At 36.7% G+C, this 60,948-nt stretch overlaps 3 protein-coding genes across 4 annotated transcripts; 1 reads left to right on the top strand and 2 right to left on the bottom strand.

Annotated features, from left to right (window-relative positions):
• The first annotated feature begins 8,498 nt into the window (after nt 1-8,498).
• LOC135685954 (cyclin-dependent kinase-like 4) lies at nt 8,499-21,987 on the top strand. The gene is made up of 11 exons (XM_065202073.2): nt 8,499-9,403; nt 9,846-10,040; nt 11,096-11,186; nt 12,054-12,144; nt 12,594-12,706; nt 14,960-15,099; nt 16,147-16,410; nt 17,286-17,602; nt 18,033-18,328; nt 19,633-19,748; nt 20,055-21,987. Exons 1-11 carry the CDS (start codon nt 9,236-9,238, stop codon nt 20,127-20,129), a joined length of 1,866 nt encoding a protein of 621 aa, XP_065058145.1. The 5' UTR covers nt 8,499-9,235; the 3' UTR covers nt 20,130-21,987.
• A 385-nt stretch (nt 21,988-22,372) lies between these two features.
• LOC135685955 (integrator complex subunit 13) lies at nt 22,373-56,038 on the bottom strand. 2 transcript variants are annotated; one of them, XM_089108811.1, is made up of 22 exons: nt 55,698-56,038; nt 54,017-54,091; nt 53,171-53,370; nt 52,501-52,566; nt 51,891-51,963; nt 51,461-51,586; nt 50,955-51,039; nt 50,170-50,286; nt 49,829-49,872; nt 48,824-48,869; nt 48,248-48,322; nt 47,187-47,290; nt 44,448-44,532; nt 29,183-29,259; nt 28,860-28,931; nt 26,996-27,081; nt 26,238-26,319; nt 25,627-25,705; nt 24,934-24,976; nt 24,435-24,595; nt 23,488-23,644; nt 22,373-22,927 (listed from the first exon to the last, which is right to left on the bottom strand). In XM_089108811.1, exons 1-22 carry the CDS (start codon nt 55,956-55,958, stop codon nt 22,894-22,896), a joined length of 2,148 nt encoding a protein of 715 aa, XP_088964937.1. In that variant the 5' UTR covers nt 55,959-56,038; the 3' UTR covers nt 22,373-22,893. The 2 variants fall into 2 exon arrangements, with proteins under 2 accessions (XP_088964937.1, XP_088964936.1); XM_089108810.1 differs by having other exon boundaries at nt 24,934-24,991; nt 55,698-56,037.
• LOC135685957 (heart- and neural crest derivatives-expressed protein 1) lies at nt 33,347-44,427 on the bottom strand. The gene is made up of 2 exons (XM_065202076.2): nt 40,016-44,427; nt 33,347-38,669 (listed from the first exon to the last, which is right to left on the bottom strand). Exons 1-2 carry the CDS (start codon nt 40,484-40,486, stop codon nt 38,592-38,594), a joined length of 549 nt encoding a protein of 182 aa, XP_065058148.1. The 5' UTR covers nt 40,487-44,427; the 3' UTR covers nt 33,347-38,591.
• Nucleotides 56,039-60,948: the final 4,910 nt, after the last annotated feature.

Genomic DNA, 60,948 nt, shown 5'->3' on the forward strand with positions numbered 1-60,948 from the left:
AAAACAGCATCTGGAGCTCGGAAATGATACCATATTTGCAAGAGATTTGTACAACAACCAGTAAATGATTGGCTACCTATTTTTTCTGTTTTGTTGTGGAACTGTAAAAAATGGAATTCAAAATGGCAGCTTCAGATGTCTTATTCTCACGACCCTCGCAGCATTCTAGCAGATTATTAAGCGTTTGAGATAAAACCAGGAAATATCGTAAATTTTCCAGGAGCATTAACTACCTTTGCTTTGAATTGCAGTCTTTGATGGCACGGAGGACCTATACTCAGACAGAACACCATATTTTGATGAATAGGCTGGTGTCTACGGAAGCAAAACAACAAATTTTGAGCAAAACAAAAGGGAAAAACTTTGCTATGACATCCAAGACAAACAAAAGGTTATTGAGAAAGGGAGAGGGTTGCAAACATTTTTACAGAGGCACTGTTTTTGTCGGAAAGAAATCGAGAATCTAGAGTTAGTGAGTGGATAGTACCTACCCCTCCCCCTCAATGGTACCAAAATGCATAAATATGAATAATAATGTTGTCTTGTGCACAATTATCAATGCATTGTCTGAAAGACCCTAGCCTTGGCCTGGAACACAGTTAGATTTTTTGCTGGATCCGCCCCTGGTAATATATCGTAATGCAAGGCTGTTAGATTTCACCTCTTTTTCAAACAAGAAAGGTTGTTGTATGGGTTGATAAACCTTTTATAGATATTTGTAATATATTCTAGGTAATATAAGCAGCAAACTTTTGGATTGGGCAATTTTTGTTTGGTTATAAAAACAGGGATTCTCTCGATATGAGACAATGTATTAAGAATTCATTATTATTTTTATCGTTAGTTTTATTTGAAATGAGAACAAGTATCCTAAAGGTATTGCTTCAATTCATCCATGACATTGCCCTGGTGAATGACTGCTTTGCTCATCTATTCATGTTGCTTCGCGGGCATCAGCATGCCAAGCTAACGTGAATCAAAAGTTATATTACTTTGTTAAGGCCGCTTTAAAACAAAGGAAGATCAGACTGGAGCTGCAGACTATGCAAAAATAAAGTAAAGGAGTTTTTGCTCGAATCGAATACACTTAGAAATGACCATTATGATAATGTCTTGACAATAATAAACATTATGATAATGTTGTGATAGACTTTCAGGATATTCTAAAATTGAAGATCTGAAAGTTTTACTTTGATTCTGACAGGTGGTCTTCTATATATTATTATATTAACTTTATCAAGTTCACGTTGGCCTGCCGCAGACACTTTTTGCAATACAATGATAAAAATCGATAAAAATCAAACAGCTAAAGCTGCATGTAGCTGAAATCTCGTTTATACGTCTATCTCAGACATCTGTAATATACGCAGATTAATTAATTGTGTTAAAAAGAATAGAAATTTAACAGGTAAGTCTCATATAGGTCCTACAGAATTTTTGAATTAAGCTTTTGGAACAATAACCTTAAAAAACATCACATCGTTATCTTTATTTTGTTATGGTAAAGTAACATGCTACAGAGTAAACCTAACATCGTGAAATAATGCAAAAACGGTAGAGTTTATACTGCTATAACTGTACCTTAAATATTCCCTTAATAGAATTCAAATAAAAATCTCATGATCATCTATATATAAGCTTATTTTTTAGATCAAGACATACACATTTATGTTATGCTTTACCCTGAATAGCAGAGCCACAACTCTGGGTATCAGAGTCACAATCCTAGGTACCAGAGCAACTACCCTGGGTACCAGAGCCACATAAATTCGAGCGCAAAAAAATGAGATAGAAGTCAAGAAGCCGATCTCTATTGGAGAAGCAGAGGAGCATCTTTTCGGGTTTTATTTTCGTGCTAACTAGAAACTAGAAACAAAGTATGCCAATCGAATTAGCTCAAAGAGTTCTTGCATTCGATGCAGCATGTTCTACATCTTTTAAAACAAATGGTCTATAAAAATTTTTTATAAGTTTGGCATTTTTGCTTCAGTTAAGTTAATTTTTCAATTAATTTGCATTTCATGACAAAGTTTCATTGCAGCTATTTTGCTGGCAGCAAAAAATACAGGCATGGATAATAATTTCAAAAGTATGTATACTAATGGAAATAGAGGACAGAAAATACGTAAAAATTAAATTTCTTTGGAATTCATTTTCGGGAAAAGAAAATAATCTAATTTTTCGCCATTCGATTACCTATGAAGTATTCTAGTCTGATACATTTGTTAGGCATCGTAGCTCTTTTGCTCAAAACTGTGCCGGTCGAAGTGCTTACTTGAAAACTACTTGTGTGTGCAATGTAAACTTATTCTATGTAATCTTCTTCTATGTTATCTTATTTTATAACGAATCTTTGTTCCATAATTGCACAAACCTGCGCATAAAGAACAAATGACATTTCTTTTAAGACATTATGGCTAAGAACATAGACAAAGTAGTCTAACAGTCATTCCACTAACAATGTTTGCCAAATACCAACCCATCCGCTTTCCCAACAGCAGCTGAACAATTGTATACACTTCTGTTGTGATCAGTTATCACTTTTTAACACAAGATAGATTATAGATGATAGGAAGTAATTAGTGGAAGGTTTATCCATTATTTGATATCATGTGTAGCGAAAGAACAAATTGATATTATAAAATAGTACAGAATTATACTTTTTTCAAATAAATTTCACCAAATTACGGCACAGGAAGAAGGCTGAGGTAAAAAAACCTTTTACAATCAAATATGAGCTGTTTGACAAATGGGATACTTGGTTCAGAAAAATCCTCAGCATTCTCTATTGAGCGTCTATATCCTTCCTGTCTTATGCTTGGTTATAAAGAAAATGGCAATTATTTTGCATAGTTTAAGTGGCAAACATTCTTTTTAATTTAACTATAAAGACAGGTAAGGAACTATAAAAAGGAAACTATAGAAACAGATTCTTGATAAAAAAATTTCATTTCACTTTTAAATTTTCTAGTTTTAGTGGTTGAAAATGTCAACAAACGTAACAAGGCAATCAAGATATATGTCTATACACCTGCAAAAACAAGGCTTCTTTTCAGTTAAGAATTGTAAACATACTGATTTTTAAAACTCAGTGTTGCTGAGTGACAGTTCCTGTTGCTAGATCAAAGATGTGAGGTTCCGTCCTAGATTGACTGGATATGTCATCGAAATATGTGTTGTTAAACACAGAAATTACTTGGTGAATATGCCTGTGTACAGACAAGCTTGAATCAAATCATCACAATGCTTGTGCTTGAATGTTTATTTATTAATCTTTTCTTTAGAATACCTGAATGACTCTTAAAAGATATTTTCTCAATTTTGTTGTTGTGCTCCTTGATCATCAAAGTCACTAGGTATTTGTGTTCAGTAGGTAGTCTCTATTTGTAATATATTTTGCATTGCGATTCTGTCATTTGCTTTATTTGTGCAACTGGCTGCTAGCTAGGCTTACTTGCTAGCAACTGATAAAGATATTGCTTTGATTCTGTTGGATATCACTCAGTCTAGCGGGCTAACGTTTTCACGTAAAAAAGTCAAGTTTGTCTGTTCTTGATATATATGATATATGACACTGAAGGTTTAATGCATTTGAACGTATATGTTGAATTGCAAATACCTGTTTGAGCCAATGAAGATATTTTTGATTTTATGTCGATGATAAAATTGAGTTTTTGTTGGTGACTTGTGTGACACCATAGCCATGGTTTCCCACTTTTTTGCAAAACAATAGAGCTTTTTTCAAAATCTTTTGTCATGGGTGTTAAACTTTTCTTTGCACCGCTCGACTTTTCAACATGTGTCGGAGCCCATGTGTAGCAATGAAAATAGAGTCATGGCAAAAAGTAAAGGTCAAGAACATTGAGTTACTTTTACCAACTTTTACCAAGGCTAGCATTTTGAAAGAATCTTTCAAGGAATGATGCTCCAGATTACTAACTAGCAACATCAACTAAAAAATCAATTTTGAAATCTTGGTTTTACCATCTCATTGAAATGTATAGAATATGAAAATTCAGTTAATCTGCCTGAAATTTGCTAAGATATGGCCATTTCAAAACCTGAAATATTCTAAAGGATTACGGTGAAGTATGGCAGCCTCTAATCCGATTAGCAGAGAACTTTCTAGAGCGTCTAATTTATTCAAGTTTTTGTTGCAAAACAAACAATGGGGAAATAGGAGATTGAAAAATCTTCTAGTCTTTTGCAATTTTTTGTTCCAATGGAAATAATTTTGCGTCATTTTTGAAGACACTATGTCCTGCCAGTCATTGGCTCAGAGTTAAGAATAGGCTCTGTAGCGGGCTTATAATTGAGAAAACATTGCACATTAGCCTTTATAGAGTACCGAGGTTATGATGTCACAAGAATATATTCTTAGAATTTTTCAATTTTGACCCTGTATCCCAAAAAAGCATTATGAAATAACTCTAAATATGCGAAATAAGTTAAATGTGTTACAAATTGGCTGAGATATGGCGAGGCGACATAAGCACAGGCTTTTCCCATTAAACCTCTGCAATGTAATTTTTTGAACCAGGCCAGAGCAGGGACCGCGCACCAGTCTAAATATGGGAGGGATGAAAAGGGCGTGACCGAAATTTTTTTGAGGCTACGCCCTCTATAACGCCTGAAAACGCCCCTTTTAGAAAATATTGGCTTATTTCTACTGGAGTTTTATAAACAATCGGGTTCAGGGAAGATGTCAATAGTTATAAAAATAGATAAAATTAGATTGGGGATAATAAAACATTAAGAAAAACACCTAGAAAATGATCAAAAAGGGTTCCCAGTCAAGAAAAACTGGTACTTCTTAGGAGTATACTATTCAATGTTGCGTTGGACCATGTTAGAGTAAACTTACCAAAAAGTTTTTTAACGTATTATTGCAAAAATGTGGAGAGGCTATAGCTCCTGCTGACCCAAAGGCTGCGCAGTGCCTGGGCCAGAGAACTCTTTCACTGGCCATATCGCACCAAATTTTGAACATATCTACCTGATTTTGCAGATTAAGAGGTTTCTTATGCCACTCTTTTAGATTATGTGGTCAAAATTTAGAAATTCTAAAAATAGATTTTTGGAGTCACACTTCGGTACTCTATTTGCCGATTGGCCATTTGTATAGGAAATGGGAAATTTGAATGACTAGCGAAATGCGTTGAGACATAGAGCCTTCAAGAGTTTTTAGGGAAATTCAGTAGATTTTGACCTCATTATATCAATAAGTATGAAAAACATATCCAAACTTATGGAGAATAGATGGTTAAAGTAATTAAAATAATGGTAAAACAACGTTGGTAAATAAAGAAATTTTTGACGACATAAGAAAACAATATAATTTATTTACAACAAGTAGGTAGAAAACTTGCTAGAAGTCTAGCTTTAACTCACAGAAAGAGTCACCCTTGTGCAAAACACTGAGCTTAGTTTAAAAATTAATAGTCAGTGTTTTCTGAGCGGATGATAATTACTTTTTGAATTTAAATATCTATATGAATTTTATGATTCTAATAATATATGACATGAAAACATTATGCGAAACATAAAAATCCCGGTATTATAGCAGCTCTACTTTGGCAACGAATTTGGCTCTTGAACTAATCACGGTTTCTCTAAATACAACAGCAGTAACGAGTGCAAGGCTCTATAATTTTGCGACGAATTTCATATGACTGTTTCGGCAAATGCTCTTTACTTATTTTTAAAGGCTTTTGTGCAAATAAAATCGATTGCAGATTCCGGAGATAATGAATATCAAGCAAAAAACATAGACATTCGGTTTTATTACAATCTCTACCACAGAGCAATTAATATTGAAAGAGAGTGACTCTAAATCTCTGTCTGACCTCTATAGAGTTTTAAAAATTCATGATAAGTTCGTTTCTCTGGAGCCTATTTATCAAGCAATTTAAACCTCCATCTTATTTCACCGTAAATCTTTATCGTTCAAGAAGCCTACATTTTACCAATGACGCCAGTATACGAAGTTTTCTTTGCGACTCTAAAGAGATACGAAGTTCTCTTTTCTTGTTCGAACTAACTTTTCACGTCCTTCAAAAATTCTTATAACAAACCCTTGCTGACTTTCAAGAACTTCTGTTATTCGCACTTTTCGTATTAATACCAATTTAGTCGACCCCATTCGGAAACAAGTCTTTCTATTTCGACCTTTTAAGGAAATAATCTGGAGATATATAAATACTTTATTTCATCAAATTTCCGAAAAACGACCTTATATTTTTCATTTCATTTAAGTATCTTCTTTCAAGATTCGTTGGAGACATGAGACGGCTAAGTTCAAGGAATCTTGCCCTACTCCCTTGCCAAACTCTGAAAGAATAGTGATGTTGCCTATCAAAGATGTGTCCGTTAAAAGATCTATGTGAGTTTTTTTAAAGATCTAATTAGTTTACAATTTTTTTCCTTACGTAATGTGCAAGTTGCGATTACATGGATAAATGGCCTTATTAAAGGCCATAAAACTGAAGCAATATCAAGGATTTTTGAAAATATTGTATAAATCAGGCATTTCTATATCCGAAAATTTTAACAATCTCTAGAGAGTTTGAGCTGCACAGAAATTATGTCACAAATAGCAGGTTTTAGACTATTTCTATGGTTTTAGACCTCACCATTATGTGATTCCGAGTTCTTAAACCTAATTTTAATGATAATCCTAATAAGAATCTTAAAATCTTCCAAACAGAATCTTATTCAAATTTCAACGAGTTTTGTCATACATTCTTCAGAGTTTTCTCTGTCTATACCATTTTTACAAATTCCACCATTTGCTTCTTTTCGTCCGTTCTCACATTCGCTAATAATAATCTCTGATAATAATCTGTATGTACAAGTAGTAAAAGATCAGGCAATGAGCCCTGAGAAGCAGTAAAAAGCAAAATGGCAGGGCCTATTTTAGTGTGCAGTATTACACACTTTGTGCAGTATTAATTTAAAAATGTGCAGTATTGATTTCGAAAATGTGCAGTATTGAATTTTGGGATTTGTGAAAATGTCTAATTGCTGCTATCCCAGATTCTCGCTTTGTTCACAAAATGTGAATTTTCCCCGTCAGTTCGATATAGAGGTTATGTAATGCAAATCTCGTATGACCATCGGAAAACCTCTCTTATCAAAACTTAAAACAAAACGAAATGACTAGAAATTTCCAAAAATTGCAACAACAAAATTTCCTATAAAAAATGTAGTTATAAATGTGCAGTATTAAAAATTTCTTAAAATAGGCCTCTGTGCAGAAACGTAGAAACCGGGGGCAGTGGGGGCAGTGGGGCACTGGGGGCATTGGGGGCACTGGGGGGCACTGGGGGGCACTGGGGACACGCGCTCATTCAAGGTATTGCAGTTAACAAAAAGGTGTCCATTTAGTTTTATCTTTCAATTAAAGTGTGTTAAGTACAAAGTAAAAAAATAAGCACTTAATGTGTAGACTGCAGGTTAACTGTCCTTCCAGGTAAAGCATTTCCCTTTGAATGATCGCAGTTTTGAAAATTATCTTTTCCAGCTGTGTATCGCATATTTATCAAGTACCCTACTAGTAAAAAAGGACCCTAAAAGTGTGTCATGCCCCCTCCCCCCCAAAAAAATTCAGCTGCTTCCTAAAGCCCTGCCCCTGTGACCTCGGCCTCTACGTCAATGATAAACTGTTTGCAATGAAATGTTAGACTGTTTCAAACAATGCATTTACTCTAACCTGAACTACTTTCGTGTCCCCGAACGGCCTGAAAACACGTTTCAATCATTTCGTTCTAAATTTATTCTGTTTTGTGGGCCATTGAAGGACTACCTCACAATAAGTCATTTCTCTTGTCGCTATGAAAATGATAAACTTACAAAAACAAAGATTCAAGCAATCTAGTGGATAGTTGTCATTGACAACACTAAACAGGAGATTGTCGCTATGACTATGTGAGGTATGGGCCGAGTCTTTCGAAAGGGAAGAACTAAAATGTCATACAAACCAAGGATATATCCTCAGAAATGAGTTGGTATAATAAATATAAATTGAAATTAAAATTTCGTGTGCCCCTTACCTTTTATCAATAAAGAATAGGTACTGCATCCTCAAAAACTAACATCAACATACGCTCAGAGAAGATAAAATTATTGTTAGCATCTTTTCACTAAAATTCTGTTCTGCATATCATTTATCATATCATTATGCTCATCATTATCTAAACATATTAATGAAACGAAGCAATAAAGGTTCAGTATATTGTAAAAGTTTCTTAAGTGTTTTATTTAATATGCGAAAAATGTACATCCTTGCTTCAAAATTTTCTTCTTCAAATTTTCTCTGATTCTTGGCAAAATCTGTTATATATATAAAGCCAACTTTCAAGGGCCCTTTCTCTTTCTTCCTATTATGTTTTGCAATCACATTAATTATTATGAAGCGAACGTTAATCCACATACAAAAAGAAGGAACCATTTCCATGGTAGGGGCATTTTTGGAATTCCAAAAGCTACTGCAGAAATATGACATGACTCGTCACGCTTAAGAGTGTTCACTGTATCCCATTTTAATAGTAACAAGATGAAGGATAAAGTACACTTTGATGCATATGCATAAATCCTACAGGATTACATATAGCGATTCCATACTGGCATTTCTGTTAGAGGATTTCACTTGATCTTTATCCATCCGGCATCGTTTGGTAGTCAATGGCGGTCTTCAATTGTGGACAACATAAAGGCGTTCAACCATAAAGCTCACTTTTTGGTTAATCAGGGTTTATTTTGAAACGAAATTATGTAAATGTGTATTTGGTTGGATTAACTGTGATTTCACTGGTGATAGATGGTCGAAGTATTACACTAATCTGGCAGATTCGTGGTAATAGAAAGCTCAATCAGTTACATTTGACAAGGATAAAGTTGATGTGCAAGCCTAATCTCAGCTGCACTGCGAATAAAAACTGTAACGAAATACACTTAACATCTTTCACCCAGTTTTCTTGGGGTACGTGTTTGCAAAAAAGACCGTGTTAAAGTAGGTATATCAGATTTGCTCGGATTTATTGGACAATTGCAGCAAATCAGCAACATGACAAGAGTTTACTTAGGAGCCCAAATATTTACAAGACTCCCATCTTAACAAGGACGCTATTGTTATTGTTGAAGAACGCGCTGTTGAAGTGTTTTAAAATTCCACTGGCTGGAGAAATGCGCTGCATCAATAATTTGTGAGGAGGTTTTAAAAATAGAATTCGTAGTTATGGAAAGATATGAAAATTTAGGACTTGTTGGTGAGGGTTCCTATGGTATGGTTATGAAATGCAGGCACAAAGAAACAAACCAGCTCGTTGCTATAAAGAAATTCATAGAATCTGAAGATGACAAGATGGTTAAGAAGATAGCAATGAGGGAGATACGTATGCTAAAGGTAATACTATAACTAAAATATTCCTCGCCTCTATGAGTTTCTGTTTGATCTGGTCACTAAAATACTAAAAATCCCTTTGCAATCAAATATTTAAGAAAATGTTCCTGTTGAATTATTTGGGAAGAAAAATTGGAAAAGACATCATCTAGTTCTCATGTATACCAACAGTTAGTTTGATTGATGCCTAAGCAATTTTATAAAAATGCAGTGACACCATGAAATATCACAAAAAACCTCTTCTTTGAAAACACTATGCTGCAAACAAGCCAAAATGAGTCTATAGAAACACTTCGCTGGAAATCTGTGGAGAACATTCAAGCCTAAACCACCTATTAATAGTAAGTACTGCGTAGTTAAGGGCACAGTATTTATAACTAAAATTCTTTGACTTTCACAGTAAAACTTGACTGCAGAAATGTAATCATATACTCTCTTTTTTTAGCAACTTCATCATTCAAATTTGGTCAACCTATTGGAAGTTTTTCGACGAAAGAAACGCTTGTTCCTAGTTTTTGAATATGTTGATAGGACAGTTTTAGATGATCTTGACAAAGCTCCAAATGGGCTAGATGAAACAGCAGTTAAGAAAATATCTTATCAAGTTCTCAGAGGATTAGATTTCTGTCATACACACAATGTAAGTGATTATGTGAAAGAGACGTTTTAGCCAAAATATCATATTTCAAGTGGTTTGATAGGTGTACCTTTATAAGATTTCATTTGATGAAGATAATGTTACTATTCCAAGTTACTCAGAATTATGGATGATATAGAAAACAAGGTTTGTGACGCTTAAAGTTCCTTTATTAGAAACAGAAGGAATATGAAAAGATACCGGTTTCGTAAAATTGATAAGAAAAAAATTATAACATCACCATATGCTAAGATATTCAATGCTCAATAATGTTTACTCTCTTTTCGTTCTTGATGCACTTCCTTGTGCTGCAGAGAGCTACATTGTATACACTTGCTAGACAAACTTAAAAAATAATAAACATAGGTCTTAATATGGATTAGTTTTTTTTAGATTTTTTTCAAAAAATTGTCAAGTTCAGGGGAGGGAAGGAAAGATAGGGAGTACTTGCATTAATTGTATTGTTAATCAGGAAATTTGACATGATAGACATGCATACAGGTAAATCATTTGCTAAATTCCCATGTATGTACAGTTATACTATTCCCTTATATACATAAACAAAACAAAAATTGATAGGTGCTTGATGATTCCTATCTAAACACAGCCGATGATGTAGGTAGAAGAAACAATTTGTTGGGACACACTAAGAATGTAGAATTGATTTCTAACCACCTATGAGATAATTTACTTAACTTTTGATACCAACTTTCCATTTGTCATGATTGTGGTCACAGGTGCAGACAATGGTTTTCAAAATGTTTATTAAGAAATTCAAAACTTTTACAGCATTACTCATATGGGTTTCTTCTTGACCATACCAATGGATCAACCTATCTTTTCAATTTTTGGTAGATTGTTCCCCCTGTAACATTTGATGATATATGATATCTTGTAATTTTGCAATTTATTGTATGATATTGTTTAGAAACCAATTGCCTTCAATCAATGGAAATCACTTTAAATTGCTTATCTTATGAATTTTTACATCCTTTGAAAACAAAAAAGAGTCCTCTTAAGAGTGTTGCTAAAAAAAGAATATGTATTTATTTTTCTAGATTATTCATAGAGATGTGAAACCAGAAAACATTCTAGTATCAAAATCCGGAATCGTAAAACTATGTGATTTTGGCTTTGCAAGACCTTTAGGTAACACACTGTTATATTTTGGAATTCTAGATATCATGTTTGCTTCTTTTTCTTTTACTGTCATGCATCTAAAGTAATTCTAACAAAATACTTTTCATTTGCTGCTTTCCTATAATCATAGCAAATTGTTTTCATTTGATAACCCTTATTTATAACCATTTACGATGATTTGTGATTTCCTTTTAAATATTCATTTTTGTAGAAACGTGATAACTTGCATTCATAAAAACATAATCCTCCTTTAAGTTGATCTCATTTAGCAAGGTTGAGACATTCAATTCTTATCAAATCCATTATCAATCATTGCAAATTTAATACAACCACATAGAAACCAAGGAAAGCCATGTAAAGCAGAACAGGTGATAGAATATTAGGTGTTTGAAAACAAAGCAGGAGGCTCATTCATTTATTCTCAAATTTGGTAACAATTAACTAGTAAAAGCTTCAGTGGCTACTCTCAAAAAAAAGCTAAAATATACTCATAGAAAATCAAACTGCTCTGCCCAAACTGCTCTGCCCAAACTGCTCTGCCCAAACTGCTCTGCCCAAACTGCTCTGCCCAAACTGCTCTGCCCAAACTGCTCTGCCCAAACTGCTCTGCCCAAACTGCTCTGCCCAAACTGCTCTGCCCAAACTGCTCTGCCGAAACTGTTCTGCTGAAACTGCTGTTGGCAGATCAAAAGTGTTTAATTTAAAAGCTATTTCCTTGCTATTTTGTTTAATGACATATCTAGCAATTATCTCTGATCTAACAATGATGCTACTGAGTATTAATTGAAATATAGGAACAGTTGCACCCTACCACAACTGTATAAGCTATGCACTTAATGGTATATAATTCATGATTTATCTTTCTTTGCCTTCAAGCCATTGGACCTGGTGAAGTCTATACCGACTATGTCGCAACCAGATGGTACAGAGCACCTGAACTACTTGTTGGAGACACTAATTATGGAAAGTATGCATCTGTTTAGTTATATTTTAATGCTTGTTGTTAATGCCTGTTGAAATTTTTGAATCAGTGGAAACCAAATCTAAGAAGTAGCTTCAGTCAGGAACTGCTTAATGGATTGACAAGCTAAATATTATCTTATTTTTGTTTTAAAAAAAGTTTTAAAAATTATTGGGGAAGGAGATTGAGCCACCCAGCTACCCAACCACCCAGCTACCCAGCTATCCAGCTATCCAGCCACCCAGCCGTCCCTCTGCTTCTCCAGTCCCAGAATGTAGTTTTTATTAAGATCTACTTAAGTCAAGTAATGTTTAGAGCAAGCTGTATGTTGAATTTCAATGAAGGAAGAATAAATTTAGATATTATGAAGCTTGTTGTAAGGTGAGGTCCTTTTTTCTTCTGTTGCTTAAGCCCTTTCTTATTGCCAGGTACGTGAATCGCTTCTTTTATTACAGAGCTGTTGATATTTGGGCAGTTGGGTGCCTGCTGTCAGAGATGCTGACTGGTGAACCACTTTTTCCCGGAGATTCAGACATTGATCAACTTTTTCACATAACAAAGTGCCTAGGTATGCATTCTTTGTTTCTTGCATAAATTTGTCCAAATGTTACACTCATATTGCGTCAGGTTTTTGGGATAATAAAGTTGGAGAGCATGGCTTTTTCTTTAACATCAAAAATAATTTGCAAAGGACTACCTTGCAGCAAAAAAGTAAGCCCAAATGACAGTGATTGATCTCCCATGAAGAGACTTTTCCTGTACCACCAGCATTGTTTCAGTGTAAAAATCTGATGTGACGTGGAATCGACCTGGCATCATCTAGATTAAGTCTTTACCCTGCTTATCAAGTATTGCCTGTAAAAATCCGATCTTTACAATTCCATGATATTCAGAAAATTTCGAATGTGTTTCTTTTCGACATTTTAGCCAGCAAGAAAATGTGTAAGTTTATTAAAAACTTTAAATGCGCTGTCTCAGATCAGGACATTAACAGGATGCAGTTCAAATACTAACTGTTCATCTGGCAGACACAGGCCCTTTCATGAACAACAAGAATGGGTTGTGCAATATAATTCAAATCAAATGACAAGACGAGATCAAATGAAATAGATTAAAATTAAGTAAAACCAAATCAAGTCAAATCAAAACCAATTAATAAAGCCAAATTAAAATTTTCAATTTGCAATCCAGTTCCTGTCTCCTGCCTAACTTTGGATGTTGTTTAACTAACCAGAAAGCGCAAAATGAGGCTGTTTATCATCATAATAGACACTGATTAGTTAAAAGTTCCTTTTGCATTCCGCCCTGTAAAGGCATTTTCGAAAATTTTAGCTGAATCAACTGTTGCGGTCAAATCATAAATTCAAACCATGTAAATATTTTGCTAGACAGATAACTAATGCGCAGAGCAGCATAATCTAGCTTTTTAAAATTGATTTGCTGTCAGGGTAAGGCAGGATGCAGATGGTTAAAGCTTTTCAAAAACTGAAGAATAGACAGTTATTTTGACCGAGCTACTTTGGCTGCTTTGACTGAAATTAAATATGGTGGTTCACAATACTTTGTCATTCTAATAAGCACATGCTCGACCGATGCAAATGTGATGGGAAGGCATTTTAATTTCTCAGTAACGTGTTTTGTCTTAAAAAATCGACCCCTTTCTTTCCATATACTCTCGCTTGTACTGACTATGACACCATGTGACACAAATCTTTGATTAGCTTTAGTTACAGACTGCTTGCAATCTTGGCTTCAGATCTCTCGCCAGCTCATTCATATCCCTAATTTTTCAATCGGAGTCGCTTCTTACTCACTTATTGACAACCATTGAGCACGTGTGGCCATCTTATTACTGTCGGCATCTTAGGAAGTAAACAACCCAATTTGCAGCCACCTGTGAGAGATTGCTGTACTTAAAGAGTTTAAAAAACTGGTCATTGAACAGTTTTAAAAAACCTTTCAGAAATAACTTTTTTAGTTCCGACAAGTAAGGCCACACCGCATTAGTCTTATTATATTGAGAAGCGGCCTTGGTTTATCCCAAATAAATAAAATTGATTTTGTTTTATCGTAACGGTGTTTTCGCGCATCGACGCAATCTAACCTGGGAACGGTAGTGTTGCTGAAAGAGTACCAGACGAACCTATCTTACTCCTTCTCTGAACGCATCACTTCCTTTCCGCATTGCATCACTCCTCCACACAGCACCGCACCTTTCTTCTTCCCATCGCACCCAAACTTACTATGGATTTACTTATCAAATATTGGCACATTATTTAATTAAGGATAATTCGTATAGAAAAGCAACTTTTTTTGTAGACTTATTATTTATTTAGTTGCCTATTGATTATGGTTATAAAGCTTAAGAGTAAAGTTTTATTGCTTCTTATCATGTTAAGAAGTATAGTTTTTTGTCAATTATAATTAGCTAATGTATTACTTTGGATTAATTGCTGGGTTGGTGCTTTGAAAAGTAAGGTCTGTCATATTTGAAAAACATATGTGATATTTTAACGAAAGTTACTGTTTACCGGTCTGTCATAAAGTGCTCAATGCCATATCGGCAGAGCTGTACACGATTTTTGGTGTATAGAATAGGAAACTTCTGAAGTACAACTCCGAGTTTCACACTTAGTGCGATCAACAGGTAACTGCTTTTGCTGTTGACAGTTGCGATTAATCATCGCATTTAGCGTGAAACACGGAGAAGCAATTGAGAACCGTCTGGTTATTTACACCAAAAAGCGTGATATTTAAATGAAATCAATATGCATCGACTACCATTGCAATCTGATTGCATTCCACTAATGTCTTTTTTCAGGTAATCTGACCCCAAGGCACCAGGAAATATTTAGTCGCAATCCTTTATTCATGGGCATGAGAGTACCAGAAGTGAAAGAAACGGAGCCATTAGAAAAGAAGTACCCAAGGATACTTCATGATGCAATGAACATTATCAAAGTAGGTTTCCAACTAGAAGATTATAATTAAAATCAAATCATAGAATGTTGCTATTTATCTAGTAGATAGACGAATGAAGAGGCTCCTTGTTCCCCCGGAGATCCATTTGTACAAATCTTTGAGTGAAATTCAACATGCAACCTCTTTAAAAGAACGAAAGTTTATAACAACTTTGATTTCCATTGCTTGGACTGCTTGCACGGTCACGAGGCGAAGCATTGCTCAAATGACGGTCAGATAGCCTGAGTTGCCAAAATGTAAACAGCATCTCTGATTGGGTGAACAAAAATTACCTTTGCTGACACGAAAAAGAGATAACAGAAAGATATAACTTTTCCAACTACCATATTTCAACAGAAAATTCATTTAAGTGATACATTCTGACGTGTAGAAAAGTCAGATAGATATCAGTCACTCAATTTCTTTTTTAAGTGTGTTTTCTAATTTTTTGGAATTTTCGTCGTGTCAGAACCAGGTCACTTAAATGTGTTCTGAATCAAAATATGCCTTCTTCTCATAGACTTTTTCAGACAATCGCATTGAAATTATATGAACCAATCTATAGCCCTCTTACTGAAACTGGCTACTGCCCTTTTGTGGACGTTAGGGATTATCTTAAAATTTCTTTAGCATTTTATTACTGGAAATATTTTCTTCTTCAGAAAAGCATGAAGGTTTTTAAGTAAAAATGTAAAAGGTGTGATTGAAGCTCATAGATTTTTTATAATTTAAATTTCTGGAAGAGTCCAGATAAACAGAATGATCTTCATCCTTTTGCCAATGAGCAAGCAGTTTGATAGCTTCACAACAAACCGTAAAACAACAGAAAGATAGGATGAGATCATTTCGCCATGTTTCAGTGTCTTCATCATCGTCATCACTGGCTCTTTAGACAACTGCAATCGCATTCCGTTTCATCATTATGTTTCCTCTATCATCTTTATACTGTTTTATCTTTTAAAAAGGTTTTGAAAAAAGCAAACATCTGATAACATACTTAAGCTTTTTTGTACATTTGCACGTTGATCTTTGTTTTATACTTTGTAGAAATCCTTGGAGCTGGACGGCAACCACAGACCCTCCTGCCAGCAAATGATGAAGCATGATTTTTATACTAGAGACCAGTTTGCTGAAAAGTTTCTAGTCGAATTGAAAAACAGAGTGGAAAAGGACAATGCGGAAAATCCGTTGCTAAGAGCGCTTGCAAATAGACGGGAGAGTGCGGAAGAAAAGGTGAAACGAGAACGAGAAAAGGAAAAGGAAAGAGAGAGAGAACGCGAGCGTGAAAGAAGAGAGAAGAAGAACAAAAAGGTGTTTATTTTAGAAATATTGTATGTGTATAATTTTGTGAATTTATATACTATAGTTACACCCTAAATTATCGATTTCTTGTTTTTAAATTACAGTGTTGTATTTAACGGGTACAAATAAAGCTCCACATTAATGCAATTCAGTATTTATTTATTTTAGTTTTAGTCTTGCAGTGATAGGACCTTCAAATGATACTTTTTTAAACTTTTCAAGTAGTAAGCTTGTATGCAGACAGTCTATATGTTTTGGGTTCTTATTTATATCAACCTTTCTGTCAAAGATATGCTGGTATTGTGCAAATTTTAAAATATTGTGCAAAATGAATGCCCCGCAAAATTTACTTCCTCTGCAAAATTTACTTCCACTGATTATGGTTTAGAGATATTTTTATGTTTAAAACTGATAGGAATGTTGTTGAATAAAAACCATTGAAACGATGGTACTTATCGGCTGGGCATTTTTAGTATTTTTAGGGAAAATCCTCTTTTTTCAAAAATATTGGGAATATGTAAGAACTAGTAACGTTAGTCGGAAGCATAAAATGTATATTGATGGTCAATTTGAAGGCAAGAGTTCAAAAAACCATTCAAAAGAAATACCTCTGCAGCAATATGTCACATTAACGTGCATATGACCGCTAACAGTAATCGTGTAAGCAAGAAATCATGTAACTTAAGAATACATCCCACGAGGTGATACCTAAGAAGGCTTCATTTTAAAGCTGCAACATCCTGGTGTCAGCCTTATGTATAACGTCTCTGTTTTAATTATACTGAATGATAAATGATTTACTTTGTTTCAAATCACACGATGAAGTGGCATGATATAAATGATGTTATCTATAATAACAGCCTTTATTTTCTCATCTTTTTTAGGAATTGGATTTAAAGAAGAAGCGGGACATATCCATGAAAGCGTCCAATCCATCATTATCAAAATCCTCTTCATCCCCCGATGCAAAGATAGCCCATGTTTCAACATCTAGTGAAAATTTTCACCACCAGAAGAATGCAATGCACTATGGCAATATTCAGTTGTCCCCAATTCATGATTCGGAACATCACAAGGAGAATACTGAGGATGGCATGGCATTAAATCGTTCGGATACTAAAATGAGCTCGAGAACAACACTTGGATTGAATATCTCAGCCCCTGGTGCAGATTTACCACAGGCGTCATCACAAGGACATAGGTATGAAACACAACAATCTTTTTTTTTAGTTCGATAAGTCGTCTTCGTATCGATTTTTTCCCTGACCAGCTATGTATTGGCTAACCTAAACCCTTTATCTCCAAAATGGTTTAGCTATATGATAATGGATTAAACTTTTTCCGGTCTGTGGTCACAGAATTTCGCGATTTAATTCGTCATTTGTTCAAAATAGTTACGGGTTTTATAAGTGTTATTCAGTTAGAAAGGGTTCCGCAGAAATTGGTATCTGCTTTGATTAATTATAACTTGGAAATTTCTTAACGAAAATCGGGCTCCATATAGGCATATTATATGCAGAGCATATTTGAAACTGTTCGAAGATTTCAATATGCTTTCTTCTTAACTAAGTATTCGAGCCCTATAATATACGCAAATAAAAAAATATTTAAATCACTTCCTCTATTTGCAGGGGATTGGATCCAAAGTTAAAAAAAGTAAGTAGTATAGGACACACTAAAAAACAAGCATCCGATTTCAACGGCCATCTGACATCGGAAAGAATGACCCATCAAGACCAACGGACCAATGCCATCGATCACGACAAATACAGTAGAAACACGGGAGACGAATCAACTTTTTCTGATAAATATAAAAAGAAAAATATGCGACAAGAGACTAAAGATTATTTGATACGCGATTCACGGACTGACGTGGAGTTACCACCCGTATCGGGTGTGACATTTCCTAGTGTCAAAGGTGCTGAAGGTGAGAACAATTCATTCATTCGCTACGTAGATGATCTTTATTAACGACTTCGCATATTCGCATGAACACCTCACGTATTCGCATGTAATATCTCACGCATGCGCCAATACTCGTATGTAAAACCTCACGCATTCGCCAATATTCGAATTTGAAGAAAATGCCTGGCAGAATTTTAATCGTTTTAAATCATTTCAGCTTATGTTCCCATTTCCATTACCCAGAAACTACCGTAGATTGAAAGTATAACCTGGTAGTAATTCCACGCTGCATGCCTCCACTGAAAAACACGAGTCTCCGAACGAAATGCTGAAGATCACATTTCTGTCTAGCACGGAGACACTTAGCTCGAGTTCTTATTGAAAGTGCTGCCACTTTCATTTGAATTACCAATATGAGTATTTATCAAAATCTCAAGTTCCGTTTATGAGATTTGAAGCTTTTCCCTGGACAGAAACATACACAATTTTAATTCAGTAGCACAGCGATTGTGGTAGGCTTTTCATCTCAGCCTGAAGCTTAGGCCTCATCCCACTGAAGTGAGTATTATATCTGAACTTTATTACCAAACGTAAATTGGTGGATAAAGAACTCACCTTAAGTTGCCAGTTCGAAGCGTGCCTATCGTTTCAGCTAGTTTAGACATCATTTCGACGTGCAACAACGCTCACCGTACTCCGTTCACTGGAACCTTGCATCGCACTGGACCCTTCACTCCAGTCTTATCATACTACAAATGGATACCATTGTTTTCACGTGGCCGCCATATTTCATACGCGGGCAATGCTTCTGGGAAAAGACGATGCGGGAACTCATGTTTGCTCATTCGCTGTTGTGTAATTTTCTGCTGTCTCTCCCCTTTGAGTATACAGATTGGTGCAAAGTCTGTCGATTTTGCAATTTTGATCAAAATAGCAACACTGCTGTTTAATAATGCAGTGATTGTGCAATGAAAAGACAATGTAAAACGTTTAGAAATCATTTTACAAAACAATCAATGAACAGTAGCAATGTTATGGAAGTTTCAAAGGGAGGGGGGGGGGGGGTAAAGAGCCTATATAGCATCGCTCAGAGAGGCAAAAAGTGTATTACTTTACCTTGTCAAATCAAATATTCACCATGAAAATTTTAGATAACGGAAAAGCAAAGAAAAATTATTTACCTTGCTTTTGCAATTGTGTTACAGTGCCAATCCCATAGATACTACAATAAAAATAGCTGGAGCTCGAAAGGAAATTTGCTAAAGTAATGATGTAATCCACTTATTAAATGCATATCTAACGCGCAGTAAAATAATTCCATTTCAGGCAAGCATCATACAAAGACGTACTCGAAGCAAAACAAGAAAACGTATTTTTCTACAATGCCACACATTTCAAACATAGATCCATTTCAGAGCGGATTTAATATAAATAGTAGAGAGGTTAGTTGTGTGCATTGTTAACAACTTTTGATTTCATTTTTATAGAATTAGTATTTAATTATTTCTACTAAAAGAATATATTTTCTACTATTCTTTTTGTTTTGGCGAACCTTTTTCTACTATTTTGAATTTGTGATGCGTCTAGTTAGAACTAGACGGAACGCCCCTATCGCAATTTTTCAATTTATATGAATTATTTTGTCGAGAAAGTGCATCGCTACTGACCAGCCTGATATCAAGCCATTGTTAGAAAGAAACCTTGGCTTGAAATTGGTCGGGAACTTGAATATTATTATTAATTTGCAGTCACCAACTGACGGACGAAGTACAAACCATCGTGACAGAGACTCAAAAGATGTTAGAAATTTTCCTGCAGTATAACCCCAGAATAGAAGACAACGTTGACTGTCTTTATAATGGTACAGATGCTGCCATTGCTGCTGTGACAAATATAAGTAGTGGTTTCAATAGCTACAGTTGAGCTTTAAATAACGGCAAATGCGTATGTAAAAAGATCTTCAAGAAATCTTTATTTTTTCATGCGTAGTTCGGATATAGTGTAAAAATGGACTTGTTCAGAACCTTGCCAAGCTATATTACGTCATAGCTGGCGTTAACGAACAAGTGTAATCATAGTCAGTAGAAAAACTCTGATACTAAAAAAGTTTATTCTATTGACTATGGTGTAATTGAACACCAAGATTCTGTAAAATAAAGGGTCTTGATAGAGTTTCAGAGAACATTTAGCTTGATGGTTTATAATAACTCAAAGAGGGAAATTATTTATGGAAGGAATTTTTGCGGAATCATCAGAAAATTAATCAAAATCCTGCAGAATCTCGAGGTAAGGTCTGATCCCGAAACGAAATTCCGAGATTCGTTATCGCAAAACCTTCATGCGTGAATAATTTCTTCCTTCGTTGTACATCTGATGAAATGAAATTAGTCAAGAAAACAAACCTAGCCTTAAACTCTTTAGGAGGAATAAAAGACCAAAGGGTGAACTAAGATTTTATACATACCCAAAACCGATGTAAATATTAATGAGAAACAATGAGATTCAGTAGTAATTTTTGGAAAACAGGCTTAAAGTTTTTTTGCCTATTAACAATCTTGGATAGTTACTGTTTACAGCCTATTGCAAAAATCAAGTGAGTTAAAACCCCTCGGGTTTGGCGAAATTTTCATTTGCTCGTTCAGACATTAAAGAAAAAAATTCATACATTTCTTTTCGAGAAATTGCCAAGGTACATCTCTTTGCAAAGGTAGGATTGTCGTATCTTTTGTAAGAAAAGCATTGTAATGGCAGCTTTGAAACGGTTAGAAAAAAATGGAACTCGACGAGAAAAACTTTAGCCCAAAGACGAAAGGAACGCTTACTTTATGCTAAGCAACCGTTATTAGCAAATGGTACCATCCAGCTTCAAAAGTCCTTCAATGCGGTATATGAGGAAGTGAAGAATCGTGTATAAATTTTCAAAAGTGCTTCAACTAAATTAAGTTTTGCAGGAAGAATTCATGTTGCCAACTTTATCTGCCAATGGACAATCGATAAAAGCATGAAGAGGCGCAATGTTTGTATACATAATTGTCACAAAGTGTACAAAGACGATTGAGTGTCGACTTTTCTACACATACTTGCCAAAATAGAACTAAAATGTTGCTTGAAGATTTAAAAGCAATTTTTTTGTTGGAATCTTAGTTGTTGAGCGTAAAGAGATGAGTCTCGTAGATTCTTTTTTAGGGCAATCCGAAGTTGACGTTTCGGTAACTTAAAGAGTTACATGTGCATATGACATCTCCGTGCTCCCTATTAGGCTTGTCTTGGTGTATATTTAAGAAAAATGTTCAAGGTAATTAATGGAAAGAAACTACGCTGTTTCTTTTCTTGATTAAAAATATAATTTGGTGTTCTAGGAAATTTGGTTTGAGTGAAGTGGAATTATTTTGAACTGAAGTTGACCTCAGCTCGAAAAATTTTGACAATATTTATCCTTCTTTTGCAGCATAAAGTTTTGTTACTAATAACTATTTTAATGTTATTTCAAATGGCTTACTTTGTTTTAAGCATCAAACATTGTCGTTCATGCTTCGGTTTCTGTTTTGTATATTCATTCGTACTTAGCATTATGTAAATTATAACTCGTGTAAATATTATATAACCACAAACCTTTAAATATTTGGTTTATAATGTATTTTAATAATTGCTGAAAATGAAATATTCACAAATAGGAAGAAAGTTTTTCTTTGGTGTACGGGTTTCATTGTCACTTTAATATCCGCTTCTTTTGTTGTTATTTGGTGCAACGACTGGTAATTTAATTTTAAAGTAAAACCTTGGACCTAGTTTCAGTAACTGCTCACTGTAATATAATGACCAATAATTAGTGAAAGCAATAATTAATCCTGAATATAATCTAATTCATCGTTGATGGTAAAGTTTCAGGCCTTGTTCAAGCTTTTAGATATGTACTCAACAACTGACGTAGGGATATTTCAACAGCTGAAATGTAAACCTTCTTTGGGTTGCCGACGTAGTTGAAACGTGTTCCTAATAACGAGTCAATACTTCATTCACTATCAAAGCAATACATTATGCAGTAGGTCTCAGACATAAGGGGCGATTTATTGCAATAGAATAATGCTTTTACCATTTAGAATAAAAAAGGTTCTAAAAAAGCCGAATATCTCTCGACTGAGTCGGTTCTTTTCGAACAAGAAGGACTAGTCCTATGTTTGAAGATCCCCGAAGTAGGGTTTAGCCACAAAAAGGTATTTCTGACCTAGCATTTTTTTACGTTAATGCGAGTAAAATAAATGTTTTATTTTGTCGTCTTTGCTGAATTTTCTGATATTGAAATTCAGAATGTAGCAGTGTTCGTTTGCTATGCATTGAACAAAACAGAGCAAGTAAGCTCGTGTCAAGAAACTCTGAAGCTAACAGGTATGTTTGTTCATAACCTGGTTAGCACTAATGAATCCAATAAGAAATACTGGACAACAGTTCCAGATCCGGTTCCTAGTCATAATCGATGGCGCAGCGACCCAAGTTGATACAGAAAGCGAACAATGTGGATGTGGCATGGTTTCTTGGCCAGACTGTCCTTCACCGATTACTGCACAATGTTCTATGTTGCTGTGGTATTCAAACCCACTCTTTCACCGACGCTGTATTTAAGCTGTAACAGAAAGTTTAATATTACATAAGCAAAAACACTGTGCTTCGAAAAATTTGGTGGACAGCGCTAGAAATACCGTGGGAGCATAACATCTAACAGCTTCGCTCTAAAATTTATCATCTTGGCCTAACAGCTTCGCTCTAAAATTTATCATCTTGGCTTTCAAGGCGATGTCTCGAGTTCTATTTCAATGGCTCATACTCTAATGCGTATTTCTTTTTACACTCCTAACGATGACAAAAAAAACACAGTCACAGCTTTCCAGAAATAACGACACAACTGAAAACACAAGCATGTACAAAATATAATGCCCCTGATTGTGTTGCTCGGACCATGACTTATTTTGTTGCAGTTTTTCAATGCTTCTGGGTCTAATTATCAAGAATCAAGGCTCCTTAAGTTTAGCTAGAGTTTCATTTTGCTTCCTTTTGTATGATTCATAGCTTTCCTATTTAACATAACGGATGCATTCTTGCTCCCTGCTCAAATTCAGATGATGTCTGAATCAGTTTTGGAGACTCCTTTTTGAAAATGTTCTCTAAATGATTAATTCCACAAACCTTGATATATTAATTTCTTTTGTTAATTCAGGATAAAGTTCTGCTTTATCATCCACTGAATTTTTTCGACCTTCAAACTCCTCGTGCCGCCGACTGGCCAAGAATTTCAACTGATTTGTCAATATGGTCATAAGATTTCCCTTCGAACCAAGAGATGCTGAAATCAACAAATACTGATATAAATAAACAAAAAAATTAATTGAGTTCATGACATTGGCAGTCAGAAGTCGAATAGTGATTTATACAGAGATCAGAAAGGCCTAAAAAACCTACTAAACAGCATACTGCATTTTAAACTTGTAGCCTCGTTGGTTAGCAAAATTTAGATCCAGCAGAAGTGACAGCTCCCTGCTTCTGTAATTTGCAACAGTGGCGAAAACGTGTCACCAGTCATCTTTACAAGAGCAGTAAAAGGAATCTCAAGAAAAGGATCAACAAGAAGATATTCAGGTTTGTTAATAGCATCATATTGTTAGCAGAGAAGCACAAACAACTTGAAAGCATGCTGGTAGTTCTAAAAAGAAGAAAACAAAGATTTCGCGCAAAGGGCTGACAAAGAAAAGGCATCAAAGGAGGGGTTTTGTGCCTGATGATGAACAACTGAAAAGTGAATATGAAAACTTTTAACAGCCAGAAGAGGCTAACAAATATAGAACAAAATAGCAGAAGGAAGGGAGCTACAAGCCCCCAAAACTCTGTATTATTTATAAAAAATGTTACTTTCACGAGGAAAAGAGGATTAAAAATGGACCATTTTTACGCTTTGGTCCATTTCTGCATCGTCCACACAAAAATTACACCATGCAAGCCCTAGCTGTTGTTATCATGTCACGTCCTTGCAATGCTGCCTTGTTGTTGCCACAAGAATTTCCTTACTTTAACGGTCCGCGAAATACAAAATTAAACGAGATTCAAACAGTCCGTTGCCATAATAAAGCTAAACCTACATGATATGGTCAGCCCTCCCGGCTTCAATCCAGTCTGATTATTAGGTTTTCTTTTTTTAGCAGCGACTTCTTCTGGTGGCTCAGAATTCTTTCGTCTTCTTCTTGGATCACTTGGAACCTGATTCATGGTTCTTTTCTCGTGTTCTGTCATTTGGGAGTACCTTGAAACGAAACAAGCAAAGATTGAAAGATTTCTATCGTGAGTAAACCATCACAAAATGCTTCCAAGAACGAAGGTTGGCAATAAAAGAATTCGAAGAGCAAAAACTATAAGAAATTTAAAAATTGGAAAATTTTGAAATAATACCTTTAACTCAAGACCTCGAAAGAGATTTCTCACAATTTCTCAATGTGCAGGTAAAAGGATATTCATGAATCCATTCACTTCCAAATCGCTTCTGTCCATCTCATGAAGAAATCTTTTGATCTTGATTCCAAAGCCAAGACAAAAAGCATTAAAGGAAAACGATTTATTCTACTAACAATTCATGATACTTACTTATCAAGTTCTCTCCATGACAAATCTTGTACGCCGGTTGAATCTGAAGATTTCAAATCTAAAACGGTGAACATGATATCTATATGCATATAAATTCAATCTTGCTAGTGCTACTCTAATGATTTTGGTATAATACTTTTTAGGTACTTAATAGAACGACACAGTCAACTACATCTTTCCTAATCAAAAGGAATCAACTGTAAATGGTGTCAATTTCTCTGGCCTAAATTAAATTGCCCACCTGAGCATACAACTATGGGTACGTCACTCTGTCACCAATCAATATCTCAGATCAAAGAAATCTGTCTATCTTTGCTATTCTCTCGCTTTTGGATTCTAAGGTATTTCGAATGTCGATAGCAAATGAATTGGAAAGCCACTCATATTCTCTCAATATCAGTGGCCAAGCCTTGCATGGAATACTGTTAATCTGCAACTTCATTGAACAGCAGAATTTTACACCAACAAACATACTAAGGTTGCGTGAAAAAAGACGATCAACGTACTGTTGAGGCGCGTATAACTCTAGGTCTATTTAAGGGAGGTTTTCAATAAACTTTTTTGCGAGTTATTATCTACATGGTGGAAAAGATATTGATATTATACACACCACTGTAGGGAATGTCTTGAGCAGAGAAGAAGTAAATTTACTTTGGATTACATAAAAATCAGAAAAAATGACGATTTGACTACCTTTGTTAGAAGATTGAGCTCCATTACTTGAGGTAAAGTTAGAATCACTATCTTGCAATCCACGAAGACAATCATGAACCTGTAGATAAGGGCCCAACAAGTATTTTAAAAATGTAACATTCGTATGTTTCTTTAGGTTGAACAAAACAAAAACCTGTAAAATTACTTGTTTGAACCGAAACAAGCAAAATGGCAGATTAACAAAGCAATCCCAGTTACAGAAAAAGTCAAGATGACAAGGGGATTCTAAGTCCTAAAAACACTATGTTTAGTTGTCGTACTTCCCCGAAGGCAATGCTACGAAAATACTTGAATATGTGGTTAACTTTCTTAGAAAGTACAGTGTCCATGAGGAAATTTTGCCAATTTCTGCACATATTTTTCCGTCAATTGTTCCTCTTTTTTCTTGCTAATTAAGCAGGCAGTTCCATGGACAAAGTTATCTTTTTCCTACAAACCCTAAATTTCTTTTTAACAGTCTGTTTAAATCGTGACAAAATACATCTATCATTTGCCAACAACTAACCTATTTCAAACACTAATGCAACAGCGTTTGCTTCTGCACACGCTATAATGAGAAATTTAGAAAAACTATATAACACAATATTTACCTTTGTATGGTTTGGGGAAGTTCTTGCTGCCTCTTGTATAAATAGGTCTAGCTCAGCCCACAGTTGACGATATTGTTCCTCCCTATAAGCCACACAACATAGTCTAGGTTGTACATATGAAGTCTGAAGCTTAAAAGCTTCTGACGGAATGTTGAACTTAAAAACATTAAGTCACAGCAGAAAAAACTGACTGGGTTTCACTGCCTATCTAGCTGATTTCTGCTGATAGTACACAGAAATTTGATTGGCTACAAGTCTTGCCAATCAAATTGCAAGCTTCTATCAAAAAGAGCTAAATTGAAAGGACTTGAGCTATCAAACCCTAATCAGTCCCACAAGCATTTGTATGTGACCGACGGCAGTGGCCTAGACAATTTCATCAAACCAAATAATAATGAACCGTGAAAGCCAATTCTCTACTTTAGCTACTGAACAATATACAGGAAATTCTGAAAAATTTGGCGTTAAACAAAGTTTTCTAGAAAATTTTGCGAGAGTAATAAGTTTACAATGTTTTGCCTATAGTAAAAAAGAAAAAAATGTCAAAAAAACTAACAGTACTGTTCACGTCATTTTGATATTTCAGTCAAACTAATTATAGCTAATTTGTAAACAATTTTTAACATTTTGAAACTAAATGCTGATAGAGGATCAAATGTTCTTCTACCCCTCCTTCTGCCGTTAAAAGTATAAATTACCCACAAGAAACAGTAAAAAAGCTTTGCAGCCTCGTTGTAAAATGGGCGGTAAAACCGTACCTTTTAGAGCCTTTTCCGCGCATGCTTATCATTGGTAGCGGAAGCGTATCGTTTCTGCTTTCCATGGCTTGCAACTTATAGATAACCTAGTAAAAAAACCAAGTTTGCAATTTTTCATACTTAATGAAGAGCTATGCTCGAAACGTCGGAATTATACTTAACATTCAAATGTACAAATTGCTATTTGATTATATTAGTTTTGGTCATTAAAATTTCACAGGCGGCAACAACTATCAATGGAGTGAAATGGAGTTAAAATCATAAGATCTTAAACAAAATCATCGGTTAAAGTTACAAACATTTTTTTCTGGATTAATTACAATTTTTATAGGAGGGGATAGATAACTATAAATAGAAAATCAAGAAAATGCAGCCCCAGAAACATTGTGGATAGAAGGATAGAACATTAACAAAAGAAGTTGTAGGAAAGTACAAATAGTAAAAGATTGTAAGAATACTCAACAAATTCTGGAGGAAACAGCAAAAGTTTATTCATTTTCAAATCCCTTCTCCTACTGAGTGGTAATATCTACTTTACTTAATTATGTGCAGAACAAAAGACACAAAAATCAGTTTTGACTGAACTACATAAAAATTATTTGCAATAACATTCAGTGGTGGCGCCAGAGGGGGGGCAGGGGGGGCTACAGCCCCCCCGTCGGAGGAGGCTAGCCCCTCCGTCGGAAGATAAATTATGCTTGAATTTTTTTTGTCGGAGCGAATTTTTTAAGTTTTGGCGGAAATAGAAATTTCTAAAAGGACTGTTATCAGAATTCAGGAAGCTCATCCCAAAACAACTCATCGACACATCAATTTCATGGTAAATAATAATCTGTTATAAGAAGTTTGAATTGGTTGTTTAGATGTTCAGTACCAGGTGTTTTCCGCATGCTGTTAAATTTGATCTTATGTTATGGATAGTGCAGTTCGTCCAAATCTTGCTTGCTATAACCAACCTACAACATCGGAATATTTTTGTGCGATAGCGATATGGCAACAAATGTTACCCGTTTCAGTGTTAGATGTAGTATATGTAATGACGTATTTAACAATGATTACGCTGCCCGCCACACGAAGTCCAAGCACAAAGATTTGGCTGCAATGGGAAGGACTGCTCCTACGACGGCAATAGTTGAAACGGACTCGCAGCAGAGAAAAATAAAAACATTTTTTCAATCAAAAGGCGGTACTTTTCCAAAGAAACGAAAGGTTAATGATTTTGAAACTGAAAGAACAACAGAAGACCCCGAAGAACAAGAAGTTGAAATTTCGAAAATTCAAGACGAAGAGCAAATCGAACGTGGTATGTTATACGTTTTAATATTTAAGTCCTTTTAATACGAGGAAAAACACTTAGCAAAGGGCTTCAGCCATAAAAACAATCAAACTCATTTACGTAGTAGCTAAGCCATTTTACCCCATCCCAACCATACATATTTGTAGTGTTTTGCTTCTACGTACACGTTTTTTTATTTATAAGAAACTTGACTCAAGCCCAGAGTACTAATAGTTTCCAAATTTCTTATTTTTTACTATTTTTAAGGGAAAACGTGCCCTTAGTAATATGTCAAAAAACGTAGTAAAAAACACGATTACACCATTTTGATAGCATTTTTAGCCAATCTAATGGGTGTAGCCACCAAAATTTTCCCGGGGGAGTACCCCCGGACCCCCCGAATTTTCGGCTCGCAACGCTCGCCTTCGGTCTCCAGTACCCTTACAATTCCTTGTCGCCCCCTAGCCCTATCGTTCTCTAAAAAAATTAGCCCCTCCGTCGGAAGTGCTAGCCCCTTTGTCGGAGGAAACCTAGCGCCACCACTGATAACATTAAAACAACGAATAAGGGTGACTACTCGAAACAAACCTTTTTACAATCTTGGACGTCTTCATCAGTTAGTTTTCCTTTGACAAGGTTTGATAATAAGGGCTCTAATTGCTAGAATGAAGAAAGACGTTAAATTAAGGACACTATTCAACTAAGGATTACATAAAATACTTTACAGCATTTGGTCAACACAAGCATGTGACCTGATCTACTCGTTAACTGGAGTGAACGAGGAAGCAAGAAAAGTAGCTAAAAATTGTTTTCGAAAAATTAGTCAAGCTCGACTATTGAGGATGAAAAAAACAGCATGTTTTCAAAGATGAAATTTGCCTTAGGGTAATACAAAGAGACATGCTACTCACTGACGACATATTAAAAACCAGGGTCTCGCTTATTGCCATTGGCCAGTGTCGAGTTCCTCTCTCTAAACGTGACAAAGCTGCAAAAGTAAAATACGATGTATCAAATTATCTGTTTCTTTCATTTTGAAAAGACTTCGAAAGTATCTTGCTTGCAAATTTTCAGATTGTGCATTAAATGTCATGGATTCAGATGCAGAATCATGCGTCAATTATGTGGTATTTAGCAGCATTACTTTTAAGGCATTCAATGACATCATTATGTCAATTGTCCTGCCTATAGCTTTAAAAGCAGCAAGCTACTTCAAGCACAGGGCTATACACAAATTGTTTGAGAGAAAGACAGATCAACATTGAGTACTTCTGTTTCACATGATCGACTTGAGTACGCTGCAGCAACTTAAGACATTCATTATATCCTAAGAGTTTCAAAATTTAAATGTCGTTAATTTCACTATTTGGGGTCCTATGTGCATATTTAATATCATATCTAATAAAGGAAGACAATAAAAGTTTGGAGTTGGCCGTGAGAAGTTTGCCATTAATTGATTGTTCATATTATTGTTTGGGTCTAAATTTCTATGCCAACAAGTCAATCACATTTATGGAATATCTAGAATCTTTTAAGCTCTGCTTTTTCAAAAATTCAATTCAAGTTTCTTAATTTGTTTGGAATATCCTCACGTCTATTAGGAAGTTTCTTATATATAAATGAATGTATTGCTGACAGTTGTTGCTGTAAAGGACACGATGTTATACTGCGTATCATACAAAGTTATTTTAAGACTTAGTAAAAGTCATAGCATATGTTTATGTAATATGCCCAAAGAGGTGAAAATCCTGAAATTTCGGCTTCAAATTTCCCACAAAAAAAATTTTCATACGTTTCAAAGAGCTAAAAATTAAGAATTGACAGGGTCGAAGAAAGCTTTCCAAAATTAGAGGTATGAAGTAGGGAAGGGCACTTATCATGGTCAACAGTCGCCAAGTAGTTTTGACAAAAAGGGAAAATGACAGTAAAAATTCAATCTTCAAGGCCCACTTATTTCTTCCTGAAAGGAAACTTGCAAAATCTTCAATGGATAGAAAATCTTCCAAGACAAATACATGAAGACGAAAATTACTGTTAACCGGTCTGTCATAAAGTCCTCGATGCCGTACAGGCAGAGCTGTGAGCGATTTTGGTGTAGAACAGGATCCTGCTCTATATTCAGCTCTATACACCAAAAGCATATTCTCATTTTTGAATTACTCTTGCAGGGGAGGAATTTGCACTGTCACTGTGCTCTTTTTGTCACCAAAATTTGGAGAGACCTCTTAGTCATCATTTTGGGTTAAGGATTTCTCAGGTATGTTACCAGTCCGAACCAAACCCAAAACCTTTATCAAATCTCTCAAAGGAAGACTAGATCTTCAAACTCAAAAAAGAATTTAATTACCAAAATTTCAAACGGGTAGATATTGAATAACAAAATATTAATGTTGTGTCCATTAACTGCGAGAATAGAAAAAACGTGGCGTGTTATTTTAAGTTAATCTTTGATCATATTAATTACGTGTTGCCAAATATAACAACAATACTTGATTTATAACTTTTGCAGTCTGGACGACAGATCCCCCTCACAACGTGGGAGGGTTTTCCGTTCTATTTACAACTGGGTTTAGTTTGCACAAGGTCGAAATTATTGGTAAATTCTCACCATCGATGTGTCCACTCGAAATATTTTGCGATTTGCTCCGGCCAGCTTTAAACCTAATTTAACAGAGCTAATTTTATGTAAAAAAACATGGACAATTGCCATGTTGCCAATTTGAGATTTTCTGTTCAGTTCTGATATGACAGCCTTGTGCTAGACGTAAAAAATATATGCGTCCCCTTTGGACTCAAGAAAAGCTATTTTAGAAAGCTCCTGCGTTTTACGTCACACTTTTAAATGAATAAGTAAATGAATAAGGTACAAAGAGTGATAAAAATTCTGACAGATTAGTGATGCCTTTTGACGTCCGAAGAATATCAGAATCGGGAAGGCACTGAAAAGGGGCCCTCCTGAAGAAAAATTGGCAGGCGACAGTACATGGCGACCTTGTACGAGGTTTGGCAGTGATTTGCTCACCCTGATAGAAACTCGGTTGTGAATGGGTTGTTTGGAGGAAGAATTAATAGAGCTGCTAAACTTCTTCGCAATTAAGGTAACCAGAAACTATTTGATCACTTGGTACAGTGGAGAGAAATCTTAGGCAGAATCAGGGGCAGAAGGAATGGAGGACAGGGGGGCTACAGCCTCCTGAAAAGCATCACATTTGTGGGTAATTTTGCTCTGATAAAAAATTATAGCTTCAAAAATAGGATATTGGAAAATGGGATCTTTAAAAATTACAAACATTTGATTAACCTCCAGATGTGAAAGCCTCATAAATGAAAGCAGAGCTGCTCAGTTTCCAATGCGATCCGATGATTTGATTTCATAAAACAAAACATCATTTCAAGTTTCGAAAATGTTACAAAACAATTCAGACATTTGTCATTTAAACAGTTGCTCCTGGAGCTGGACTTTTATAATCGTTTGTTATTTACAAATGCAAAATAAGAACGTTATTGTAAAACAAATAGACAAAACTAATTACAGTGAAATGCAGTAAAACCCCGCTTATAAGAAACTAACAATACGAGAAACTGCATGTTTTTTCAAAGTTATGTACAAAATATAAGAGCTGTTGAGCCTTGATTTTTTCCAGTTTCTTAAAGTACTCATTTGGAACAAAGATTTGTGAAATAAAATTTTAAAAATGAGATTTCAGCTTAATGAATTGAAAAAATGCTTTGTTAAAACTTATTTCCTTCCGTCATAATGTATAATGCACAAAACTTTTCGAGCTGGTCCTTTTATCATCTTATAGGAAGCTCATTTTTTTAAGAAACTTGTCAGCCTTTTTTCCAAAACGTATTCTTTACATAGAAAACTGTGCAGTCTGATCCGAAAAAAAATACTTTCTTATATGCAGACATTTACTTTAGTTGGCCTTAATGAGCATCTTTGTTTTGTTGCTGAAATTGTTTATTTTACTATTGCATTTCTGTATGTAACAACCACCTACAGTATCGAGTACAGTATGCTGCAAATGGTCCCAACAGCGAGGAAATTTGGAAAACCAGACGTGCAATATAGCACATGAATTACCACACAAATGCCAATCTTGTTGAGCAAACATCCCACAGGTCGGACAAGCCTGAGCAAATCCTAAAATTACATTTCACGACACTATCTTATAAATTACTATATTTGCCATAGAAAACTAGGCTGTATATTGTTTGTTATTGTAACGGTGAGAAATATCAGCTTCGACGTTTCACCGCTGTCACCAACTTGATAAAAAAATTTCAAGAGCTTATAAACCTATAGAAGAATGAAGCGATTATCGTGATCCTTTGCTTGGGAAAATGGCAAGCTTGTCAGGTTATATGTGAAATACGGAAATGCCAGATGCTCTGGTTTCTCGGTAATGAAAAGCCCTTCTGTGGCTAGGGTGCACCAAAATAAAACAGCTGACGCCACTTGTCAATGCTTAACGACGTCAAAGGCAAGAAGGCTTAGATGAAATTAAAAGCAAGTAGCGTGCTCACGTATTCATGATGATGATAAGAAGAGCAACTTCAAACACAACAAAGATCCAATGTTGTGAAAACACTATTCAGGACCTGCGCCATTGATCCTAAACTGGAGGGCCACAAATTTGAAACAGTGGTGGCGCTAGGTTTCCTCCGACAAAGGGGCTAGCACTTCCGACGGAGGGGCTAATTTTTTTAGAGAACGATAGGGCTAGGGGGCGACAAGGAATTGTAAGGGTACTGGAGACCGAAGGCGAGCGTTGCGAGCCGAAAATTCGGGGGGTCCGGGGGTACTCCCCCGGGAAAATTTTGGTGGCTACACCCATTAGATTGGCTAAAAATGCTATCAAAATGGTGTAATCGTGTTTTTTACTACGTTTTTTGACATATTACTAAGGGCACGTTTTCCCTTAAAAATAGTAAAAAATAAGAAATTTGGAAACTATTAGTACTCTGGGCTTGAGTCAAGTTTCTTATAAATAAAAAAACGTGTACGTAGAAGCAAAACACTACAAATATGTATGGTTGGGATGGGGTAAAATGGCTTAGCTACTACGTAAATGAGTTTGATTGTTTTTATGGCTGAAGCCCTTTGCTAAGTGTTTTTCCTCGTATTAAAAGGACTTAAATATTAAAACGTATAACATACCACGTTCGATTTGCTCTTCGTCTTGAATTTTCGAAATTTCAACTTCTTGTTCTTCGGGGTCTTCTGTTGTTCTTTCAGTTTCAAAATCATTAACCTTTCGTTTCTTTGGAAAAGTACCGCCTTTTGATTGAAAAAATGTTTTTATTTTTCTCTGCTGCGAGTCCGTTTCAACTATTGCCGTCGTAGGAGCAGTCCTTCCCATTGCAGCCAAATCTTTGTGCTTGGACTTCGTGTGGCGGGCAGCGTAATCATTGTTAAATACGTCATTACATATACTACATCTAACACTGAAACGGGTAACATTTGTTGCCATATCGCTATCGCACAAAAATATTCCGATGTTGTAGGTTGGTTATAGCAAGCAAGATTTGGACGAACTGCACTATCCATAACATAAGATCAAATTTAACAGCATGCGGAAAACACCTGGTACTGAACATCTAAACAACCAATTCAAACTTCTTATAACAGATTATTATTTACCATGAAATTGATGTGTCGATGAGTTGTTTTGGGATGAGCTTCCTGAATTCTGATAACAGTCCTTTTAGAAATTTCTATTTCCGCCAAAACTTAAAAAATTCGCTCCGACAAAAAAAATTCAAGCATAATTTATCTTCCGACGGAGGGGCTAGCCTCCTCCGACGGGGGGGCTGTAGCCCCCCCTGCCCCCCCTCTGGCGCCACCACTGATTTGAAAATAGTTTCCTCTTTCCCCCTTTAGTCCCAATTGCACCAAAAATTTCACTAAGGCGATTTTACTTGTGTACTTTGGTACAATAGTAAACTAGAGGTTTATCTATATAGATGATATAAGCTGATTCTTTTACTTTATTTAGCAAAAAAGTGGGGAGGCCATGAACCCTTGCCCCCCCCCCCCCCTTGTGCGGGCCCTGCTTACAGTCGATTACACGAATACAGTAACTTTTTCCATTTTTGCAATTCAAAGTCACTGATAGCACCTGAACAAGAAAAAAAAACATAATTTGTTATCTAGCAACAGAAGCAGCAACATAATTTGTTATCTCCCACTTGGTTGCTTGGCAAAAAAGACCCCACAAAATAGTTAAAAAAAGCAGTTAATTGACTGTTAGGAAAATGTAATCAGTCTAAAGCAAGTCAAATGAAGAATCAGATCAGGTGGGCCGGGCCAATCCACCTGACACCACTCCTTCTGTCAACGGTAGAGGCACAGTGATATCGATGTCACCACCACCCTCAGCACATCATTTTTCTAAGGCATCAATTTTCTTACGTCATATATGATATATCATCTCCATTTTCATAAAACGTGTCAATCTTAGCTCCCTGGGAAGGCGCCATTCATAGGCGCAAATTAAAATAGAGTTTTAAGCCTGAAATACAAGTTCAGTTTTTTCAGTATTTAACTGACAGTTTTCAGTTTTCAGTCAAAAACTGATCGTGTATTTAGCAAACACTGACAAAAACTGATGCATTAATGAATGTCAGTTTTTGACTGAACACGTACAACTTCGTCAGTTTTTAACTGATGGGATTTCTATTCATTGGTGGAGCCTTTATTGTTTTAATCTGGCGCCACTCTAATACCCTAGCGCAAGATGCAAGTTTTTCAAAGCAGCGTTGATTTCAAAATGTGGAAAAGTTACAAACACAGATTAATTAATACATGCGTGGAAGTACGGAAAATCATTATGCAATGTGACGTCAGACTCAAAAGTAGTTTCGAAAAGCGAATAGTTTGAAAACGATCTCTTTTTTTCATCTTTCGGTATTTTCGCCTTTTCTTGACGACCAAAGATGTAGCAATAAGAACTGCAGTTTGTCCACGATCAAGCTCCATATAAAAACAGAGTGAGCTGTCAGTCAAAAAATGAAGAAAACTGATCATGTATTGAGGACATCTGCCTTGAGAGACTGAAAACTGTCAGTCAAAAAACTGATAAAAGCTGATCGTGTATTTCAGACTTAAGAGAGTAAAGGTGTTTGCATCAACTTTAGGCTTGGTAGCAATTTAGACTGACTCTCTCTATTTGGAGATGAGTCAAAGAGTTATTTCGGTTTCTTTCAAGTTAACATGACCAGTTTCGTTCATTCTATATAGAGAAAAGTGGCCATTTCTACAGTGGCGGCTCGTGACTTTCACAGTTGGGAGGGCAGACCATCAATATTGCGATAATCGATAGAAAGGTCGAGTTTGCAAATTTTTCACTGTATTCATGGTTCGATGTTGACCGTCATGGAGCGCAGAAGAAAAAGCATATATAGATGTGGTTGTTGTTTAGCGATGATGTCATTTTATGGGCAAAATTTTTCTTGCCCCGATTCCTCCAAATAAGCCAATCACAGGCCGCGTTTCGCAATGCTCGAGGTCGAAAATTGGCATTGCCCCCAGATGCCCATTAGCAAGAGCCGCCCCTGCATTTCTATGGAGAGCTATTAAAAATCATCAGCGAGGCAACCATGGCTTAAAAATCTGAGACGCAAAACGGTGAAAGACAAATAGCAGGGGATCTGGGGACAAGTCTTCGGGAAAAATTAGGGACAATGCCCTCTAAAAAACCTCAAAAACCCTTTCTCATTGAGACTAGAAAACACTTTAAACAAATAATCAATGAATCTATTAACAGGTCATATGAAGTCACAATTTCGCTAAAAATTGGATGAATTACAAGTCTTCTTCTTTTTCAAGTGCAATAAAAATCTATTCTAGAAAATACCGGTTGTCTATAAATTCATTAAAGTAAGGAAAGGAGAAACGTTTCTTGGAACCACGCTCATTGAAAACCTGGAAAACGTTTCTTTCGTAGAGACAAATATACTGAAGCAACTAGAAAGGTATCATACATTTTCAAGTTTTCTTATTAGCAGATTAAGAAAACCTATTGGTACTTTGTTTTGTATATGCACTCCTAAAGGGTTACAGTATATGCGCTCTTAAGAATGTACACATCAAATGTAAATGGCTTTCAAAAAACAAACATTTAATAAACTAAAGCTTTTCGTCTGACACTCTTCAGAGTTTAAAACGTCAGAACATAGACCGAAAATTCTACGCTGGGAAATATATATACCCAGCTGTAGATCGAAATAGGCCAATCAGAAACACGAGCACATGACTGTTGAGGTTGACCAATCAGTGCCGCACATCAAATGTACTTGTAAGAATGGCTGTTCTAGGCCTCAGGACTAACAAAATTGGCTAAGACCTGGCATCATACCTTATTGTGTCCGATCCATGTTTGATTTAACAAAAAAAGCTACAATACCGCTGAACGGGTACAAGTCGATTGCAGTACAACCTCTTGCCAAAAGGTTGTCCTGCATTCGACTGAATAACCAGGATCAGATAACATTACGCCAACGAGGATTGATTAAGCTATGGTCATGTTGGGTTTTTTTAACTTTCAATAAACCACTTAATATCACGAGAATCGTTCACTGAAACAACAAACACGGAACCATCTAGTGACCACTGGCGAAGCAGTTGATACGAGTTAGATCCAACATTGATACGAGCTTCAACTAATTTTCTTGTTTCAAACTGTTTTACATCAACTGCTTTCCACATATTACAGTTATGATCAACGATATACCTCGTAAAGCCCGTACTTCAGACCAAGGTATCTTTAAACTGATCACCTGATTGAAAGTTTGAGTTCTGAAACCACCTTGTCCCCTCTTATAGGTGCGCCCCTAGCGGCATTTGAGACTGTCTGTGTCAAATTTTGTAGAACAGAGTACCAAAGATGCAAACTCCTTTTTTGAAACACAAAAACAAATCTAACATGAAATAGAACACCTGAACAGTCACAATCGACTCTCCCTTTTCCGAATTATGTCAATTGAACAGGAATAGGTACCCAACAATCGAAACACACAATGTCCATCCTATCTTTAAAGATGGATCTTTGCTTCATGAGTATGAAGTTGATCAGAATAATGGCATCTTAATTTTTTGGTGATCTTCGGGCTCAGTTTCTGATAGACGGTTTTTTATCAACCAAAATGGGTGTACAGCCATTCAACAAATATTAATCTAGCATAAATAAACACAGAAAAGATCTCCTTGTGATTCATATTCTTAAAACAGAAGATTTTGTTACTCTAATTTTACGTACCACAAAAATGGCTACTGGAAAAGTGATATAAATCCTGACGATTACGACTAACTACTAACAATATAATTCTAAAAGCTATACACAAATATAGAATTAAGAAGCTATATTTCCAAAAATAACTTATTGTATTTCTAGACTAACACATATATCTGTATTTGAATTTATATACAGTTGGTCAAGTTGGTTTATGTACAGTTACTTGTTTGGATCCAATTAAGGTTAAGGTTTTTTAACTTTTCAACGATTAAGCGCCTATTTTAACGTGCAACCAATGATAAAGGTTGTTTATAATTCTGCATAACGTCAAGGATTTGTTGTTCACCAAAATTTCTAAGCTAATGTGCCTTCCAAACGAGTGCAGCTTTCAAGATCAAAGGTAGTTATGGTTGATATATAAAACATGACGAAAGAGGGAAGGGAAAGGTCAAAAGCGCCTTTGTGGGTCACAATTCACAGATCACAATAGATCAAAGGATATAGGCCCAAGGCTACAATTATAGTAACACTCTTATAGAATTTATTATCATGGGTCAAAATGAACGTTAGCAGACTGAAACAATATTGGTAGTGGTACAAAGTCTTTTGAACACCATGCATGAGTCCTTTACGAAATTCTTCTCCAAGAAATGCGGCAATCCAAACATTTTTCGGGGTGTATGGAAAACAAGAATATTCGGATAATATTTTGGATACAGCGTCTTACATAATTACATAATTACAATCAAACACAACGATTACCTCACGTCTCCCATTCCTAAAACACACAAAACCTTATACCGTCATTGCCTTGGCTCGCGTAAAGAGTCTATGTGACGTTTATTTTCACATGGATCAATGCCTCCATCCATCTATAATTTATCAGTACATGGGTTTTATTCATAATCAGACTTATTCATCTTCAATTGTTCGGTGTGAGGCATTCTGCTACTTGCCAAGATTTGCTACACCCGTCCAAAACCTCTATCCTTTTTTCATTGAAGCCAATCTTTTGACTTTTGCTTCACATTGATTTAGTGATATCCAACAAAGCTGACTCTTGCATATCAGTCAAGAGATATTATCGATTAAGCTCTAAAGCCCAGACCATCTCAGGCCAGCCAGTTCGTCCTCGCTTTCGCACAGGCTGTTCCTTTGTCTATAGGAAAAAAGAATTCCATGTCATACAAGAATTTATGAACATTTTGCATACCTTTACGTTTAAAATTCTGTATTTCTTAACAGGATTTTATTGCTAAGATTCAGAACTTTAAGAAAAGACAACCTGGAAGTTATAACCGTTTTATGAAATATAGGCATGGGGAAACTTTCGTTCTTAGAAAAGGGGGGACAAACAAAGAAAGAAGTCACTGTAACAAGAACGGCCTTGAAACCTCCCATGTCAATACGACAAAAGCTGTCAGCGGGTTCAATAGCCCCAGGCAGAATACCAGATAAACATTTTCCTGAACCAAAATTTGTAACAAGGAACAGCTGCAAAAAGATTGTGATCTCAAAACATTTCACTAAGCAGGAAGCTTGGCGTTGACTGTTGGGTAGGCAAATCGGCCAGTCTAATCGAGCATTATAGTTACGGCTTACCGCTGTGGTTTCTAAAGGGCCAACTTAAGACACTTCTAATTAGCTGATAGTGGCTTTGTTTATTATCGTTATGCTACTTCAAGTCAAGTGGTTTGCAGGACTTGTTAAGTGGCTCTCTAGCAGCGTTCTCTGGGTTTTTAAAAAATTCCAGTTTAAAGCAGCTGTCTTCCATTCGCTGGTGATAAAGCCCTTTCATGCAATAGTCTTATTCCTTCACTATTTAGATACCTTGATCCACACGTGATGGTAACTGCAATTCAGAATCAGCTGATTGCAGGATTTAACTTCGAACGAATAACTTGGAAAACATTTTAAAAGCACGTCTTTGTTCAACAATACTCTAGACCGCTTAGACCTGGTTTTTCAAGAAGGGACCAATCCACTAGCTCATATCAAGGCAAAATGACTACTAAGCAGCTTCTGATGATTTGAACGCTGTTTAAGGTGTATATATTAATTAGACGCACTTTTGAGGAACGTCGCAGGAAAAATTATAATTATAGAAGTTTCTTGGAGCATTTCTTAACCCAGCACAGCAAAGTTTTTAATGTTGTAATATGCCTGATCGGCTTTTGATTAACACAGTTTTGGGGGACGCTTTATCATTACTTGGAAACCACCTTAACTTTGCATTTCGCAAATATTTTCTTAGATTCTTCTTGATCCTTCCTATCACGGATCCCAGATTATAACATAAGGCTACTATTGTTAACAAAATGCCAGTTTAAACCAAGAAAATTTAAAGATATATATGGTCCACCTTGTGCAGGCAGGTGGGTTGCAAGGATCTGCTATATTACCTTATTTGGCTACAGGTCTCCAGCGTTTTCTAGAATTTCAATATTTCTATCCACTTTACTTTTTTTAAATCAACTGGATAAAAAATTCAAAAAATCAACGTACCTCTGGATTTTCTCTTTTAATCCCTCTTTTTGGCAAGATTTGTTTCTCAAGCCTCCCTGTTCGTATATACTGACAATAATTGAAATTGGCAAAACGCCCGCCCTCTGTCATAACCATGCTATACCTTTCATCATCCAACTGTTGCATCAGATGCTGGATGTAACTGATTGCCAGTCTCAACGTTTTTATTTTTGATAATTTTGTGTCTTGTGGCACATTTGGGATACACCCTCTGAGATCAGCGAAAGCAGTGTTAATATTCTGAGTACGTCGTCTTTCTTTTCTGTTGGTAACAACACTTTTGACGGGCAAAATCCTTTGTAGGGCGGAAGCTTTCGTTAGTGGCAGCGTAGGACTAATTGGGTGCAGAAATAGGTCTTCCTCGTGCACGGGACTCCACGCATTACTGTCTGGGCTGCTAAGCGAGTTTGTGCTGCTAAGATCTTCTTGCGAAACGCTGCTTGTACTCATGATTTTGAGGTTTGCAATGTCTGGCAATTGTCCCGATTTTCTTCGACAGCAAAGGTTTGATTCTTTGCCCACTTGTCAGTGTTGCCCGCAACCTGTCTGCAATTTGGTGCGGTGCTGTGCGTGTTATGTTGAAACAAAATGCTTGGAAAACCTCAGTATCAAGGAAGCCTTGTTGATAGACTGCAATGTCCACAGGACAAATCTTGTAGGAAAGCTGATCAAATTTTACACTTTGTAGCGATTCCCTGACAAAATCAATTTTTTACGAAGGTAAGCAATGTCTCCTATTGTCCTTTACGCTACTCTTCTGGGCACTATTGTAAATGTAACCCGCAGATGCTTTAAAAATCTCCAATTCGGATGCAGGAACTTCCTTGAAAAACAGCTGACCGTTGTTTACTATTACAAAACACGTGAAAATGATTACGAAGCAGACCGCCGGCACGGTATTTATACGCGCGTCGTTTAAATCTGAGAGTCTCCAGCAGCTCCGTGTTGATCGGCGCGCACTGGTGGTCTATTGCGCAATACAAAGGCCAAAGTACCGGTTTGCCGGAGACGAAAATGACGCCAGCCGTAGAGATAACGACTCGTTTCTTGTAGGCATAAGTGTTTTAGCAATCAAAGTTTATGTAGACATTGATATTTGAAACTGTTATTCCAAATCAAACATTCCATAAACTTTCTCTAAAGGGTTTTGACGATAAATCTGTGAAAGTCTGATTTCTTATTTCCGTTTCCTTGTTTTGTAATTATAGTGACAAACTCTCACGACATATGATTGTCATTACAGTGAGAGCAAGGTGGCAATAATTATTTAATTGGACAAATGTTAACACTTACACAAACGAAACCACGAGAATCTCGTACCTTCCGTGTTTGGAAGAAATGAAAATGATATTGATGTTGATACATACAATTACTAAATGCCCTGCTTTGAAAGTTTAACAGTATATGCCAAATTTCTTTGCCTGAAATTCTTTCGATAATAACTTTGATTCTTTGATCAGCAAAGTATAGACGATAAACGTACAATAAATTGACATCATTGCAAGAGAAATACACTCTCTTTTATATGAACATTTTTATAAGAATATGAGCCTCGAAATTTGTCAAAAGTTAAGAACAAATAAAGAACAAGATGAGGCTGAGCTACTATAAAGTGTAATTTTGAACAATGTTTAAACTCTTATATAGGAGGAGTTTTTGTGATCTAGGGATCAGGGATACCGGTGAATTTTCACTTGCACTGCTTACACCCTAATCATTTAAGAACAAATTAAGAACAATGGAGCCTCAGGTTTTCGAAAAAATTAAGAACAGCCAGTCTGAGCTTAAAAAAGAGTGTATTTAGACTTTTCACAAATTCTACAGCCAGTTGAAATTCTATTCCTCTAAGCTTATTGATTTATGTTTCCAGCTTTAAACCTTTTGTTGCTAGAGTTGTTAATCTGCTGCAAATTTTTGCTTATCGTATTTGTATTAAGAGCCAGTCATGAGTTGATTTATACTGATGCTGAATGAATATCATCATCATAATGATAAAAATGACTTAATAGTAATAATAATAAAAATAATAATAATGATAATGATAATGTCAATAATAATAATGAAAACGGCAGATAAATTTATTACGAATCATAATAAAGAGTACAAGCATTCTTTACATTTTGCTAGATCGTAAATTATATATCAAATAAAGCACAAATATCAACTATCACAGATAAATGATTTAAGTTACTTTTGGAGCTCGTGGATTCGAAACCTCGCCAAGTCCCGGTTTAATCACCGAACAATGAAAGCACATGATTTTAATTACGAAACAGAGGTAACTCTCATTAGATGATTCACGGTTGCAACACATTGCATAAATCGTCATCACCACAGTGACTCATTTATCAATTTCCTTGTTTAGAAATTTACTTTTAACTTTTGCTAGACAAGGAAAAGCAACGTGACTTTAAAATCATGTGAGGTGGGGCCCTTTGGCGTCAGAGTGAATTTTTTCCAATCAACACATTTTACGTTCCCGTAAGAATGTGTCACGTTTCAACACCTTGCAAAAATGGATCAATTTAACAAAGAATTGAAACTTGCATACAGTGCATTTACACAAATTATTGCGACTCCCTTTCTGCCACTCGTTGTGATGTGGACTCGCATTAAATACCAATATGGTATAACATACCTCGACTTTGGGGGACCTACCCTGGAGGGGCTGCAGGGCCGCTGTCTCTCCTGCCCTCTTCCAGGAGGGCAGAGGGGGCAAGAAGTGCCTTTAAATATTTACTCCCAAGAAAAGTCTATAGAATCTTGTAGATAATTGATGACTAGTTTAGCCACTCTCAATATGTTACTATAAATTAGAAATTCAAAAAATAGAAAAGTTACCCGTTTTCGCTGATAACGGAAAATTCATTTTCAGAAGACAATAATAAACTTCAAAAACCAACGGCATGTTATAAGAAACATACTGATTATCATCAAAACAAGGATTTACGTTTATTTTGTGTCTTAATCTAAAAAACAGGCTGAATTAAAAAAATATTTGATTTGCATTTTATTCTTGTAATTATTATTTTCCTTACAACTCATCTCATCTCAATGATTCCATAGAGTATTGCAATGCAACTATGGAGTATTGAGACTGAGAGGACAATCAAAGTTTTACAATCATCCCATTTCTAATTGTCGTAATTCTAATAAAACCAAACATTTCGATTAATGAGAAGGCCAATTAATACCAATTCGCATGGATAATTTTGTCAACATTATGCCTATGCGTGTAGAGCCTTTGATTCCATAAATCCCAGCTGTATGGGTGGAACAGATCCATGCTAATATTTTATTTTGCTCCACCCTTCCCCCTCACATATAATCAATTATAGTAGTGGAAAAATTCTACCATTTGCCCTCAGCACAAACACTGCACCTCCTGCCCTAGTCTTTTGCAGGCGCCCTTGCCTCGACTGGGGGTATAATCGAGGGAAAAATTAAGAAACTTCACTATTCAAAATAAAAAAACTAGAAGCAACCTAATTTTGCAAGAAAAGGAACCGAGAATTTTTAAATTTTGTGCAAATCAATTAATATGATTGGCTGGTTGGCATAAAAAATTATACATAAAAGATAAAAATTCACTTCCCTCATCTAGAGGAAGCATTAGAACGTAAGTAGATATCTTGCCAGAAATGCTACGAGCATTTGAAAATTTGGACAAAAAATTTAGGAGTTTCTCTGGTTGCAGCCACAAAAAGAAAAACCCTCCACAACAAGCTTCTGTTTTAAAACTTTTTAGCATGAAAAATTAGATACAGAAGCCAGAATGTTCAAATTGATTGTATTGTTTGCTAACTAGCCGAAGGTAGTGTTAGGACACTGTAAATCTATGCTTATCGAGCAGAGTCCTGGCCCTTTCTCTCGATGTGACCACACCTCATGATTCCTATGCCTTGAATTACAGAGAGTTGGCGACTCTCCTCTCTCTAAGGGAAAGTTTGGTAATGTCAGGGACTCGAACCACGGACCCTTGGGTCTGTAGTCAGCGATGACGTCATTAGGGTTACTTGATGACGTCATAATAAAGAAACTCTAAGATACAATGATTATTGAAATTTCCCAAAACCTTAAGAAACTGGAGTACTCAACGTTGATCTTTGTCTGTTATAAAATAAAGAGTTAACTGTATCTACTAAATGTATTGGTGATGAAGATAAAGAACCGTAGCTCGGAGTAATACTTTCTCAACACCCATCGTGTTTTATTATGATATTATCCCTAACATTTAAGCACAGTAAAGATACTGATTTCTTGTTCCCAGCAGAAAAAGGCCTATTATTCTCCCAATCAATTGGGTAAAGCATAATCATCGGGCTTTCCCATTTAGTTCTGAGAGGCTTAAAGATGAAAGACTCTAGCCGTAGACTTCGTCTATATTACGTAGACACAGAAAAATGGGTACCTTTTTCAACTGGCAACTCTTCGCCAGTCCCTCCTGCATTTGGGTATGGAGCCAGACGATTCTCTTTCATAAATTTACCAAAATCCTAAAATACAAAATAAAAAGTAAATAAAAAGATGCATCATCGTAGGTTTGACTGCATATAATTAGCAAGTTTAGAGCTGGGATTATCTTTTTTATAATTATTTGCAAGAGACCAGATTGGCGTGTAAAGAGTTTGCTCTCCTGACAACTAATAAAACTCATGCATTAAATTCATGAGAATGATGCATAATATTTTGAAGCTTTCCATCCTTAAGAATAATACTCTAAGTGGGCCAGGAACTTGGTGGTTCAAGAACCGAACGCTTTCAGTCAAGCTTTCATCTAATGTTACAAGAATGGAACAACTTTGCTTCTGTGAGCAGGGAATTTGCCATTCTCATTCAATGACCCGTAAGTACAGTGGCGTAGGCCGTACAAAAATGGAGCTGTATGAATCTATTTCCGAATTTTTGTTCCTATTTATAAGCTCGAAAACGGAGTCATTTGATAGTAAAACTGATGTCTTTCGAAAAAGATGCTCAAATGGCGCCATTCGACGGAAACAACAGAAAAGAAGTCATTCGAAAACGTAGTCATTCATCTATGGTTTTCAAAACGAGTCCGAGCAAAGGATATGAAGATGGACGAAAAGTGAGTAAAGAGAACTCCTTTGTTGTCGTGCCAGACTCTCTTGACGAAAACTGAGTAGAGCGGAAGAACGGTTAAAGAAAAAAAGGAAATGGTCTGAAAATGAAGACGCATTAGAACGGGGAAATTGAAACAGGGCCTCAATGTCCCTTACTATGCAAGCATGTAGGCTTACACCACGCAAACAACTCATTTTTAAAAAGATTGGCACTAAAACATGCTGATATTTGAAATAATTTTGTCATCACCCACAATGAAAGTCTTTTTTTCCTTTCTGGCGGAAATCAAATCGCTGTAATACAGCATTTCAAGCCTGAATTTTTTTACCAAACTTCATTCTAACCGTGAGACTCATTTTATTGTTGCTGACAGTATAGTGTTAACAAATACTGAAGGAAATAATATTGGGGAAGAACGGTTCATTCAAACGCGTTTGTTTAAAAAACAAACAGATTGCAATGACGTTAACTTAAAACCTCTGTTGTCCCCTGAATTGATCCTTTTTTCAAGGTGTAAAGTGCCTGCCAAATATCTTGGTACACTGAACTAAATTTTTGAATATTTCATACTGCTTCCTCCTCCCTTTCTGAATAATGTTGTTTCATGCCAGGTTAAGAGGTTGGGTTTGGTCCAATGGATTCGTTAATATGATTACATTAGAACTAACATTGTTTTCGGAGAGACAGGGTGCGGTGCCCCTCCTCTTTACCAACAAACGGTTAATTTCTTTTAAAACAACGCTCAAGCAACTGCGTGTGCCAAGGACACGTGGCAGGGATTGTTAGCTTCCTTCAGTCTAACCCAATTATTCAACCACGAATGTTTGCCACATACATATTATAAAAAACGATTCATGTCTAGAGCATTTCAGGTAGCATAGGGACAGTCGGACGGCAAAAATGATATAGTACTATAGTCCACTAAACTATCATTAAAAAGTGCTTACATGTGTAATTTATCATTAAAAAGTGTAATGATTTCGGGGATTTTCCTGGACAAAAAGCTTTCAGAAATTTTGGCATTAAATCTTACAATTTTCCGAAAAAATATTTTTATGCCCAATCTTTTGATGACGTTTTTACATATGCTTGAAAAAATATTCTCTACAAACTACAATACTGAAAGGAAATGCTCGTTTTCTCTCAACTGAAAACACTATAAATGGTTACCCGTCGGCCCGAAATAATATAAAAGTTAAGAAACTCTATAAGAAAAGGTTTCTACAATTGCCATTATAACATTTGCTCGTATTCTACAGTAACTTGATAAAAATATTTATATAGAACTTGTATATGACAAGCTTTCAATACTTGGTTCTGGATTCACAAAAATGTGTAGTCAAAAGGAGAAGAGACATGCATTCATTGGATTTAACAGTTTTTCTTTCTGTGACCACTCTAGGGAGGCGATTTCGTTACGGTTCTTTACTGGAGGGATGCTGTGGGAAACTCAAATTGGAACCCCCCAGAAAATGCGAAATTCTGCTGCTAGAATCGTTAGAAATAGCAGCTAAGATATTTCAGCAGACGGTTTAATAAAAAAGACTGAAATGGCCAACATTTTCTGGCATTACGCAAAATGAAACTGCAATTATAATGTACAATTTAAACAACACCTGAATATCTGATAAGGTTATTTACAAAAAGCTAAGAGCAAAATACATTGAAACACAAAAACAGAGTTGAGTGATCCTCTATTCAAACGAACAAATGGGAGCAAGTTTTTATATTTCGCGGGCCTAAGCTATGTAAAAAATCTATCAAAATATGTTGAAGAAAACATTGTAGAAGTTTTTCTTTACTTTTCTTTTTTTCCTTATGAAAATGTCATGGACATTGCCTAGTTTGATTTATGGCTTATTAAATTTCCAATTTTGTAATTGAATTTTTTCTAACTTGTTTAAGTAAAGTTTTATTAAGTGGCGTTGTTTAAACTGCACCCTGTAAAGCAGTCTTAACTGACTGGCTGGACTCCCATGGTTAAATAAAATAAGATGCAATGAAATGAAAATTTAATCTTTTATGACAGACTAAGACACCCTGCATAAAGCAGCACAATGTGACGTACCTCTATACGATAATCAGTTACACGGCCACCACAGCCTTCACTTATAGATGGAGGATCCTCAACAGGGTTCCGACCAGTAGCTAAGACATGTATGTATACATCCCCTGTAAACACAAATAATGACATCTATTATAGTAACAAATACAGAAACGACCTAATAATTAACAAAGGCAACATATACACTCTTTTTTATAAGAACAATTTTAAAAGAACACAAGCCTTAAAACTGGTCAAAAGTTAAGAACAAATTAAGAACAAGCTGAGGCTGAGCTTCTGCAAAATGCAATTTTGAACAACGTTTTTTCTCAAAATCGAGGATTTTTAGTGATGTGTGGGTGCTTTTTCGGTGAATATTCAAATTTGTCAGCAAATTAAGGCTGTCTCACTCACTTTGTTGGCAAATGAGGCCTGAACACCTCCTTAGAGCGAAAAAGCTAGCAATAGCACTGCTCACACCCTCTTGATTTAAGAACAAATTAAGAACAATGCAGCCTCAGATTTTCGACAAAATTAAGAACAGTCAGCCTGAATTTAAATTTACTGGTTCTTATAAATAAAAAGAGTGTAGTGACGAAGCAATGATTCAGTGACAACTACTGACTACATTAGGCGCTGCGATTAAAATGGGGCAGTTAGAGGCTACAGCTTTAACAGGCTAGTGAAGCTTTCTTACCTCGTTCTTTACGAGCCTCTGTTTTATGTATGCAATAAAGATAGAGAACCTACGTAACATTAGATGATAACATAACCGAGGTTTTAGAGGCTTTGCAACAGAACAAAAAGAACTGCTTCGCTTGAGTCATTCCAATGCATGTCAACTTACATTTTGTTTAGCATGAACTAAATTGATTCTATTTTATACGGCATTGGAATAATCGCGATGGAACAAAGAAGTAATGGACTGAAGGAACAATGGGTCAAAGGTGCAATGGATTAAAGGGGCAAAGGACCAAAGGGGGAAAGTACCAAAGGGGCAAAGAACCAAAGGGGCAAAGGACCAAACAAATTATTGGAAAATGACATTCTACAAGTGATGGTGGATTAAGATTGCGTGATCTTACCTCCATGACTTACAAGCATATGGGAAATGACTTTGGCTCCGGATCTCTTTGGCTGTTCTAGTAAGACAGTTCGACCTGCAAAAATGATGGGAACAGTTTACGGCAGAGATCAGAAAATACAACAGTACAGAGCATTTACATAAAATATCAAGATCCTTGGCAAGCATTCATCCCAAAGAAATCAAGAAATAAAATTTTGACACATTATCATCCCCAGAATTTGGCAGCAAAACCATTGCTTTCAGTTGGAATGGACTTTTTTAATCGAAAACAGCTACTCAAAGTTTTCATCCTGTGAAAAGAGATGGTATCTAAATCAAAATTTCCCAACCTACTGATAATTGTAGCATTTTATTTAGAGTTGCCTTAGGCATTAACGACTTACTCGGTATCCCGTCGCTAAAGACACCATATTTCCTTTCAATTCATTTCATGTCCAGGGAATTTACCTGAAGCGTTCTTATCATATAAGAAATTGGCTGCATAGAATTTAGAACAGCTTAACAAAAGCAAATATTTGAGACAGACTGAATCTTTTCGCCTGGAGCTGCTAGAAAATATATAACAAGGACGTACCTTGTTGTAGAAAGGAAATAAGGCATGCTGCTGGTCGACTGTTTACCTAAAAAGGACAATTATTGACTTACGAGGAAGCTGTTCACAATTTGGTGCATAGAACAGGACGGTTTTAAGTTGCAAATCGTGGATTCATGCTTAATATGCCAATAGTTTTATCGCTTTATTATCGTTGATTTCACAGTTGCCGGGTCAATGACAACACAGAGTTGGAAGTTACTGCTGTCCTGTTCTATACACAAAAACGTACCTCAAAAAAATTATCAATCGATAGGCAAATATAGATGTTTTGATTCTTTTCTCCCAAAGACCATTGCCGAGTGCTTATGGTCATAAGGTATCATAGCTGATTAAAGCAAGTTAAGAAGACTTTTTTCATTACCAACAAAAAAATCAAAGGCTCTGCCTTACAGGTACAAAAGCAGCAGTTGAACAATTCATATCAAGTTGGAAAATAAAAGGTTGTTCATTTAATAAAAATAAAACGTTAGATTTCATACCTTTTTTAGAAACAGTATTTTTAGAAACAGTATTTTTAGAAACAGTATTCTAAGAAACAGTATTTTTATCCTTAGAAACAAATTTTATTATCTAGATATTAAACTGTATCATATTGTCTCCTTATTATCAAGACCAGCAGGAGAAAAAAGGCCATTGCATTATGATGCTTGCACTAACAAACAGAGGAAATGAAGTTTGCATCAAGAAAATTATGGGAGTAGTCAGAAATGTTGTCTTTACGTCTTCGTTTAGCACAAACACGATTCATTATAAGGGCATTTGGTATAGTATACAGAATTGTCGTGACTCATAAAAGCAGGAAAATAAAGTCAGAGTTCTAGCTTCAAACTAGGAAAACTAAATAAAATAAATACTTCTTTTTTCGCAAACACAAATACCATGTCACATCAAATAAATTATCTCGTTTGAAAATTATTAATACAAAGAACTCGTTTGAAAATAAAAAACCATAATAGAACTTGGGATGTAAGCAAACTGCTTTACCTCTGCAGGGGTGCATCTGTACGCTCCAATGCATTGTAAAAGCTCTGCCGTTGAAGATAATAAATTTCATTCCTAATCAATTTTATAAACATGAAAACTAAATAGAAAGAAATACAGCATAAATCCAAATATCATATAAAGCAAAAAAATAAGTCTCCTTTTCTTCGAAGTAAATGAATTGAAAGATGGGAAATCCTATTAGGCAAGTTGGGCATAAGTGGAGGAATAATGGAGGTGAAGATGATTAAAGAAAAAATACTTCGAAAATAGAAACAGAATCAAAGTAGTTACTTGACTTTATATTCAAACCAGTGAGATAAAATGAAATGCTGATATCTCACCATTATTTGAAGAGCTTTTAGGCGTGCACCACTTTAATGTAATAATACTTTTTGTGTAACTTTCTCTCTGTTTGCTACTGCCGAAGTTTGATCCCACAATGCCTTGCCCTTCGGTACCTAAGAATTACGAGAAGCTATTCAAAATAGCAAAACACTCCATAATGTTAATTTAGATACAACTTAAGCGTGCACGAGTTCACAACAGAGTGAACATGCCTAAGTGAGGCTTTGCACAGGGAACTTTAAAAATTAGCTAGGAAAGCAGAAACCTAGTACACTTTAATCTTTCTCAAAGCAAAACCAAGAAGAGCATAAAACTCTGGACAATCTCGTAGGTTACTTCCGATCTGCAAACGGATATAAGTATCCATTCACGTTTAACAAACTTACGTAACGTTTAGGTGGTGTTTACGTAACCAATAATCAAGATACGATTAAACTATGACGCATGCATTGAGAGCAAGGATATTAATGGGAGCAAGGATATTAATGGGAGCAAGGATATTCATTCATGTGTACTGCAGAGTAACATCATTGTGTTGAGATGTAGTTCTGAAAAATACAGAAGGCAAATGTCCCTGGATATCGCTACTGACTTGCAGCAAAAATCTGTAGCCAAATATCATTTTCAGTACCAGTTTCATCAATGCAACGACTAATGGAGCTCTGGGCCCAGTTACATACATTGATGTAACCGTTTGAATCAATGATAAATGTTAGTTACAAATGCAGGTCACACAACAAATTTCGAGACTGCGACATCGCAAAAAGACGAAGAGACTCACAAAACCAGTAAGTCTCGTGATGCACTTCGGCAGGGTGTATGATTTCTACGTCGTAATTTGCAGATGTCCCAGCATGCTGTTCTTCCTAAAACAAAATTGAAAACCACCATCACTGCACGTCATAAATGCTGCAACTTTTTTGTCAAGAAAAAGATAACACAGAGAATTAAAGAGAAATATATATAAAGAGCAGTGTAAGAAAAAAGGGGATTAAAAGCCTAGATGAAAAACTTGTTCTCCTCTGGATCAATTCCCATCAAAATTTATTAATAATCTCCAAGATACGTTAGTGATTCATTTCCTCGTACTTTTGGCCTTAGCTCAAAGAGATAGAAGAGCATTGCGTGACCCTAAATCAGTTACTATTTCATCATACTATCCGTAAAAATCGACATAAGATGTTAATTGATTCCCAAACTGCAGGGAAAGGGAGCCTAGAGCAAGTGAGGTCGCCTGGAGCATTGAAAGAAAGAAAATCGTTGTTGTCAAGAGACAAATGTATTTACTTTCATAGGTATTCCTGTGATGGCAGTCGAACGCAGGTTGAAATGCTTTTTTGCCAACATGATCATCTTTGGTGGAAGGAAACTTGCACGAAACGTTACTGTGCTGGCGCTTAGGGTGCCTGAAATCTGAAAACATAGATCTATTTGATGATACGGGCAAATCTTTCCTTCCTAGTTGGCTTAAACGAAGATATTTAAGTCATCTAGCGAATTTAAAACTTTATTTGCTTGTAGAAATAAAGTTGCATATGATTTCTTGCATGGAAATCAATGTATACTGCACGTTTCATCATATTTAGCTAACAGATTTAATTAACATTAATGATTAAATTACACAGGCAATTGCGGGGCTCCATAAATATGAAATACAGAGGAAGGAGGTATTTTCAATTTCAATTACGCTACAAGATTCCGTGAAGCTTAGAAATACCTGTTTCTTTTCTTTGGTGATTTTGTCGGCAACATTTGAAACATTAACAATTACTAAGTCTAGGTGACATTCCCTGGAAAAGAAAACATTTTCATTCAAATGATTATATCCAAAGTGTAACAGCTCGGAAGTGCTGCCACAGGTTGAACTTCCTATGGGCTCTCGCGAAGCAAAGCACTTTTCAAGTGCAAGCACAGTATCAAAGAACAAATGTCTTCATTCGCAAATACATTCAATTTCAACTTCATTCTAAACGAGGATTGCAAGACACTAAGTCAAATATGGAGACAACTGTCACAAATGATGCCTGGCACCACCCACTTCCCAGATTTAAGGAGGTCTTGGACATTATCCACAGGATAATAATTAAACTCGAATAGCCCCAAACGAAGAAAAAAATACACTTTCTTAGCATTGTGAGGACAACTGAATTAGCCAGGTGATGTAAGGCCTAGTCTCACACAATGAACGAAATACATATGCGATTAAAATTGAAATAATTATTTTAAAATTTGACTTTGATTATTGATGCTCTTCTGGAAGGCAGATACAGAGGATTTTATTAGTACCATGCGAGAAATAAAAAAATACAGCTTAGTATTCCTTTAACCTCTCAATGTCATATCTTTCCTGGATCTCTGAGATTCTGGAGATCAATGGTTTGGTGTCTTTCTCACTGTAAAGCAATTATTAACACACTGTTTAACAATACTGAAATGTATGTTATATATTGTATGTTGGCAAGAAACATCAGTTGTTGGTTTTACATATAGAAGTTGCTTGACAACTGAATAATTGCCATTTTATAGTTTGTGAGCATTTCGACTAAAAATTTATGCAATTTAATCATTAATATATATATATATAACTGTATTGAATCATCTTATACATAGGAAAAGATGCCATTACATAGTGTAGTTAATGAACACAGAGAGCTAGTCAAACATTTTGCAACATTGGGCTTGCAAACAACAGCACTTGATTGAGCATATAGCTGAAAATGTTTTAGTGCTAAAATTTCTGGTTGTGATTAAATTGGCTTTAAACAGTCAAATGATGTGGAAGTTATGAAGAGGGAGAGCAGAAGACTGCATTTCTACGGAAGATGAACCAGGAGAAACAGGCAACAGTGAGATGTGGAAAGAAAGAAAGCAAACAATTTATAGCTTCAGCTTATAAAGGGTGATATGAATCTTTGTAAAACCTAAAAGTACTATAGAATACTAACTTTGATAATTTATTCACAAATCAAGTAGAGGTTTAATCAGAGATTAACAAACCTGTTTAGAGATGTGATAAAAATAATCCTCCCAAAGGAGCTTTGCTTAACCTCATCTTGAAGATCCTTTCGATATTTGAAATTCTCAATTACTGATATAACTGCAGATTCTAAGCCTGGGTAAGCAAAATAATCATCCCCATCATTTTCTTCTAGGTAATCTTCATTTGGTGGTCCAATGTTTGCAAATCCTTTGAGGATCTGTCAAAAAAAACAAACAGTAAAATTTCAAAGACTCAAATAAGCACTCCCCCCTCAAATAAATGCCCCCTAGCTAGAATAAGTCCCCACTCTAGAAGTTGAATAATTCAACAGGTGCCATCTCGTAAAATGTCCATCCTTCGAGTAAGCGCCCATCCTTCAACCTTCAGAAAGGGGTGCTAATTCTTATTATCGATGAAAACATAATTGGAAGGCAATTCAGCAAGAAAGATTAAAAGAACAACACAGTTTGTTTTAGCTATTGATGAAGATGAGGAGGGTGATGAAGATGTAGAAATAGATATCTGAAATCATTATTAAGAAAGAAAGAAAGAAAAAAGTGCTTCAATTAAAACACATTCCTTTTTAATTACTTCCAAATCTATTTTTTAATTTAGTGCCCCTTGATTAAGTGCCTACCTCAAATAAGTGCCCACCCTGGAGCCTCAAAAATTAAATAAGCACCATGGCTCTTATTCGAGGCATTACGGTATTACAAATAACTGCATAATGATGGATGATTTTTAATGCGTGCTAAAATCTATTGGTCTCTCTGCAAACTTAGTTCAAAAGTTTACCTTGTACCAATTTCCTCAACTATTAGAGAAATAAAATTTCAACTCAATTAGTTTAACTCAAAATCTACCTGACTGATATTCTGTTCTTCTTTCTTAAAAGAGTTCAACTTCTTGGAATCAGTATCTGAAACAACCAACTGAACCTAAAAATCAAGCATGTTATATACTTCAGTTTGATCCACTATATATGCAAGCCATATTAAACAGTATTAAGAGATTTCAAAAGTAAATAATTGAGGCCTCAAGTTCACTACCCTGTTCTTGGACCATTTCTACAAATATCAATGACATAAAAATTATCAAAAGATTAACAAATGATTTCATAGTGTTTTCCATTCAGGGGCATTCCATCTCAGATTTGCTAGTGTATTACTATTAAAAACTTTTCTGTTTTTGTAAATATCATCTATTTCTATATCACAGCACATTTTGCTAAATAATTGCAAAATAACTATTTGGACTTTTAATTGGAATTTTTGCTTCCAGTAAAAGCAACAAGAGCATTATATGACTAACTTGACGATATGTATATATTTTTCTTTTATATATATATATCTTCACTATTTCAAGTTTATTACATTTATCTATGAAGATCCACAAGCAAGGAAAAAACATTTAGTCAGCTATATTTTTACATTTTTTACATCATTAACCTCATTTCATTTACAATTTTTCATTCCTCATCATTTTGCGTTGTTCCATGTTTCTGTTTCTTGTTATCATTTCAAGCACAAGATTCAGAAATTCAGAAGGCCCATTTAGCATCCATTCATTTTTAAATAACTACCTTCAATGCCCACCAGACAACTTTTCCATGACATAAACACAGAAAAACCATAAAATATTTTCTATAAACATTGCTTCTAGCTTTTATTAGCTCACTTTTTAATTGGATACTGTTTTAGTGGTAAGGGTCCAAATGCCAAATGGTTCATGTTTTAAATACAGAAAAATAATATGAACAGCTGTGGTGGTACAGAAATTGAAAATGGCTTTGAAAAAAGCAAACATTTTATAACATATTGGCTAAAAGCTTTTATGATTAATCATAGAAGAATAATAATTAATCATTAGGCTGTGTTTCAAGAAGCAGGGTTTTAAGGGGCTGGGTCACATGTAAGGCTGAGGGACACTGCTTTTGTGTTGATGCTTGTGGATGGGGTGAAGTCACCACAGCAACTGGAGTGAGATTTGGAAAGACATCTCAAGGCAAGTATCTCAAGGCAACAAGAAGATTTTAACATCTTTTATTGCTAAAATATTTTGTCATTGCCAGAGCCACAAGAATGATTTTATATGCATATTTTGACACCATTTCATTGATCTGTTTAATGAATAAAAAAACTCTTTGCACTGCAACTGTCATCACAAAAAAAGAACAGCTTAACTATTTTGATTCGCCAAAAGGACAGGACAGGGGGGTCGTCTGTCTGTGAAAGGAAAGGAAAGGTTCACAGTGGACATTGCTGAAAGCCAATTGTTTAAAAACAATTTGATCCAAGCATCGAAAGATTTTATGGCCCGCTTTTTTGTCAATTGATACAATTGTAACAAAATCACTCTTGCATGTAGGCCTTCCTACAGAAAATTTCAGTTTATAGTTAGGTGACCCAGCCCCTTTTTAAGAAATGATACTATAAATTAAAGACCTTCAGACAAATTATTCACTCTCATTAATTTTCTTAGATCTCTTATATTTCAAAAAAAAGCAAAGTGTAAAAGCCAGCAATATCCGTAAGACATAATTACCATATATTTATCCGGAAGCAAATCATAGATTATTCTGCAATACTCAACAGCCGCTTCAACCATCACTGTCCAGACACTTTTGGCTAAAGTACCAATGGAATTGGCATGGGATGACGAACGATGCTTTGACGATGAAGGCGTTCCTCCTTCTGTTGAAACTTCAATTCGAATATTATTAAGGGATGCTACCGCATTGCCGTGGTCTAACACAACAGCTGTGCGTTGTGTCATTGCTTCCTCGCTTTCTGACTCTAGATGCATCGCAAATCACTTTGTAAGACATTCATCAACACTCATCATCAATTTAGGCCATGGGAGTTGTGATAACTCCTGCGCAGTGTCTGTTTTCATTTCTTTGTCAAACTCAAACTCAATGATATAGAAGCGCCGAAGGCGCTAGATGTCCAACTCGGGTCGAGCTGCAATAAGGTTCAGTATGGAAAATTGCTTGTTTTAATGAATGATTTTCTCGTGGCTCACATCTATTTCAGTGCATTTTCTGATGCAGGTAGTTAGAGGAGATATAAATCAACAACACATAACAATTTTTTGGGGTTTTTAAAGAGAATTTTGAAAATTATGGCTCTTTTTGTTTACGCAGTTACGGGGGGAATATAGCAGTGGCTTGTCGTGTTTTTATGAGTTGAAAAAGTACGTGTTTGCAATTTTATCTTCATAAAGATTAGAAAAAACTTTTAAGTCTATTACCTAATAATATAGACCATTTTAGATATATAATTCTTGAATTTTTCTGTCTGTCGTTTAGAACCTAATATGGCATGAGTAGGACAGTGCGAATAATTTATATTTAGTTTGTCAAATTGAATTTGTAGAAAAGAAATTTGATATGAATCGAATTTATTTCCTTATGGTAGAGCCAAATTAGAAATTTTTGTCGTGAAAGTGTACCCCGAAGGTATTTTATAGGCCTAAAGATACGGGGAGGGACGCATTGTGCTGAAGAATAATTACAAGCAACGAGTGTGGTCAGGGGCGGTCTGGCCCGGGTGGCAAAGTGGCGATCGCAACCCGGGCCCTGTGTACAAAAAATTTACGGGCCTTTCCGCGTTGGAGAAAATTTTTTAACTTAATGTCAAATACTTAATGCCCTAGACTGATTATATTGCGATTAAAGTCCCAATACATGCGCTTCAAACCACCCAAACCCTGGTTTCCGTTATTTCAGTCATGTGTTAAATATTATGTGTACCCTGGGTCCCAGGGCCACAAAATTTCGAGCGCGTAAACTGAATGCCAAGCAGAGAAGCGCATGAGCGTACTCTTATCTTCTATTTCCGCTCTCTAATTTATGTGGCTCTAATGCCCAGGGTATCTGACTGTCAGAGACACTGCTGTGGGAGCAAAAATCAATTGGAGGGGGGGCGGCAGCTCATTTTTTTTATTTCCACTTAGTACACTGTTATATAGGAAATAAGGCTTAGGCTGCAATTATTGGGAGGGGGGCTTCAGTAAATGAAAATAACGTAAAATTCAACATAGGAAATTCAAAAGAGAGATGACAAGGGTTCGTGACTATCATCTGGTTACAGAGATCTGTATCAGGATTTAAAAATTAAGGACATCCACCCTCGGAATTTTGCGAAAATTAAAAACAGTCAGCCTGAACCTAAATTTACTGGTTTTTATAAAAAAAATAGTGAATACAACATACACCTAGCAGCATACCCTTCCCTCTACAACGCGTATAAATGCTTTATGATACTTAGCTGCACCCAAGTTTCCTTTGAAAGATTATTCAGCGCGACAGTAAAAACCCGCATAAAAGAACTTGGCTTTTTTTCTGGCAGCCTGAATAGGTTCTTAATTAACAGGCTGCTATTCTAAATTTCAGTATAAAAGGTTCTTAACGAAGTTCTTATATACGTACATGGCTTGCACACATTAACAATGCTTTCCACCACAAGAATTCTAACAGACGCACTTAAACCAGCTTTGTTTTCATGATAAATTTCAACCAATCAAATGAGTTTGTGCTGTTAGATTCTCCAATTAGAATGCAACATACCATAACCTGATTTACCCTAAGCTTGTTTAATCTGCCAGTGTTAATAGGGTGTAAATATACCACTCTAAAAACCCTTATATATAGATATATATGATTTTTATATAAAGTTTAATTTTCTAATACCGTATATCATATAGTGGTCTGTAATACCGATTTTTACGACCGATACATTACAGAGGTTGTTGGGTCTGTTTGAAGAAAGGTGATCTATTAACTAAAAAGTTTTATTAGGCTCTTTATCTTTATATTAGTTAAGTTAAGTGAGCTTCTGCTAGATGCCCAGAGCATCATAGGGCAAATGATAAATTATTACTGAATGTTCTATCTTCGACAAGATCAAATTACGAAATTTACAGCAATGTTGACATTTACAGGAGATGTTTTGTTTTTGGTTCTGGGCATTTCGCTTTGTTTTAAGTTTCGACAAGAGAGTTTAGACATGAGAATTACAATACATGAAAACTATATCGAACTGACGCGGAAAATTCACATTTTTTTAACAAAGCAGGAATCTGGGATAGCCGCAAAAAGACATTTTCACAAATCCCAAAATTTAATTCTGCACATTTTGGAAATCAATACTGCGCGTTTTTAAATTAATACTGCACAAATTGTGTAATACTGCACACTAAAATAGGCCCTGGAAAGAGCATTATCATTCAAGAAAGGAACATGCACAAATTACATAACAAAATATAGGCAACATTGGAAAAATCCTCTTCTCCCTAAATTATCATCTAATTTGCATCATTTATTGCTCATTATGACCGTAAAAATTTGTGTGAACCCCCTCCCTCATCTTTGATTAGGTAATATGTGAACGTTCCCATACCCAACTGCCAACGCATCGATAATCTTATCCAGATACAACCATTTTGAATGGAAAGAAAATAGGATTGTACTAAGTTAATGCTTCAAAGGTGAGATCCCTCTCAGCTATTCGATATCAAGCATTTAAAATAATTCGCATTAGTCATAAGTGAAGAAACTAATTTGCGTTAGTCATAAGTCTTGGTTAATCATAGGTCTTGGCCGTTTTTGAAGATATCGGAAAATTGTTCAATAAATTGTACAATTATGAGGAATTGGCAAAAAACTGGTGGTAATTTGATACATCATTAATTCGGTTTTCTCAATTTTATGGTGAAGCTAACTAAACTGTAAAATTTATGACGCCGAAACCATAACCACGGCGAACTTTTTATGCAAACGTTCTTTCCTCGGCCCGGGCTGACTAGTCATAAGTGAAGAAACTAATTTGCGTTAGTCATAAGTCTTGGTTAATCATAGGTCTTGGCCGTTTTTGAAGATATCGGAAAATTGTTCAATAAATTGTACAATTATGAGGAATTGGCAAAAAACTGGTGGTAATTTGATACATCATTAATTCGGTTTTCTCAATTTTATGGTGAAGCTAACTAAACTGTAAAATTTATGACGCCGAAACCATAACCACGGCGAACTTTTTATGCAAACGTTCTTTCCTCGGCCCGGGCTGACTCGGCCCGGGCTGACTCGGCCCGGGCTGACTCGGCCCGGGCTGACTCGGCCCGGGCTGACTCGGCCCGGGCTGACTCGGCCCGGGCTGACTCGGCCCGGGCTGACTCGGCCCGGGCTGACTCGGCCCGGGCTGACTCGGCCCGGGCTGACTCGGCCCGGGCTGACTCGGCCCGGGCTGACTCGGCCCGGGCTGACTCGGCCCGGGCTGACTCGGCCCGGGCTGACTCGGCCCGGGCTGACTCGGCCCGGGCTGACTCGGCCCGGGCTGACTCGGCCCGGGCTGACTCGGCCCGGGCTGACTCGGCCCGGGCTGACTCGGCCCGGGCTGACTCGGCCCGGGCTGACTCGGCCCGGGCTGACTCGGCCCGGGCTGACTCGGCCCGGGCTGACTCGGCCCGGGCTGACTCGGCCCGGGCTGACTCGGCCCGGGCTGACTCGGCCCGGGCTGACTCGGCCCGGGCTGACTCGGCCCGGGCTGACTCGGCCCGGGCTGACTCGGCCCGGGCTGACTCGGCCCGGGCTGACTCGGCCCGGGCTGACTCGGCCCGGGCTGACTCGGCCCGGGCTGACTCGGCCCGGGCTGACTCGGCCCGGGCTGACTCGGCCCGGGCTGACTCGGCCCGGGCTGACTCGGCCCGGGCTGACTCGGCCCGGGCTGACTCGGCCCGGGCTGACTCGGCCCGGGCTGACTCGGCCCGGGCTGACTCGGCCCGGGCTGACTCGGCCCGGGCTGACTCGGCCCGGGCTGACTCGGCCCGGGCTGACTCGGCCCGGGCTGACTCGGCCCGGGCTGACTCGGCCCGGGCTGACTCGGCCCGGGCTGACTCGGCCCGGGCTGACTCGGCCCGGGCTGACTCGGCCCGGGCTGACTCGGCCCGGGCTGACTCGGCCCGGGCTGACTCGGCCCGGGCTGACTCGGCCCGGGCTGACTCGGCCCGGGCTGACTCGGCCCGGGCTGACTCGGCCCGGGCTGACTCGGCCCGGGCTGACTCGGCCCGGGCTGACTCGGCCCGGGCTGACTCGGCCCGGGCTGACTCGGCCCGGGCTGACTCGGCCCGGGCTGACTCGGCCCGGGCTGACTCGGCCCGGGCTGACTCGGCCCGGGCTGACTCGGCCCGGGCTGACTCGGCCCGGGCTGACTCGGCCCGGGCTGACTCGGCCCGGGCTGACTCGGCCCGGGCTGACTCGGCCCGGGCTGACTCGGCCCGGGCTGACTCGGCCCGGGCTGACTCGGCCCGGGCTGACTCGGCCCGGGCTGACTCGGCCCGGGCTGACTCGGCCCGGGCTGACTCGGCCCGGGCTGACTCGGCCCGGGCTGACTCGGCCCGGGCTGACTCGGCCCGGGCTGACTCGGCCCGGGCTGACTCGGCCCGGGCTGACTCGGCCCGGGCTGACTCGGCCCGGGCTGACTCGGCCCGGGCTGACTCGGCCCGGGCTGACTCCGCGGTTTGAAATAATGTATTGTTAGCACGAAAGAGGGTTGAGCCCGGTTAACTTTTCTACTGCGCATGCGGAATAAGGTTTCGAATTGAAAAAGGCCGCAATTTTTTCTGCATCTTTTCACACAGCTTGTGCATTCTATTAGACTTTAAAGTTATGGTAATAGTTTTCTTGACGAAACCATTTTTCGATTTCTCCACTTTCTAGAGCCGAACTTTCAAGGCAGACAATTATAACCATGTTTGAAACTAGCAGAAGTTTTGAAAATGCAAAAAATTTCATGTA

This window comes from Rhopilema esculentum, chromosome 6 (genome assembly GCF_057945365.1).
Source record: "Rhopilema esculentum isolate cy_ngs chromosome 6, ASM5794536v1, whole genome shotgun sequence".
Taxonomy (NCBI): Eukaryota; Metazoa; Cnidaria; class Scyphozoa; order Rhizostomeae; family Rhizostomatidae; genus Rhopilema; species Rhopilema esculentum.

Excerpts from the sequence above, each read along its gene's own strand:
- LOC135685955 (XM_089108810.1), bottom strand. The coding sequence starts at position 55,958 with ATGCATCTAGAGTCAGAAAGCGAGGAAGCAATGACACAACGCACAGCT. Across the intron at positions 48,323-48,823 it reads TATTTCCTTTCTACAACAAG|GTCGAACTGTCTTACTAGAA; the intron begins GTACGTCCTTGT and ends TCATTTTTGCAG. Across the intron at positions 25,706-26,237 it reads CTTCCCCAAACCATACAAAG|GTTCATGATTGTCTTCGTGG; the intron begins GTAAATATTGTG and ends CCTTATCTACAG.
- LOC135685957 (XM_065202076.2), bottom strand. The coding sequence starts at position 40,486 with ATGAGTACAAGCAGCGTTTCGCAAGAAGATCTTAGCAGCACAAACTCG. Across the intron at positions 38,670-40,015 it reads TTAAAAGAGAAAATCCAGAG|ACAAAGGAACAGCCTGTGCG; the intron begins GTACGTTGATTT and ends TTTTTCCTATAG.
- LOC135685954 (XM_065202073.2), top strand. The coding sequence starts at position 9,236 with ATGGAAAGATATGAAAATTTAGGACTTGTTGGTGAGGGTTCCTATGGT. Across the intron at positions 12,145-12,593 it reads GGAGACACTAATTATGGAAA|AGCTGTTGATATTTGGGCAG; the intron begins GTATGCATCTGT and ends CTTTTATTACAG. Across the intron at positions 16,411-17,285 it reads GAGAGAAGAAGAACAAAAAG|GAATTGGATTTAAAGAAGAA; the intron begins GTGTTTATTTTA and ends CATCTTTTTTAG.